Source organism: Dendrobates tinctorius, unplaced genomic scaffold (assembly GCF_039654945.1).
Source record: "Dendrobates tinctorius isolate UK_male_01 unplaced genomic scaffold, ASM3965494v1 ptg000430l, whole genome shotgun sequence".
Classification (NCBI taxonomy): Eukaryota; Metazoa; Chordata; class Amphibia; order Anura; family Dendrobatidae; genus Dendrobates; species Dendrobates tinctorius.
The window spans coordinates 258,463-330,551 of record NW_027362093.1 but is presented as its reverse complement, the minus strand read 5'-3'; the positions used below and the strand labels follow the sequence as shown (position 1 = coordinate 330,551).

General features: G+C 45.9%; 3 protein-coding genes across 3 annotated transcripts; all 3 read left to right on the top strand.

Annotated features, from left to right (window-relative positions):
• Window positions 1-16,823: 16,823 nt before the first annotated feature.
• LOC141076803 (gastrula zinc finger protein XlCGF66.1-like) lies at window positions 16,824-17,442 on the top strand. The gene is made up of 3 exons (XM_073564113.1): window positions 16,824-16,913; window positions 17,043-17,219; window positions 17,302-17,442. Exons 1-3 carry the CDS (start codon window positions 16,836-16,838, stop codon window positions 17,440-17,442), a joined length of 396 nt encoding a protein of 131 aa, XP_073420214.1. The 5' UTR covers window positions 16,824-16,835.
• A 3,895-nt stretch (window positions 17,443-21,337) lies between these two features.
• On the top strand, window positions 21,338-22,766 carry LOC141076820 (uncharacterized). Its single transcript, XM_073564128.1, has one exon. The coding sequence runs from the start codon at window positions 21,505-21,507 to the stop codon at window positions 22,699-22,701; it is 1,197 nt and encodes a 398-aa protein (XP_073420229.1). The 5' UTR covers window positions 21,338-21,504; the 3' UTR covers window positions 22,702-22,766.
• Window positions 22,767-24,706: 1,940 nt separating this feature from the next.
• LOC141076802 (uncharacterized) lies at window positions 24,707-40,485 on the top strand. The gene is made up of 3 exons (XM_073564112.1): window positions 24,707-24,778; window positions 33,544-33,634; window positions 39,480-40,485. The coding sequence occupies exons 1-3, from the start codon at window positions 24,707-24,709 to the stop codon at window positions 40,418-40,420; spliced, it is 1,104 nt and encodes a 367-aa protein (XP_073420213.1). The 3' UTR covers window positions 40,421-40,485.
• The last annotated feature ends 31,604 nt before the right edge of the window (window positions 40,486-72,089 follow it).

The window sequence follows — 72,089 nt, the reverse complement described above, 5'->3', positions numbered from 1 at the left end:
TATCTGATAACCCAGTGCCTGCCCTTGCATGTGGACCTGCACCACAAACCCCACCACCAGGACCACATCCACAAGCAGGACCGTCTGCTGCAGTACCATCTGCCATACAGGATGAGCAGGGCAACATCAGCAGCAGCCCAACTTCCCAGCTACAGGACTCCCCACAACCTGCTGGACCATCCCGGCGAGGAAGAAGAATGCGCCAGATCCCTGCCCAAGATACCCATACCAATGTTGACACGGGGGTGCTGAACTATCTTTCTCGAGTTAATAATGATGATGGGGAGGAGGCGTACTCACACAGCCTGGCCTGGTATCTTAGGTCCCTTCCCCGTGAGATGAGGCTACGTATTTGAGGATGTTTTCAGATCCTGCTTGATGCAAGCACACACCCAAATACCCCATATGAGTTATTTGAATATCTGGAGAGGTGGCAGCTTTCCCTAAGGAATCTGATGTGCCTTAGATGCCCCCACACATGTTTGCTCAATCAGGCTCTGAGGATTCTCCAACACGTGGGCCCACACCTCAACCCCTTCCTCCCCCTACCCAACCTTGACCACAGCAGCCACATATGTCTGCCTCTAGCCAACCTCACCAATAGTTCCCACCCAGTGTTGGAGGCTGGTCCCAACCTGGTTGGGGACAACATGGCTTTTTTGGTGGGTATGAGCCATGGGCCTATCATCCCCAACAAGAGGCCTCTCTCCAGTTTCAGTCAGCCCATTACCCACCACAATCACAGGAGGCAGTACACTACCCACATCATGGGCAACAGTATGCCCCCACACAAGGCGATGGGCAAGTTGGGCAAAATAGCCAGCAGCAAACACAGGCTGGTCTTCCGCCTTCTCCCCCGACCTACCACCATTTGTAATGGAATATTGTTTTTGCATAATGTTGTTTTTGTTTTATTGGGTTCAGCAAATGTGTTGGTTGTAACTTTGCAAATCAGCAAAAAGGCCACTTTGGGCCAATGCCACATTTACCATATGGCAATAATATGGGTTGAAAAAACCAAAACCAAAAAGACAAAAGTAAAAATTTGTCTACACAATTTTATGTCTCTGTCTCAATTTTGAAAAAATTTCATAACATACGCTTACCAAGGCAATTACACAGTGAGCGAACCATAAGGGTTTGAAATATATATTTACACAGACAAAAAGCACAAAATTATAACATAGACACAGCATGCTCTTGCCAAGAAGTTTCCCCCTCAGGTGACATAAAATAATTTGTGAAAATATCTCGCACTTTGAGAGCAGAGAGCGGTCTACGTTGAGGGTTGACATGTGGTCTCGCCCTATGCACATTGTCCGACCCACGCACAACACCAGCAGAGGAGGAACAATCATGTATCCTGAAGTTATGAAGAACGACACCTGCTTTTATAGCTTCATTAACATTTTGTTCACTCAGCTGAATGGCAGACTGGAGGACCGACCATTTGGTACAAAGAATGCCAAAGGACATAAGGGACTGATTCTTGAGTTGAGCCTGGTAGCTGGCATGGTGGGGGTAGATCCAAATGGTTAGTGCGTAGCCGCCGACCCATAATGGAAGTATTGAAGACTCTTGAGTCTCCCGTCCTCCCATAGGCCACATTGTCGACAATTATAAACTTGTATTGAGGGTCGGCCAGAGCCTGCAATACAACAGAAAAGTATTGCTTATAATTGAAGAATTGGGAGCCAGAGTTCGGCGGCTTATGCACCCGGATGTTTCCCATCAAGGGCCCCAATACAATTAGGAAACTGGCATTCCTCCTCAAAGTGTTAGGAGTCAGATTTCGGCCATTGCTAGGCAGGAATCTAGACCCTCACATGCTGCAGTCTCCTGCTCTGTGTTTAATGCAAAGGAGATTGCAGAGGAGATTGCTTTACAGCAACTCTCTCCGGAGGCTAAGTCCTTCGTCCCTTCTTCTGAGCATGCTCATGGGATGAGCTCCCATTGGAGTTCAGGAGTCAGGTGCTCAGGTCCTGCTCCTGATTCCATTGGTTCAGCCCAGGGCTCTGGAGATTTCCGGAAGGTCCCGTTCACTATAAAAAGTGCGCATGGTTGTTCCGCCATGCGCTAGTATTTTTCATACTTGCTGCTGTGTGTATGGTGATGGATGCTTGGACTGGTGACTGACTTATTAAGAAACCCCTTCCCTCTGATAATACGATTGTGTGAGTGTTTGGGTTCAGCCAGTAGCAGCGCTAGCGCCAGCGCGCCTATGCTCCATCTACCTCAACAGCTAGCGTCCGGCATCGCGCTTGCGAGATAGCGGTGCCATCTCTGCGGCACAGTTTACGCCGCGCTGCGCTTGCAGTCCTGCCCGGCGTTCACAGTTGCGACGCCACGCACACGTTCAGTTACGGTAGGTCCTTTCGGATGTAGTGACGTTATTTTTATAACTACTCCAGTGACCGGTTACCGCATGTGTGCCGCTGAGTACCTGTGCTGTTAACAGGCTCAGCGTTTTCAGTTCCATTGTCTGCCATTGCAGCTGTGTCCATAACAGAGACTGCTAATTTGCACCTGGGTGATATCCAACCCTGTGCACTTTACCGCCATAGTGCTCTGCATCTACTAGCTGCGGTTTTTCCATCCACCGCACGGTGGACCCCGAGTGGCGAAGGCACTTTATTTATATTTTTTATTTAGTGTCTTCCGCCACTCCTAACACAAAGTCCCTTGAGATCCTCAACCAGTCTTCCATCCTGGGCTCGGTCATGACGAGTTGATGTACTCTTGACCAGATTTCACTACATGTTGGCCTGACTATGCCAGAAATGGTAGATCTTCCAATGAGAAACTCATGGTGGAGGGCAGCATAAGACAGGCCAGTGGACAGGAAGCTGAAGAACAGAAATGTGACATTTAGAACCAAAAAATGAGGAAAAACAACAGCTACATACATAACCAAAATGTTGGGGTTTCATATCTACTAACACATATTTTTTCAAGCATAATGACTATGTGATATTCAGTACATATTACACATAACATTCTGGTGTGTAAGTTTAAATATATCTGGACTAAGATGAGGCCAAAACAAACCAAACAAATCCGAAAAGACATACTTTGGCCAACACCTCATGAACATAGAGAAGGTGGTTGTGTAGTACATACCGTAATGTGAGTAGAAGTCGCTCCTCTGCAGTCTAGCTTTGTGCATCCTTGTGTCCTGAAAGGTTATCCCAGGGCGCACTGTCTCCAAGAGTCGATCAAATGTTGCAAGGCTCATGCGGCAGTATTGAAAAAAATTTTCCGCATGACCCTGCAGAGAAGAATAGAGGCGGTGAAAATGACCTCTTGTGAGTCGTTGCCTCAAAAGTGGATGGACCCACATGCGTCTCCGCCTCCGCGGATCCACTAACACTGGGTATGGCTGACCAAAGCAACGTGACAAAAGCCAGTTGAAGAGAACCTGCTCAGTTGTGTTGAAACTCAGACTGTCATGTTGGCCATACAACACCAACACACCTAGACAAGGCAAGGTCAAAAATGGACAGAATGGAGGCAGCCACCTGTTACAGAGGCAATAAATAGGGTGTAGGCTAATGATTTCAATAGTTTGCAGGCCTCAAAACCGTTACATGTCCATTTTGCAAGCCTGCGAGAAAATCTCTGCATACGGATGCCATACGGATGCCATACGGATGCTTACATGCACAAAATACGCGACCACACCTTGATTACGGATGACATACGGAGCACTGTTTAGGGGCCATTCATCCGTATTACGCATGTAAAGTACGGACCGTATTTTGCGTAGGTTAGTGTGACCCCGGCCTGTGGGTCAAAATAGTGTATAAGCCAACCTAACTCCTGTTCAGGGAGATCTCTCATATCTTGAGAATCTCCAGCACGGACCGCATCATGCCTCAAGACCACATGTAAGAACCAATGAATGCTTGTTTTCTCTTCTTTTAATCTATTACTTATTTCTGTGTGCTATGAACTTACTTTTCTTCATTTTTGTAATCACTTTTTGAATGAACATTAAACAAGATTTGTTTTATCCACACAATTCAGTACTGTTTCCCTTTCTATCCTCACCGTGCTCTTACTTAAAAAAGTAGGAAAGTGTTCTTTTTTCTACACATAGTTGTGTCAATATAACTGTAATGACCCGCAGAACACAGCGATCAGATTATTTACAGGAATCGGTAAATTATGGGAAAAACAAAATGGGGTAATTGATATTTTTCTCTATAAAACCCATAAAATAATGTGATAAAGCTGTGATGTGGAGGACGTGTTCACACGTAGCGTAAATGCTGCGTTCTTATTTCTGTAAATGTCTGACCCAGATGACGTAGTGACAATCCTCCCTGATTATGGCGCGTTTGCTGCGTTTCTTCTTTTTTGCATTTTTCTCCATATTTGATGTTTTTGGCAGATATGAAGCCGCGTTTAACACTTTTTTATTAGTACAGAAAAGCTTTGATTCTGCGCTTATAAATGTGACGGCGGTTTTCTCTTCACACATTTTTTTCTTAATACATTTTTTTCAGAAGAAGCCTATAAAGGGAAAATGCATCAAACCCCAGAGGTCCGCAGGGTCTTCAGACCACAGAGAGCGCAGATTTCATGGAATCACGCCCACTTTGCTATGACGTTTAGACCGTGTTCACATGTAGAGTAAATGCTGCGGATTTTCTGCTGCGTTTAATTGTCCAAGCAAAGTGGATGAGATTCCATGAGAACTGCGGCGCTATCAGACTCCAACACTCAGTATCTTCCATGGTGTAACAGTCAGGATTCCTCTAGATTCTCGTCTCTCCGCCTGGTTACAGCTGTTCTTCCTTTCTCCCCTTTTCTTTCCTCGCCTTTCCCTTTCTCTTCCCCTCCCGCCTCTTAAATGTTTTATATATAAGGTATTACATGTGTCCTGTAACCCCTTTCCCGGCCTATCCGGTGCAGACCAATCTTTTTCATTTTCTTTCTATCCCTTTCCCTTTTCGTCATGTTCCTTAACCCCTTCATGACCGTACTAGTACGGCGCAGGTAGCTTCTCTCCCTTTGATGTCGGCTCTGGTGGTGAGCCCGCATCTTTCCCAGCACACGTCAGCTCAAGTGAGGTATTCTGCTACATACAGGTGATCTGATCATCGCGTGTACGTAGCAGAGCCGACCGAGTTATGGCAGCTTCTAGTCTCCCATGGAAACTAATGAAGCAGGCCAAAAGTAAAAAAAAGTTTTTAAAAATATAAAAAAATAAAAAATATAAAAGTTTAAATCCCCCCCCTTTCGCCCCATTCAAAATAAAATAGAAAAATCAAACATACACAAATTTGGTATCGCCGCATTCAGAATCGCCCGATCTATCAATAAAGAAAGGAACAAACTGATCACTAGACGGTGTAGTGAGAAAAAAAGTAAAAATGCCAGAATTAAGGTGTTTTGGTCGCCGCAACATTGAATTAAAATGCAATAACGGATGATGAAAAGATCGTATCCGCACCAAGATGGGATCAATAAAAGCATCAGCTCGGCGCGCAAACAATAAGCCCTCACCCAACCCGAGATCGTGAAAAATGGAGACGCTACGGGTCTCTGAAAATGGCACATTTTTTTTTCCAACAAATTATGTTTTTTTTTTCACCACTTAAATACAAAAGAACTGAGACCTGTTTGGTGTCTATGACCTGTAATGACCTGGAGAATCATAATGGCAGGGCAGTCTTAGCGTTTGGTGAATATGGTAAAAAGAAAATCCAAAAAAAGTTGTGGCGTTACACTTTTTTGCAATTTCACCGCACTTGGAAATTTTTTCCCATTTTTGAGTACACGATATGGTGAAACCAATGATGTCGTTCCAAAGCACAACTTGTCCAGCAACAAACAAGCCCTCACATGGCCATACTGACGGAAACATAAAAAAGTTATGGCTGTGGGAAGAAGGGGAGCGAAAAACAGAAATGCAAAAGCGAAAAAGGGCAAGGTCTGTAAGGGGTTAAAAAACCCCTAATTTTCCTTCCCCAGTCTCCTCCTTAACCCTTTCTCCCGCCTCTCTCTTTCATGACTTTACATTTCTCTTTTTTGCTGTTGTTTGGTTCTTGTCTGTATTACTGGGTATTTATAATCTGTCTCTCCCCTTTTTCTTTACCCCATTTATGTAAATAAATCCTTAATAAAAACAACTTTACCATAAACGGCGCCCGCTGTGCGCCCAAGGCACGCGGCTGATCTGTGCCGATTTGGGGCTTTTCTCTCTCTAATAAAATTGCAGGTAAAAAACTGCAGAAACTTTATTAAGTGCAGAATCAAAGCTTTTCTGTCCTCTAAAAAGCGCAATAAAACCGCGGCTTCACATCTGCACCAAGAACGCATCAAATAAGGGGAGAAGATCGTTATTGTAGATGGTGCGGATCCTGCAGAAAACAAAAAACACCGTATTTCTGCAATGTGTGAACATGGCCTTACAGGCACAAATAAGCCGGGTGTCGTATAGTGACGCTACATAAAGATGAGAACGTTCTGGAGGCTCCGACTGTGAATGACGGCACAAAAAATAATCCCCAGGTCCCACGCACGCTGGAGCAGAGACCCATGAATCCACCTGCTCATCTCCAGTCCCAACTGTCCCGGATACAGCGGACAGTCCCGGATTTGGGTCTACGCCCTGCAGTCTCAGGCGTCTGCTGAATTTCCCTCACTACCAGCGCCCCTCTGACAACTCCTCCTGCCGGTAGAGAAAGCAGTGGTAAATGGCCGTGGATTAGGGTGAGGCCAAAGTTTGCTGCTATGTGCGCCGCATGATCTGTGCCTCTATCTGTGCTTCAAAGGTTGTGAGGTGTGCACAGTTACTTGGTGTAACACTGGTGGATGTGGACCCACTGCACCATCGGCCAGGCTTACTCTAGAGAGGTGTAACTGGGTGTCCACCAGGTCTTCACTAGAGCTACTGGTGGAGAGGATAGGCTGGACAGCCGGTAGACACCAGGAACTACTCCAGGGTAGTCCCCAAGACTACCTCAGCGGATAGGTGGGTCAGAGACTCGAGTGTGAGGTACAACAGGCAAAGTGAACTGCCTAGGAACCAACATCCAGCAGAGAGCGGATGGTGGAGCTGCCTAATATAGGACCTGCCGGCATGGGATAGGCTGGGGAACCTAATCTGTGAAGGACACAGCAGGGTTACATTCCTGTAGAGACTGGCCAATCCCCCCCAAGGCTAAATGGAGGCAACATGCTGAGAAGCTGCAGTGACCATAGTGAGTAAGGAGGCGGTGAGAGGGCATGTGAGGGACCACTATAACACCTGATTAGGAGCCCACTCAGATGTCCCTGAGCTGAACCCCGCGCTGCACCTCGGAACACATGTAATATTATCTTCACAGCAAGTGGTAAAGGAATCAGTGACACCTGTAAGATAAAAATGCCCATTACACCCTTAGATGACTTCCCTGATGGGAACAGTGTATGAAATGGTGTCATTTTAGGGATTGTATGTTGTCCACAAAAATCGGGGGCTTTGCAACTGGCCCCCACAAGAGAGGACTGCCAAATTAGTGCTCCAAAAGCAAAACAGTGACTCTCCCAATTGGAGCCCGGCCGTGTGCAGACATTCCTGACCTCAGGTTTATGGAGAAATTTCTGTGGAAATTGTGGCTCCATTTTACTCTGTGAAATTTAAAAATTTGATTATAAAACATTTCACCTCATACACATGGCTCCGCTCCTTACACCTCGTACACACAGGGCTCTACTCCGTACACCTCGTACACACGGCTCTGCTCCGTACACCTCGTACACACGGCTCTGCTCCGTACACCTCGTACACACGGCTCCGCTCCTTACACCTCGTACACACACGGCTCGGCTCCGTACACCTTGTACACACAGGGCTCCGCTCCATACACCTCATACACACACGGCTCCGCTTCGTACACCTCGTACACACAGGGCTCCGCTCCGTACACCTCGTACACACAGGGCTATGCTCCGTACACCTCGTACACACGCGGCTCCGCTCCGTACACCTCGTAAACGCGGCTCTGTTCCGTACACCTCGTAAACACGGCTCCGCTCCGTACACCTCGTACACACGCGGCTTCGCTCCGTACACCTCGTACACACGCGGCTCTGTACACCTCGTACACACGCTGCTCCGCTCCGTACACCTCGTACACACGCGGCTCCGCTACGTACATCTCGTACACACGCGGCTCCGCTCGGTACACCTCGTACACACGCGGCTCCGCTCCGTACACCTCGTACACACGCGGCTCCCCTCCGTACACGTCGTACACACGCGGCACCGCTCCGTACACCTCGTACACACGCGGCTCCGCTCCGTACACCTCGTACACACGCGGCTCCACTCCGTACACCTCGTACACACGCGGCTCCGCTCCGTACACCTCGTACACACGCGGCTCAGCTCCGTACACCTCGTACACACGCGGCTCTGCTCCGTACACCTCGTACACACGCGGCACCGCTCCGTACATCTCGTACACACGCGGCTCTGCGCCGTACACCTCGTACACACGCGGCTCCGCTCCGTACACCTCGTACACACAGGGCTCCGCTCCACACACCTCGTACACACACGGCTCCGCTCCGTACACCTCGTACACATAGGGCTCCGCTCCGCACACCTCGTACACACACGGCTCCGCTCCGTACACCTCGTACACACAGGGCTCCGCTCCGTACACCTCGTACACACGCGGCTCCGCGCCGTACACCTCGTACACACGCGGCTCTGCTCCGTACACCTCGTACACACAGGGCTCCGCTCCGCACACCTCGTACACACACGGCTCCGCTCCGTACACCTCGTACACACACGGCTCTGCTCCGTACACCTCGTACACACACGGCTCCGCTCCGCACACCTCTTACACACAGGGCTCCGCTCCGCACACCTCGCACACACGCGGCTCCGCTCCGCACACCTCGCACACATGCGGCTCCGCTCCGCACACCTCGCACACACGCGGCTCCGCTCCGCACACCTCGCACACACGCGGCTCCGCTCCGCACACCTCGCACACACGCGGCTCCGCTCCGTACACCTCGCACACACGCGGCTCCGCTCCGCACACCTCGCACACACGCGGCTCCGCTCCGTACACCTCGCACACACGCGGCTCCGCTCCGTACACCTCGCACACACGCGGCTCCGCTCCGTACACCTTGTACACACACGGCTCCGCTCCGTACACCTCGTAGACACACGGCTCCGCTCCGTACACCTCGTACACACACGGCTCTGCTCCGTACACATCGTACACACATGGCTCCGCTCCGCACACCTCTTACACACAGGGCTCCGCTCCGCACACCTCGTACACACAGGGCTCCGCACACCTCGCACACACGCGGCTCCGCTCCGCACACCTCGCACACACGCGGCTCCGCTCCGTACACCTCGCACACACGCGGCTCCGCTCCGTACACCTCGCACACACGCGGCTCCGCTCTGTACACCTCGCACACACGCGGCTCCGCTTCGTACACCTCGTACACACGCGGATCCGCTCCGTACACCTTGTACACACACGGCTCCGCTCCGTACACCTCGCACACACGCGGCTCCGCTCCGTACACCTCGTAAACGCGGCTCTGTTCCGTACACCTCGTAAACACGGCTCCACTCCGTACACCTCGTACACACGCGGCTTTGCTCCGTACACCTCGTACACACGCGGCTCCGTACACCTCGTACACACGCTGCTCCGCTCCGTACACCTCGCACACATGCGGCTCCGCTCCGTACACCTCGCACACACACGGCTCCGCTCCGTACACCTCGTACACACGCGGCACCGCTCCGTACATCTCGTACACACGCGGCTCTGCGCCGTACACCTCGTACACACGCGGCTCCGCTCCATACACCTCGTACACACAGGGCTCCGCTCCACACACCTCGTACACACAGGGCTCCGCTCCGTACACCTCGTACACACAGGGCTCCGCTCCGCACACCTCGTACACACACGGCTCCGCTACGTACACCTCGTACACACAGGGCTCCGCTCCGCACACCTCTTACACACAGGGCTCCGCTCCGCACACCTCGTACACACACGGCTCCGCTCCGTACACCTTGTACACACACGGCTCTGCTCCGTACACCTTGTACACACACGGCTCCGCTCCGCACACCTCTTACACACAGGGCTCCGCTCCGCACACCTCGTACACACAGGGCTCCGCACACCTCGCACACACGCGGCTCCGCTCCGCACACCTCGCACACACGCGGCTCCGCTCCGCACACCTCGCACACACGCGGCTCCGCTCCGTACACCTCGCACACACGCGGCTCCGCTCCGTACACCTCGCACACACGCGGCTCCGCTCCTTACACCTCGCACACACGAGGCTCCGCTCCGTACACCTTGTACACACACGGCTCCGCTCCGTACACCTCGTAGACACACGGCTCCGCTCCGTACACCTCGTACACACACGGCTCTGCTCCGTACAACTCGTACACACACGGCTCCGCTCAGCACACCTCTTACACACAGGGCTCCGCTCCGCACACCTCGTACACACAGGGCTCCGCACACCTCGCACACACACGGCTCCGCTCCGTACACCTCGTACACACAGGGCTCCGCTCCGCACACCTCGTACACACACGGCTCCGCTCCGCACACCTCGTACACACAGGGCTCCGCACACCTCGCACACACGCGGCTCCGCTCCGCACACCTCGCACACACTCGGCTCTGCTCCGCACACCTCGCACACACGCGGCTCCGCTCCGTACACCTCGCACACACGGCTCCGCTCCGTACACCTCGCACACAGGCAGGCTCCGCTTCGTACACATTGTACACACGCGGCTCCGCTCCGTACACCTTGTACACACACGGCTCCGCTCCGTACACCTCGCACACACGCGGCTCCGCTCAGTACACCTCGTACACACAGGGCTCCGCTCCGTACACCTCGTACACACGCGGCTCCGCTCCGTACACCTTGTACACACGCGGCACCGCTCCGTACACCTCGTACACACGCGGCTCCGCTCAGTACACCTCGTACACACACGGCTCCGCTCCGTACACCTCGCACACACGCGGCTCCGCTCCGTTCACCTCGTACACACGCGGCTCCGCTCCGTACACCTCGTACACACACGGCTCTGCTACATCCACCCTGTAAACCCCTCCTGACCCCACACAAACTTCCCCTCATCCGGCACCATGACAACCAGCACACTGAGTCCTGCACACACTGAGGCCTCTGATCATGTGACCCCTGACTCCACCCCTCCTGTGACCTCATCACAGGTCCTGTGCGCACAGAGCAGCCATATATGTGGAGTGCGGCTCTGCAGGTTAGTGATTGGGAGTCCGGCTCTTCTGGCTCCTTTCCCCACTTTTCTCCCTCCTGTCCCTTCACTATAAAGCCTGGGCCTCATTATACAGCTGTACAGGGGTCTAGTGAAGTCTTTTTTGCCCTTTCCTCAGACTGTAGCTCCTGGGAACAGGCCCTCACTCCTGTCCCTTCACTATAAAGCCTGGGCCTCATTATACAGCTGTACAGGGGTCTAGTGAAGGCTTTTTAGCCCTTTCCTCAGACTGTAGCTCCTGGGAACAGGCCCTCACTCCTGTCCCTTCACTGTAAAGCCTGGGCCTCATTATACAGCTGTACAGGGGTCTAGTGAAGGCTTTTTAGCCCTTTCCTCAGACTGTAGCTCCTGGGAACAGGCCCTCACTCCTGACCCTTCACTATAAAGCCTGGGCCTCATTATACAGCTGTACAGGGGTCTAGTGAAGGCTTTTTAGCCCTTTCCTCAGATTGTAGCTCCTGGGAACAGGCCCTCACTCCTGTCCCTTCACTATAAAGCCTGGGCCTCATTATACAGCTGTACATGGGTCTAGTGAAGACTTTTTAGCCCTCTCCTCAGACTGTAGGTCCTGGGCACAGGCCCTCACTCCTGTCCCTTCACTATAAAGCCTGGGCCTCATTATACAGCTGTACAGGGGTCTAGTGAAGGCTTTTTAGCCCTTTCCTCAGACTGTACCTCCTGGGAACAGGCCCTCACTCCTGTCCCTTCACTATAAAGCCTGGGCCTCATTATACAGCTGTACAGGGGTCTAGTGAAGGCTCTTTAGCCCTTTCCTCAGACTGTAGCTCCTGGGAACAGGCCCTCACTCCTGTCCCTTCACTATAAAGCCTGGGCCTCATTATACAGCTGTACAGGGGTCTAGTGAAGGCTTTTTAGCTCTTTCCTCAGACTGTAGCTCCTGGGAACAGGCCCTCACTCCTGTCCCTTCACTATAAAGCCTGGGCCTCATTATACAGCTGTACAGGGGTCTAGTGAAGGCTTTTTAGCCCTTTCCTCAGACTGTAGCTCCTGGGATCAGGCCCTCACTCCTGTCCCCTCACTATAAAGCCTGGGCCTCATTATACAGCTGTACAGGGGTCTAGTGAAGGCTTTTTAGCCCTTTCCTCAGTCTGTAGCTCCTGGGAACAGGCCCTCACTCCTGTCCCTTCACTATAAAGCCTGGGCCTCATTATACAGCTGTACAGGGGTCTAGTGAAGGCTTTATAGCCCTTTCCTCAGACTGTAGCTCCTGGGCACCATAACCCTAAAGGCCCCGTCTCACTAAGCGACTTACCAGCGATCCGGACACCGATATCAAGGTGTCAGGATCGCTAGTAAGTTGCTATGTGATCGCTGGCCATCCCTGTAAAAAATAGAATCAAAATAAAAAATATAGTTATTCTCACTTTCCGACGTAGCGTTCAGCCATTCTGCCTCTCTCCACGCTCCGGTCCCAGTGATCCTTTGCATGAATGACCGCGAGATGTCACGTGGTGATTCATGCAAAGGATCACTGGGACCGGAGCGTGGAGAGAGGCAGAATGGCTGAACGCGACGTCGGAAGGTGAGAATAACTATATTTTTTATTTTTTTTATTATTTTTTTACTCCTGATCGCTGGTCTCCCGCCTGTCACACGCAGCGATGCGTGCTGGCCAGCGGGAGACCAGCGACCAAAGAAATGTCCAGAGATTTCTTGCAGCGATCAGCGATACCGGCAGGGGGGCCGCTCGCTGATCGCTGTCACACACAGCGATCTCGCTGGTGAGATCGCTGTTACGTCACAAAAGTTGTGACTCAGCAGCAATCTCGCTACCGAGATCGCTTAGTGAGTCGGGGCCTTAACAAGCTAATTAAGTTGTGAAATCTTGATCAAAATTATCTCAGTACACAAATCTCTAAGGGTGCCCAAAGTTTTGCATCACCCTTTTTCCTTTTTGCAATTATGAAATTGTAAAAAGTCTATATATCTATATATATTTTTTTTTTATTATTATTTTTGCCTAAAATACAAAGGCCATGTGTCATCTTAGAGGTTCGGCCTTTTAGAGATCATTTCATCTTCATCTTACTACTGCTCACAATAACGGTCATTTTGACCCGGGGCGCCCACACTTTTACATGCCGCTGTCAATGCTTCATCCCGCTGGTGCTCAATATTTAATAGGGTCTTACTATTAAACTTAATGAAAAGTTTGGTGAATTTCTTTGAGCTGTTATTACTAGAGATGAGCGAATATCGTCGGAGAAGTTGTTATTGGCTAATATCACTTACCGAATAGCTGCATCGGGACCCCGGATCCCTGGAGCGCTCCCGATAATCAGCTGCATGTGTCGCCCTCCATGCAGGTGCTGTGACTATCACACAGCGCGACACACGCAGCTGATTATCGGGAGCGCTCCAGCACACTGAGTCCTGCACACACTGAGGCCCCTGATCATGTGACCCCTGACTCCTCCCCTCCTGTGACCTCATCACAGGTCCTGTGCACAGAGCAGTCATATATGTGGCGGACACTCGCTGGATCTTCTGCTTTCTGGGCCGGTTCCTCCTGTGAGTCCTATTAACCCTTTCGCTCCCTGTATTCTCCTTTCTGACAGGACAATATCTGAATTCGGATAGTGTGACAGGAATTTAAGCAATGTGGAAGGAAAAAATGACAATTTTACTTTATTTCCTCACAAAAATGTGACTTTACCCCAAAATTGGCAGCGTAACAAATCCTTATTTTCCCCACTGTAGTTTGTAGACTCCATATACAGATCCCTTAAGTGTGAAAAGAGCTGAATTCCCCACTTAAGTTATTGCATTTTGGAAATTGCCCCCACTGGGAATTTATCTCCAGGTAAAGGCACAATTGTGTCTCCATGGGGGTTGTGCTCACAGCCCAACATCGTGTGGCCTCCAAAGAAATGCCACCCCACACCATTACTGACCACTGCCAAACCGGTCATGCTGAAGGATGTTGCAGGCAGCAGATCGCTCTCCACGGCGTCTCCAGACTCTGTCACGTCTGTCACATGTGCTCAGTGTGAACCTGCTTCCATCTGTGAAGAGCACAGGGCGCCAGTGGTGAATTTGCCAATCCTGGTGTTCTGTGGCAAATGCCCAACGTCCTGTACGGTGTTGGGCTGTGAGCACAACCCCCATCTGTGGGCATCGGGCACTCAGACCGTCCTCATGGAGTCAGTTTCTAACCATTTGTGCAGACACATGAACATTTGTGGCCTGCTGAAGATCATTTTGCAGGGCTCTGGCAGTGCTCCTCCTGTTCCTCCTTGCACAAAGGTGGAGATAGCGGTCCTGCTGCTGGGTTGTTGCCCTCATACGGCCCCCTCCACATCTCCTGTTGTACAGGCCTGTCGCCTGGTAACACCTCCAGCCTCTGGACACTACGCTGACAGACACAGTAAACCTTCTTGCCACAGCTCGCATTGATGTGCCATCCTGGATGAGCTGCACTACCTGAGCCACTTGTGTGGGTTGTAGAGTCCGTCTCATGTTACCACGAGTGTGAAAGCACAACCAACATTCAAAAGTGACCAAAACATCAGCCAGAAACCATTGGTGCTGAGATGTGGTCTGTGGTCCCCACCTGCAGAACCACTCCTTTATTGAGGGTGTCTTGATAATTACCAATAATTTCCATCTGTTGTCTATTCCATTTGCACAACAGCATGTGAAATTGATTGTCAGTCAGTGTTGCTTCCTAAGTGGACAGTTTGATTTCACAGAAGTTTGATTTACTTGGAGTTATATTCTGTTGTTTAAGTGTTTCCTTTATTTTTTTGAACAGTGTATATAGATAGAGAGATTTTTTTTCTTTACATTGGAGGGTCCAATTCCAGCTATTGCTGTGGGATCTGTGATTTCTATCTACTCCACTGTGTACAGGATAATAGAGTATAATAAAGTAGTTATGGACGTGACGTAACTAACATTGTGCAGTGACTCTGCTTTCCATATAGTGATGGATATTTCTTGTTGATGAAACTGTGATTTTTTTTTCACTTTAAACCTTTTTTAAACCCCTCTGATCAGTGCGATCACACAACATACAAGCCTCTGATGGCTCCGGTGATGCCCTGTACTACTGTAGTGCCGTGTATCATCACTGCCTGTCAGTGTAATACTAACGCCCCATACACATGAGATCAGAGTTGGCTGAACGGTCATTTGGCAGACGGCGATCTCTCCCGACTCCCCCATACACACAAATATTCCAGCTTTCCTGTGGTCTGTATGAAAGAGTCGCCTCCAGACTCCTCTAGCGGAGGATTATCTACAGGAAGAACAAACGGATTATCCTCTGAAATTCAGGATGCCGGATCCTTCTCTGCCCTGACATCATCTGTCGGGAGGCCCCCAAATACATTATATGGTCGGCCAAACCCCCCGAAATCAGTACTTTCATGGAACTTTAGTCTAATGTGTATGGGGGCGTTATAAGTTAACTTATTGGACGCTGCCTCTGGCCCGGCCTAATAGACCTTCATACATTGCAGCCCAGACCCCATTATTAGGCATGTAAGTATCGGAGTAACTAGGCCGCCCCATACTATCGAGGACTTGGGGGCGGGGGGCATTCAGCTGAACTCTGTCACACCTTCTTAGATGCCATGTTTGCTTTTGGCAGCAGCAAGTGGTTAAACTGTCAGGGTTTTTGTTGAAGCCGCTCCTGTGCCGTCCCTGCGGTGTACATCTATGTTCTGGGGCTCAAAAGGGTTAAACATTTGTTGATAAAAAATAATAAAATGTGCCTTCAGCTTTTTCCATGTTTTTTCTTCTTCCAAGAATTGTTGGAGCCAATTTTCTTTAGAAACATTTTAATATCGGCTTTTTCTGGAATTTTTCTTGTAATATAGGAAAGCCTAAGGCCAGAAATAAACCCCATAAATCACTGTACATGGAGACTTTGGGATCAGATCATTTCTGTCCGCGTTGATTGTGGAAACTAAAAATCTTTTCTAAAAGCCTCAAACTTCTGTGTGTGACTCAGAGCTGAGATCTAACGTGAGAGAAGATTCCAGTGCGGGGAAGACGGGAAACCTTCATATAGACGACCGGTGGGGATGGAGGCAGTGACCGACTCTGGCCAAATCTGTCTCTAGAGCCGCAGTAGAAGATGAAGATGTCGTCCTCATCATGAAGGAGTTATTTCTCATGTCGCGTGTAATGAATCTCTCCTGCAGTATTGCTAATGCCGATTCCAGTGTCGGTAATGAGACGAGAATTAGCGTTATGGAAGATGAGTCTATGAGGAACGTGTTCAGCTGCCGACTCCGAGGAGGAAACTGCTTGTTGTCTGTGGCCTAAATATATAGGTTTTATTAGTAGATGTCAGGGGAGAAAACTAAACCCTGTAAGATAATAAATCTCCTCATATGTTTCCCTTATTATCTCCAGTAATTGTATTATTACACAGGATTCTTATGATGTTACATCGGATCATCTTCTTCTCATTCAGGTCTCTACAATATCGGATCCTCTCAGTGAAGATCTTTTATAGAAGAGAATTTTCCTGATTTACCCATCAAGGATGGATATGGACAGAGACAAGATGGCGGAGATGATATTACACCTCACCCTAGAGATCCTCTTCCGTCTCACTGGAGAGGTGAGAGATTCTAATGACCTCACATTACATCATTCTTATCTATGGGAATAACAGATGGAAAGAACTGGAGAGGTGAGGACTCTGGGAATGTCTGTAGTGAGATTTATTACTGTGTCTCTCCATAACCAGGATTACACAGTGGTGAAGACCTCTAGTGATCGCTGTCAGGACCCTGTGTCTGAGGGATGGGGAAGACCCCTGAGCCCAATCACGGGGCCTCCACCTCACCCCCTGATCCATGAGGACATCAATAACCAGAAGATCCTAGAACTCCTCTACAAGATGATTGAGCTGCTGACTGGAGAGGTGACACTGCTGGGAATGCTGGGACATTATACAGTAACACTATGAAGGGATCGGGGGATGACGGTATCATTGTATGTGTCAGGTTCCTATAAGGTGTCAGGATGTCGCTGTCTATTTCTCCATGGAGGAGTGGGAGTATTTAGAAGGACACAGAGATCTGTACAAGGACGTCATAATGGAGGTTCCCCAGCCCCTCATATCACCAGGTAATAGACAGGACTAAATACACACGGCCTATAGTTATCTGTATGTAGAGAATGAATTCAGTCCCTGTATGTGTTTCCTCCAGATCTATCCAGTAAGAGGACAACACCAGAGAGATGTCCCCGTCCTCTTCTTCCACAGGACTGTAACCAAGAAGATCCCAGTGCTCCTCAGGATCATCAGGTAGATGGAGAGAAGGTGTCAGGAGATCTCCCCTATGATGTGTAGACGGCTGTGAAGGTCTTGTGCTCAGTCTTGTTTTATCTCATCATACTCTTCTTTGAACTTGCTCCCACTTTCAATGTTTTTTTTAAATGTGGTGCCCAGAACTGGACACAGTGTTCCAGAAGAGATCTGACCAAGAAGGAGAAGACGAGAATAATTATTTGACGTGATGTAGACTCTATACTTCTCTTAATACATCACAGAACTTGTGTTGGCAGTGGATTACTCACGATTCTCTTCAAGCGTGTGACAACAGAACTTGCTTATTCAGGAACAATCAGGAATAGGGATGAGCGAGTATACTCGTTAGGATTCAGTACTCGGCGAGTAATGCGGTACTCAAATCCTGGCGAGTAAATTTCACTACTCGCCTCGCAATATTCAGCACAGCCTGCACAGTCCCTGCACAGTCCCAGCCCATCACACACACACCGCCCATTACTCGCATTTCCCATAGAGTTATATTTGACTCGCTATTCGTTACAAGTACTCGAGTATTAGGAGCTACTCGTAACGAGTACAGCGAGTCCGAGTATTTCACTACTCGCTCATCCCTAATCAGGAGCAATATATGATAAGCTTAATAGATCAGGAATAAATCATTTGAGTGTCTCTATCTGCAGCATCTACAGCAGGCTGCTTCTCTCATACACAGACACAGCAGGAAAACAGGAAATACAGTCACATGCTCTCCCTGTGTGAGCCTCTGGGAGGTTTTTTTTTTAAAACTTTATAAACAGCATACAAAACTAGCAACTAAACACTCATAGACAGGAATGGAGTTGTTGCACTAAACATATTCCAACAACTTGTATAATGAGAACGGTGGAGATGGCAGGATTAGAGCTGATCATAGATGGGACTTCTCCATCTGTCGGTGACTTTTACAATATTTGTTTCAGGGTGAAGATCTGACCCATATTAATACTACAGAGACATATGTGAGGGATGATGAGCGGTGTAAAGAGGAGATTCCCACATATGACTACCCAGGTGAGTAGTAACCACTGAATGCAGAGAAGTCACAGATTCCTCTCAGTCACCGGCTGTGGCTGCTTTATCGGTGGTGTAGTCCGGCCGTATTACCATGATCACCATTTTGCCTCTAGATCACAACATTCTCCTCCACCCAAAACTGTTCAAATGACTTTGGGCATTGAAAGCCCTTTTCTATAGAACTTACAGCGTGGAGGATCCACTTGGTATTAGAAGACGCTGACCGTTACCTGCCCAGATCTGTAAACTATAAAGCCAAATGACAGCGTACGTAGAATGTGCTGACAAGATAGAAACTCACTTGTAGAAAAACATTATGATAGGTCTGTAAGAGAAAGCGGAGGGTAATGATGCTGTTGGCTTCCTAGAATCCTGAGATCTAATTTCAGGGCTGAAATCTCATCTCCAGAGATCTTGATACCGAGATCTCCATCTGCGCATGCGCTGCCCCCCAGCGGCCATGTTCACGGAGTCTACGCACAGGACATCCGGGGGGCTCTGGCCTTTTATGAAATGTTGACAGAGCCCCCCACAGTGGCAAACACCCCGGGCAGCAGCGCCAGGCACTTCAGCAGCACCAAACACTCGCAGCGGCGCACTGCACATTGGACACCCCCTCATCCCACCCTGTGGCCTGCAGCATCACCCCACTCCTGCCTCCTCCAGCAGCGACACTGGGACCCCACTTCACCACAGCAATAAGATGCATGGATTATGAGAAGCACCACCATGTTATTAAAAAATAATTTTCATATTTTTCTCCTCACAATTTGGGGTGCGTCTAATAATCCGGAGCGTCTTATAATCCAAAAAATACGGTAACATTTTTTTATTCTAGTTCTTTTTGTACAGGTTCATTTTGTATGGTAGTCTGATGATTGTGGGATCGGCCTGCCTCACTTATGTGAGTCTGCAACTACCTGGTAGCCTTTAAAATAAGGTCTCCATTACCTCTGCCTGAGATCTAAATTTAAGACACCTCAGCTCTGCACTATTATAAAAATGCTCTGTGAATGTCTAATATTTCTTCTTGAAACTCATCTGATGGAAAATATTGGCCCTTACGATAGTTTAGATTGCCAAGAGCCACCGAGCCCCAAACTATAATTACCCAGAGAGTGTTCACCAGAATAATAGGAAACAAATGGACCTTACAAATTATTCTCCAATGTCTCTTGAATCCAACAATCCCCTATATATGGTTGTACACTACTTTCTGGGCACATGGTAGGGGTAAGAAAGGAAGGAGCGCCATTTAGCTATTCGTACACAGATCTTGATGGAATAGTTTGCAGACACTATGTATTGGGAGCACTGTTAGTGATCACCTGGCAGATGAAAAGATGGCCACCACGAGAAGGCTTGGCTCTATCTACTCTATTTTCCAGATCCCAATGATTGCCTTGCTTATCATCCTTTAACCCCTCCACATGAATCTGGACTTACACAGAGACCCCTAGGCTTGGGCCATGGTGTTACCTGCTACTCTGTGGAGTGAGATGGCAAGAAGAATAGTCAGGTAGTTGGTCATAACCAGGAGGGCAGAGAAAGTACAAAATCAGAAGACACAAGTGTAGTCAGTAAGCGGGCTGGGATTACACCAGGAAACAAATACACCAGCTGAGCACAGAGGACTGAACCAGAGGAGAACAAGGCGGTATCTGGCAGATTCCGGGAATAGGCTTCAAGCTTTAGTAGGGTTTGGTGCTTTCTAATTGGCTTAAGCAGGTAGCAGATTGCTACCAGATTGCTGGACAGCACATAAACCCATACTGCCAGGCTGGATGAAACTACTGGTCTCAGGCACCCTAATCTTAGCGGCTGGACAGAGCCAGCACCCCCCAGAGCTTCTGGTTTTGAAGTCTCTTCTATTACCAGCAACGCCTGCACCATAAATAAGGCGCTGCTTGGTGATGGAATCAAACATCGCAGGAGCAGATTCCAGTGGAGAGGGGACACACCATCTGCAGATGCCCTAATATAACACAATTACAGGAAACTAAAGCAGTAGAAATCCCCATAAAGTGGCTCCATTATGGAAATTATAACCCTCAGTGAATTATTCTATGGGAGTAGTGACACTTTACGGAAATTAGCTCGCACTGGATGTTGCAACATGAAAATTGCACATTTGCCATTTTATTATCCAACACATAATGCCCGGATTGTGCTCCAGGAAACACACACCGTAAATTAAGTGGGTTCGTCTCACTATAGTAATGCCACATATATGGATGCTAAATATGGTTTGGGCGCACTGCAAGGCTCAGAAGAGAGTGGATATTTGACTTTGGGAGAGGGATATTGCTGGATCGGTTTATGGAAGCCATGTTGCTTTTCAAGAGCTTTTGAGCCACAAATATTGTGGAAACCTTTTGGTTTTCCTCTGACAGATGATGGACCTTAGTGGTGTCTTGTGTTTCCGTGAGATGAGTAGATATGTTATTGGTATAATTTTTACCTATATAACATTGTTTGTTGGTTTTTTATTCCATGTTTGGGAAGCAGAATGAACAAACCATTGAACACCATGATGCACTGGTTCATGCTATGAGGCTTTCGATTAGACTGTGAACTGTCATTGTCTTGGTGAATAATTTAATATTTTTAAAAAGCTTGTATTTTTATGGACAGCTTAAGTAGAAATGTTCAAAAGTATAAAATTTGAGGATATTTTATTCAAAATTATTAATTGGTTTTATTTTTAGCAGATGACTGTACCAGGAGATCAGAGGGAACGCTGACATCTTCAATTTTTAAATCTGATGATCTTGAGATCTCACAGGATACAATTGAAGTTAATGCTATTACTCCAGATATATCATCATCCCTTCACAGCAAAGATCTGTCATCTGATCCTATGAAACAGGTCCCATCTTTTGGCTCATTACCAACTACTAAGGAAAATCAAGGTCACAATATAAGCATTAAAAAATTAATTGATTCTAAAGGAAAGGAGCCATTTTCAGATTCAGAATATGGAAATAGTTTTCTTGAAAAGACTTTTCTTAAACATGAAAAAATTCACATAACAGAGAATAGAATTTCCTGTTCAGAATGTGGGAAGTGTTTTAGCGAGAAATCAAATTTGGTTAGGCACCAAAGAACTCACACAGGGGAGAAGCCTTTTTCATGTTCAGAATGTGGGAAATGTTTTGGACGTAAATCACTGCTTGTTAATCACCATAGAACTCACACGGGGGAGAAGCCTTTTTCCTGTTCAGAATGTTGGAAATGTTTTATCCAGAAATCAGATTTGGTTAGGCACAAAAGAACTCACACAGGTGAGAAGCGTTTTTCCTGTTCAGAATGTTGGAAATGTTTTATCCAAAAATCAGATTTGGTTAAGCACCAAAGAACTCACACAGGGGAGAAGCCTTTTTCTTGTTCAGAATGTGTGAAATGTTTTACCGAGAAATCAACTCTTGTTACACATCAGCGAACTCACACAGGGGAGAAGCCTTTTTGCTGTTCAGAATGTGGGAAATGTTTTAACTGGAAATCAGATTTGTTTAAGCACCAAAGAACTCACACTGTGGAGACGCCTTTTTCCTGTTCAGAATGTGAGAAATGTTTTGCAAAGAAATCAGATTTGGTTAAGCACCAGAGAACTCACACAGGGGAGAAGCCTTTTTGCTGTTCAGAATGTGGGAAATGTTTTAACTGGAAATCAGATTTGGTTAATCATCACCATAGAACTCACACAAGGGAGAAGCCTTTTTCCTGTTCAGAATGTGGGAAATGTTTTAAGTGGAAATCAGATTTGGTTAAGCACCAAAGAACTCACACAGGGGAGAAGCCTTTTTCCTGTTCAGAATGTGGGAAATGTTTTAACCTGAAATCAAATTTGTTTAAGCACCAAAGAACTCACACAGGGGAGAAGCCTTTTTCCTGTTCAGAATGTGGGAAATGTTTTAACCTGAAATCAAATTTGTTTAAGCACCAAAGAACTCACACAGGGGAGAAGCCTTTTTCCTGTTCAGAATGTGGGAAATGTTTTGTGAAGAAATCATCTCTTCTTAGTCACCAAAAAACTCACACAGGGGAGAAACCTTAATCATGTTCTTAATGTGGGAAATGTTTTCTACCGAAATCAACTCTTAATAAACATCAGGGAAGTCATACAGGGAGAAGCTTTTTTCATGTTCAAAATGTTGGAAATATTTTAACTCAAAATTGTATCTTCTTAAAGATGTTGACCATTACTAGGACAACCCCTTGTCATTCCTCATGTTTGGCTATGTTAAAATTAAAACTCTCATTGTACGAGAATGGTCAGTACTAAATGTCATGATCCAGGACGGGGTTTCGCTTTGGCCCGTCCTGATCAGACTTGGGGTTAATTGTTCCGCCTCTCTGGCAGAGGGCGGCTATTTAATGCTCACTGGACCTAGGTCCGGTGTCAGTTATACTCCTGCCCTCGGCTGAGTGCTTCCCCTGGCACACACTCATCACCATGTCCTCAGCCATACGCATCTGATCAGGTTCATCATAAATATGCCCCAGGGCCTCAAAAAATGCATCCACATTCATATGCTCAGGGGCTGTGGTCGAAAGGGAGAAAGCCCAAGCTTGGGGGGCTCCCCTTAACAGAGACATAATGACCCCCACTCTCTGACCTTCATCCCCAGAAGAGTGTGGTCTCAATGAAAAAAAAAGCTTACAGCCCTCCTTGAAAAATCTGAATTTCTTTTTAGCTCTAGAAAAGGTATCTGGTAACTTAACCGGAGACTCAGGGGAAACTAATGTCACATCCCGAGCCCCCGATGAGAATACCCCCTGCACAGTGTCAGCGATCAGCTGCTGAGACTGAGCCAGGACTCGTTCTCCAAGGAGTTTCTTAGACATCTGAGTCAGGTGCCTCACCTGCTCAGAAAGAGCGTGCATAGGATCCATCACATACACAGGAGAAGGGGAGCAGAGAAAAAAAATGGTAACGGTCAGTTATAATGTCAGAAACACCGCACTACACTTGCTCACTGAGCCAGTGCGCGTGTCCTGAGTACAGAAACAGTGCTAAAAGATACCTGTGGAGCAGGGCAGCAGATGTGACAATGCGTGCTTCAAACAATTGGTGTCAGGGTCCAGTCAGCGCCGGAAAGTAAAAATGCACAGGACCTGAGGACGCAGAAGTTAGCAATCTGGCACAGGACCTAAGGTCTTGTGACTGCAAGGGGGCGGGGCTTAGCGTCCTGCTTTCAGATATGAGAAGACACCATACAACAACTCAGAGTCGGGCAAAACGAAGGTCACACACAGTACGGGCAAATGAGGCACAGGAGGGACAAACAGACGGGTGGTCAGACAAAGCCAAAGGTCATACACAAGAGGGCGACGTTGTACCAAGGGAACGAGCAGAGAGAAGTCGGGTCACAAGCAGAGAGTCATACATGAGAGGTATCGCAGTACAAGAGGGGCAGGCAGAACTCGTAACATGGACAGAACCGAATCAAAACCACACAAGCAAGATATCAGGCACAAGGCACACGTACGCACAAGGTCAACTAACTCAGCCGAGGGCAAGAGTATAACTGACACCGGACCTAGGTCCAGTGAGCATTAAATAGCCGCCCTCTGCCAGAGAGAGGCAGAAACAATTAACCCCCTGTCTGATCAGGACGGGCCAAAGCGAAACCCCGTCCTGGATCATGACACTAAATATATTGAACAGCCATGTCAGACTGAGCTGCCATCTTAGAAAAACTTTCGCTAACTAACTTTGCAGCTAATGAGATGACCTTATGGGAGCTCTAGCCAGAATGGAGACATAAACTGACACCAAAGCCATTAGCAGGTATGGTTGGCATACACAAGGGTTAATAGGAGTAGCTGCAGGGCATTGTGAGAGTAAGTAATGGTGTCATATGGTAGTAAGTAGTGTCTGTGATGAGGACAATGCAGTAGTCAATATGTGAAATACTCCTAAATATTGTCATTTTGTGTTATCACTTTCTTTAGTATTCTAGAATACATGTCTTTCCCTGCAGTATGAGGTTATCATGTATACACCTTTTATCACTATATGTAGTTTGTTTGTCTAACCATATATATAAAAAGCCCAAATGAGGTCCTCCATATATTCAGAAGTAGAAGTCAACAACATGGCCTACAAACGTTACTCCCATAAACAACATGTCAGTATGAAATATATCTGTATTTCAACAAAACACATAAAAAATGTAAAAAGAAGAGATTATGCAGAGAAAAATCATCAGGTATGTATATAAAACGTATCTAAATCTGCCCCAAAATATAGTTTAGAAAAATCCTTTACACATATAATTGTAAGTGGAAAGTCCATATGGAAGAAGTATAACAATTATATCGCTTATCACCCTATATCATTACATATCTCAGGTGTAAGGTCTCCGCCGAATGGTCAATTCACAATAAACCCAGATACAAAGAATATATAGAACGGGTTTACAATCCACACAGGAATAAATATTACATTGTAGACTCATAAAGTGACAGTGCTCATGGAAACATTCAAAAAATAGTACAAACAATGAATGTTATAAAGCCGATTCCATAGGGCATGTGTGGCATTATGGGCATGACCCGGTCACGGCTTCACATGGAGTCTTCATTGCTGGTGCATAAATCCAGAAGCAGCAGAACTGGGCAAACTGCACATTACCCGCGTTTCTCTTGTAGAAACGCGTTTCTGAGGAAGCATTACAAGAGAAACGTGCTTAAAAGAGCGCCTCTGGGTAATGGAATCCTCCCTATAGATCGGTCCTGTCTGTGTGTGCCTCTTTGGTATGTGGACACTGTGGGGTTCGCCACGTTCTCCTGCTTCTTGATTTGTGCACTAGCAATGAAGACTCTATGTGAAGCAGTGACCGGGTCACAATACTATTTTGTCCTCACACTCACTCCCTGTGATTGTGTGATGTGTCTGGCCTAAGAGAGACAATCAGCAAGTGGGTTATAAATTAGGGTATAAATATAATATAAATGATCAAATATATTGTAGTTCCCCCTTCTTTCTCTCCCATAAGAAGATTCTTGCCGGTAGAATCAGCGCGGATGAGCACCTACTGTGCGCTCTCCCTGGCCACAATTCCCCATCTTACTTCCATCCTCACCCTTTCCCCCTAGTCATGTTTTCCCATCTAGATATATATCTACCATCCGACTATAGTGATAAGCTATCTGCAGATTAATGATATACTATATTGGTCTGTTGTTCCTGGAGGATAGCTTCTGCTCCACTAGATACCATTGATAAGATACATGGTGCTTCACGTCCAGTATTTATGGTGAATAACATATATTATTATGGGCAGTTGTTCTTTGAGATCGGTAGATTTAACATATGTCAAACTAAAAAGCGGGTCTGTAATATCCCGAAATTTCAAAGGTTCTGGTTACAATCGATAACTTCCTTGTCAATTCCTGAACCAGGTGGGAAAATTATATTTCCACATTATTAAAACCAAGCCAGGTATATATTGAGCCTAATATGAAAAACTTACCCATCAACATTTTCTCTTTTCTTCTTTTTTCCATAAATTCCTTGATATTCCTACTTTTTAGTTTTTTAACAGGACATCGGGGCCCATATGTCCTAGAACCCATGTTTCTCTCTGTGGCCCTAGTACACTGTGCTACTGGTCTCCGGTCCATACTGCTATTTGTGAGCAGAACGGATTCCCAAAATATTGAACTCCGTTCACCTCACTTTCTGAAGTGATGCAGCATTCAGTTTGTGAAAATTGAGCTTATAATTATTTTAATTTTAACAATTAGAATAAAATCTACATAAAATTAACATTGTTATAAATATTTATACATTTAAATAGCCACAAAAATACACATCAGTAGATAAGAAATTATTCAAACATTTATTCTGGACCTCATAATTTTGACCCTGGCATCTTACCTCTCTGGTTTCCTGTCCATGACCCTGATATCTTACCTTTCTGGTTTCCTGTCCATGATCCTATTATCTTACCTTTCTGGTTTCCTGTCCATGACCCTGGTATCTTACCTTTCTGGTTTCCTGTCCATGACCCTGGTATATTACCTCTCTGATTTCCTGTCCATGACCCTGGTATATTACCTCTCTGGTTTCCTGTCCATGACCCTGGTATATTACCTCTCTGGTTTCCTGTCCATGACCCTGGTATCTTACCTCTCAGGTTTCCTGTCCATGACCCTGGTATATTACCTTTCTGGTTTCCTGTCCATAACCCTGGTATGTTACCTCTCTGGTTTTCTGTCCATGATCCTGTTACCTTACCTTTCTGGTTTCCTGTCCATGATCCTGGTATATTACCTCTCTGGTTTCCTGTCCATGATCCTGGTATCTTACCTCTCTGGTTTTCTGTCCATGACCCTGGTATATTTCCTCTCTGGTTTTCTGTCCATGACCCTGGTATATTACCTCTCTGTTTTTTTGTTCATGACCCTGGTATATTATCTCTCTGGTATCCTGTCCATAACCCTGGCATATTACCTTTCTGGTTTCCTGTCCATGACCCTGGTATATTACCTCCCTGGTTTCCTGTCCATGATCCTGGTATCTTACCTCTCTGATTTCTTGTCCATGACCCTGGTATCTTACCTCTCTGGTTTCCTGTCTATGATCCTGGTATCTTACCTCTCTTGTTTCTTGTCCATGACCCTGGTATATTATCTCTCTGGTTTCCTGTCCATGATCCTGGTATATTACCTCTCTGGTTTCCTGTCCATGATCCTGGTATCTTACCTCTCTGGTTTTCTGTCCATGACCCTGGTATATTTCCTCTCTGGTTTTCTGTCCATGACCCTGGTATATTACCTCTCTGTTTTTTTGTTCATGACCCTGGTATATTATCTCTCTGGTATCCTGTCCATAACCCTGGCATATTACCTTTCTGGTTTCCTGTCCATGACCCTGGTATATTACCTCCCTGGTTTCCTGTCCATGATCCTGGTATCTTACCTCTCTGATTTCTTGTCCATGACCCTGGTATCTTACCTCTCTGGTTTCCTGTCTATGATCCTGGTATCTTACCTCTCTTGTTTCTTGTCCATGACCCTGGTATATTATCTCTCTGGTTTCCTGTCCATAACCCTGGCATATTACCTTTCTGGTTTCCTGTCCATGATCCTGGAATCTTACCTCTCTGGTTTCCTGTCCATGGCCCTGGTATATTTCCCTTCTGGTTTCCTGTCCATGACCCTGGTATCTTACCTCTCTGGTTTCATGTCCATGACCCTGGTATCTTACCTCTCTGGCTTCCTGTCCATGACCCTGGTATCTTACCTCTCTGGCTTCCTGTCCATGACCCTGCTATATTACCTTTTTAGTTTCCTGTCCATGACCCTGTTACCTTTCTGGTTTCCTGTCCATTACCCTGGTACATTACCTTTCTGGTTTCCTGTCCATGACCCTGGTACATTACCTTTCTAGTTTCCTGTCCATGACCCTGGTACCTCTCTGGTTTCCTGTCCATGACCCTGGTACATTACCTTTCTAGTTTCCTGTCCATGATCCTGGTACCTTTCTGGTTTCCTGTCCATGACCATAGTAGTTTGGGGGACATGAAGGACTTGTTTTTATTATCTTTGTATTCTGCTGTTTGTGAGGTAGGATGTAGAAAAAGACAGCAATTCTGCTGTTTTCTATTATGTGACTGTACGGCCCCTTAACACGACCTGTCATGTTTTTCAACAATGCCATGTGTCCCCTATTTGACTTATGGTGCTGCTCTCATGTCCATATTTTCCCAGCAGCAGAGAGTTACAAAGAGCCAGTACAAGTCTATGGGTCCATGTAAACATGCCGTCCGTGTGCCGTACATATGCCGCCCGTGTGCTGTACATGTGCCATCCATATGTTGTACGTGTGCTGTCCGTTTGCCGTCAATGTGCTGTACATGAGCCGGCGTGTGCGGTCCGTGTGCTGTACATGTGCCGTCTGTGTGCTGTACATGTGCCGTCCGTGTGCCATACATGAGCCGTCTGTGTTTAGCATGGAAAGTATATGAGAAGCTTTGTAATTCCATTTCCATTATCCATACGGATGACCAAGATCAGAGTCTCATTATCCCGAGTAGAGAAGCTCCAGGGACAAAGACCCCGTCTGGTCCTAACACGCTGGGGGCCCGGAGTATCCAGCCACGAGGCCTGGATTCTCTCACTTGTGGCCCCTATGTTTCTTGTAGAATAAATCCCTTTCTCACACAGTCCTTTAGTAATTACTCTGTGACCGAAGCTGGGGGTATATGGGTGTATACAGCATACAGGGGTCTGTGACCGAACCTGGGGGTATACGGGTGTATACAGTGTACACAGGGGTCTGCTACCGAAGCTGGAGATATACGGGTGCATACATCTTACACAGAGGGGTCTATGACCGAAGCTGGGGGTATACGGGTGTATACAGCGTACACAGGGGGGTCTGTGACCAAAGCTGGGGGTATACAGGTGTATACAGCGTACACAGGGGTCTGCGACCGAACTTGGGTGTATACAGTGTACACAGGGTTCTGCGACCAAAGCTGGGGGTATACGGGTGTATACAGCATACACAGAGTGGTCTGCGACCAAAGTTGGGGGTACACGGGTGTATACAGAGTACACAGAGGGGTCTGCGACCGAAGCTGGTGGAATATGGGTGTATACAGCATACACAGAGGGGTCTGTGACCTAAGCGTGGGGTATATTGGTGTATAAAGCATACAAACAGGGGTCTGAGACCAAAGCTGGGGGTATATGGGTGTATACAGAGTGAGAGATGCACGGTCTGTGACCGAAGCTGGGGGTATACGGGTGTACACAGTGTACACAGGGGTCTGCCACCGAAGCTGGGGGTATATGGATGTATACAGAGTACATAGAGGGCTCTGTGATCGAAGCTGTGGGTATACGGGTGTATACAGCATACAGAGAGGGATCTGTGATCAAAGCTGGTGGTATACGGGTGCATACAGCATACACACAGGGGTCTGAGACTGAAGCTGGGGGTATATAAGTGTATACAGTGTGAGAGACGCGGGGTCTGTGATAGAAGCTGGGGGTATACGGGTGTACACGGGTCTGCGACCGAAGCTGGGTGTATACAGCGTACACAGAGGAATTTGTGACCGAAGCTGGGGGTATACGGGTGTATACAGCATACACAGGGGTCTGTGCCCGAAGATGGGGGTATACGGGTGCATACAGCGTACACTGAGGGGTCTGCAACCCAAGCTGGGGGAATACAGGTGTATACAGCATACACAGGGGTCTGTGCCCGAAGATGGGGGTATACGGGTGTATACAGCGTACACTGAGGGGTCTGCGACCGAAGCTGGGGGTATACGGGTGCATACAGAGGGGTCTGCGACCGAAGCTGGGGGTATACGGGTGTATACAGTGTACACACAGGGGTCTGTGACAGAAGCTGGGGGTATATGGGTATATACAGCATACACACCGGGGTCTGAGACTGAAGCTGTGGGCATACGGGTCCATACAGCGAACACAGAGGGGTCTGCGACCGAAGCTGGGGGTATACGGGTGTATACAGAGTACACAGAGGGGTTTGCAACTGAAGCTGGGGGTATACGGGTGTATACAGTGTACACAGAGGGGTCTGTGACAGAAGCTGGGGGTATATGGGTATATACAGCATACACACCGGGGTCTGAGACTGAAGCTGTGGGCATACGGGTCCATACAGCGAACACAGAGGGGTCTGCGACCGAAGCTGGGGGTATACGGGTGTATACAGAGTACACAGAGGGGTTTGCAACCGAAGCTGGGGGTATACGGGTGTATACAGTGTACACAGAGGGGTCTGTGACTGAAGCTGTGTGTATACGGGTGTATACAGCATACACACAGGGGTCTGAGACTGAAGCTGGGGGTATAGGGGTGTATACAGTATACACCACAGGGGTCTGCGACTGAAGCTGGGGGTGTATGGGTGTATACAGTGTACATAGGGGTCTGCGACCAAAGCTGGGGGTATACGGAGCACACTGAGGGTCTGCGACCGAAGCTGGGGGAATACAGGTGTATACAGCGTACACAGGGGTCTGCACCCGAAGATTGGGGTATACGGGTGTATACAGCGTACACTTGTAGGAGGAAGAGTCCCCGCTGTGTGTCCGGGCCAGAACCAAGAGGGCCGTCACCAAGGTTCCTAGGAAGTCTGTTTCAGGGGGACACAATTAGGAGACGGACCGCAGAGACTTCTAGAAAGGTTGGGGGAGGAGTTACTATAAAAGGGGCTGAGGACGCCAGCAGGAGTCAGTTGACGCAGCAGGGGAAGAGACGCGAGGAAGCTAGAGGGTGCCAGAGAGCCAGAGCAATAGTCTATACCAGAGACCAGAGGGAAGAGCAGCGACAGGCGAGACAGAAGTAGGACTCACTGTGCACAGAAAGGAGGTGGCACCGAGCCGTCCAGCCGAGGAACACCGACCGCCAGCCCGCAGCTGCGGCCTGTCTGCTGCAGCCTGCGGCCGTCGCCACTTCACTCCAGCCAGCAGCTGCGGCCTACCCGCTGCTGTCCGCGGACTGTCCGCTGCCGCCCGCGGCCGACGCCGCTTCACTCCAGCCCGTGGCTGCGGCCTGTCCGCTGTCGCCCGTGGCAGCCGCTGCCTCACTCCGGCCCGCAGCTGCGACCGGCCTGCAGTCACTTGAGGCAGCCACTGCACGTTCCCATCTCGAGGCTTTTGCCTCCGCTTTCCGGCCCCCAGACAACGCCATACTGCCTCCGCCGGGGGGCATAATGCCGGAGAACCCTTCCAGGGCCTGGGCGTAGGAATGCCCGAAGTCTATGCCAGATCTTCGTCGGCTGGGCCCAGCGGCTGAAACGCCGAAGCATCATCGACCATCGCTCTGCCGGATGACAGAGAGGATAAGTGACACCTTGTAGTCAAGGACCCGTAGTCGGCAATACGGCCGCCCTATAGTCACCGGTCTTTGCCAGATTAGTCATGTTCGCATTATCAGTGTATTCTTGTGTTGATCCCTGCGAGGATAATTACTGTTAGCTAGTTTGGTTGCTCTAGATAGCCCCTATAGGCATCTTCACATATAAAAGTTACATCTTAAAGTCCAAGCCGTCTCACGCCTCGTCACTGCATCCCGCGTGCCTGCGAGTGCTACACACTGAGGGGTCTGCGACCGAAGCTGGGGGTATACAGAGTACACAGAGGGGTCTGTGACTGAAGATGTGGGTATACAGAATACACAGAGGGGTCTGTGACTGAAGATGGGGGTATACAGAGTACACAGAGGGGTCCAAACAAATGCGCCTCCGCTCCGTACACACACGGCTCCGCTCCGTACACCTCGTACTCACACGCGGCTCCGCTCCGTACACCTCGTACACACATGGCTCTGCTACATCCACCCTGTAAACCCCTCCTGACCCCACACATAAACTTCCCCTCATCCAGCACCATGACAACCAGCACAGCAGAGTCCTGCCCACACTGAGGCCCCTGATCATGTGACCCCTGACTCCTCCCCTCCTGTGACCTCATCACAGGTCCTGTGCGCACAGAGCAGCTGTAGAAATCTCCGGCCTCGGGGGTCTCACCAGACTTCGCTCTTTTCTTGCAGGGGCCGCAGTGGATTTCATCCTGGATCCATAGAGCTGAATAGAGGAGCGATGTTCCTTCACTCTGATGGGAATTGATGGTGACGTTGATGAGTCTATGAGGAACGTGTTCAGCTGCCGACTCCGAGGAGGAAACTGCTTGTTGTCTGTGGCCTAAATATATAGGTTTTATTAGTAGATGTCAGGGGAGAAAACTAAACCCTGTAAGATAATAAATCTCCTCATATGTTTCCCTTATTATCTCCAGTAATTGTATTATTACACAGGATTCTTATGATGTTACATCGGATCATCTTCTTCTCATTCAGGTCTCTACAATATCGGATCCTCTCAGTGAAGATCTTCTACAGAAGAGAATTTTCCTGATTTACCCATCAAGGATGGATATGGACAGAGACAAGATGGCGGAGAGGATGTTACACCTCACCCTAGAGATCCTCTTCCGTCTCACTGGAGAGGTGAGAGATTCTGATGACGTCACATTACATCATTCTTATCTATGGGAATAACAGATGGACAGAACTGGAGAGGTGAGGACTCTGGAAATGTCTGTAGTGAGATTTATTAATGTGTCTCTCCATAACCAGGATTACACAGTGGTGAAGAAGACCTCTAGTGATCGCTGTCAGGACCCTGTGTCTGAGGGATGGGGAAGACCCCTGAGCCCAATCACAGGGCCTCCACCTCACCCCCTGATCCATGAGGACATCAATGACCAGAAGATCCTAGAACTCATCTACAAGATGATTGAGCTGCTGACTGGAGAGGTGACACTGCTGGGAATGCTGGGACATTATACAGTAACACTATGAAGGGATTGGGGGGATGACGGTATCATTGTATGTGTCAGGTTCCTATAAGGTGTCAGGATGTCGCTGTCTATTTCTCCATGGAGGAGTGGGAGTATTTAGAAGGACACAGAGATCTGTACAAGAACGTCATAATGGAGGTTCCCCTGCCCCTCACATCACCAGGTAATAGACAGGACTAAATACACACGGCCTATAATTATCTGTATGTAGAGAATGAATTCAGTCCCTGTATGTGTTTCCTCCAGATCTATCCAGTAAGAGGACAACACCAGAGAGATGTCCCCGTCCTCTTCTTCCACAGGACTGTAACCAAGAAGATCCCAGTGCTCCTCAGGATCATCAGGTAGATGGAGAGAAGGTGTCAGGAGATCTCCCCTATGATGTGTAGACAGCTGTGAAGGTCTTGTGCTCAGTCTTGTTTTATCCACCAGTATTATATGTTTTATACTTGTGTAATGAGAACGGTGGAGATGGCAGGATTAGAGCTGATCATAGATGGGACTTCTCCATCTGTCGGTGACTTTTACAATATTTGTTTCAGGGTGAAGATCTGACCCATATTAATACTACAGAGACATATGTGAGGGGTGATGAGTGGTGTAAAGAGGAGATTCCCACATATGACTACCCAGGTGAGTAGTAACCACTGAATGCAGAGAAGTCACAGATTCCTCTCAGTCACCGGCTGTGGCTGCTTTATCGGTGATGTAGTCCGGCCGTATTACCATGATCACCATTTTGCCTCTAGACCACAACATTCTCCTCCACCCAAAACTGTTCAAATGACTTTGGGCATTGAAAGCCCTTTTCTATAGAACTTACAACCAATTACATTGCTTTTGATCCTAAGGAATTCAGATTACTGCACAATCTCTCCTGAAATGGGGAGCAATATTATTTTCTCTAATCTTCTGGTCAGGATCCATAGTAGCTCCAATGGTCCACCATAAGTGAGGGCAACTCTGGTTTACTGTTGTGTAATTTGTATTTGTAGTTTCCAGTTAATGAGATTCTCGTGCTCTGGGGCGGGGCTGTGGGTGGGGCTGTGGGCGGGGCTTTATGTGGTGCTCTGATTACATATTCATCTGTGTTGGCTTATGACAGGTCGCTGATCCCTCACTGACCTGCCCCCATTATTACATAATGCATATAATAGCATTGATATTATTGTTGATAATGCCTATAATATTGTGGCTATTGTGAGGCTTAGAAAAAAAAATTACATCCAGCACAATGTCACCGGTGATGGCGGCGCCTGCGCAGCAGCCTCTATATCAACTATATCAAATTTTTTTTGTTAGGAAGTTATAAGGGTTAAAAGTTAAACAGCGATTTCTCATTTTTCCAACAAAATTTACAAAACCATTTTTTAGGGAGCACCTCACATTTGAAGTGAGTTTGGGGGGTCAATATGACAGAAAATACCCAAAAGTGACACCATTATAAAAACTGCACCCCTCAAGGTGCTTAAAACCACATTCAAGAAGATTATTAACCCTTCAGGTGCTTCACAGGAATGAATGGAATGTGGAAGGAGAAAATAAACATTTACTTTTCTTTCACACAAATTTTCCTTTAGACCTAATTTTTTTACTTTCGCAAAGGTAACAGGAGAAAATGGACGATACATTTTGTTGTGCAATTTCTCCTGAGCATGCCGATACCACATATATGGGGAAATCTACTGTTTGGGCGCACGGCAGGGCTCAGAAGGGAAGGTTCGCCATTTGACTTTATGAATGTAAAATATGTGGGAATAATTAGTGGTTGCCATGTCGTGTTTGTCGAGCCCCTGATGTGCCTAAACAGTGGAAACCACCAACAAGGGACCCCATTTTGGAAACTAGACCCCTTAGGGAACTTATCCAGATGTGTATTGAGCACCTTGAACCCACAGGTGCTTCATAGAAGTTTATAACGTAGAGCCGTGGAAGTAAAAAAAAAATAACATTTTTCACAAATCTTTTTAGCTCCATATTTTACATTTTCATAAGGGTAACGGGAGAAATTGCTCCATAACAGTTTGTTGTGCAATTTCTCCTGAGCTCGCCGATACCCCGTATGTGGGAGAATACTACTGTTTGGGCGCATGGCAGAGCTCGGAAGGGAAGGAGCGCCATATTGGAGAGCAGATTTTGCTGGAATTGTTTGTGGGTGACATGTCACTTTGTCAGAGCCCATGAGGTGTCAGAACAGCATAAGCCCCCAAAAGTGACTGCATTTTACCCAATACTTCCCTGAATGAATTCTTCTAGTGGTGCAGTGAGCATACTGACACCACTGCTGTTCCATAGAAAATTATACCATTGACAGTGAAGAAAAAATAATTACTGTATTTTTCGGACTATAAGATGCACCCCAAATTTTCAAAAGGAAAATAGGGGAGAAAAATGTGCAAAATGGGGGTCCATCTTACATCCGAATTCAGCTTACCGGGGGGGTGGAATCAGCACAGGTGCAAGAGTGGTCACAGACGTTGTTCGGTGGTCCAGGCTGGTGCGGTGGCCTCCGGAAACTCCCATTCCAGGCTTGTGTGGCAGTGGTTCTCTGTGCTTGGGTGGAAGTGCTCTGCGCTGGGTCGGCAGCGCTGCACCTGTGGAGGCGGCAGCACTCTGTGCTGGGGCAGCGGCACTCTGCTGCGTTGGGGGCTTTGCAGCCATTTTGTCAAAGCCTTAGGCCCCTGCAGCTCCATTGATGTGATGGCCTCCGGGAGAATGGCAGCTGGGGGCGGCACATGCTCAGATTTATATCTCGGCAACGAGATCTCGGGGGCGAAATCTGAATCTGAGCATGCGCCGTTCACAGCGGCCATTTTTCTGGAGACCACCGCATCACAGCAATGGAACTGCGTGGGTCTCTGGACTTTGACAAAATTCCAGTGGAGCCCTCCACGCAGCACAGAGCGCCGCCGCCACAGCATTTGTAAGTATATTCCTACTATAAGACTCATCCCCATTTCCCCACAAAATTTTTTGGGAAAAAGTACGTCTTATAGTCCTAAAAATATGGTACATTTTTATCACTAAAATGTTGTTTTAACCCCAGATATTACATTGGAAATTAGGTAGATAGGTAAATGGTCACTACACCCATAGATGAATTCTCAGAGGGGTGTCATTTCTAAAATGGGGTCACTTCAGGAGGATTCTGCTGTTGTGGCACTTTGGAGAGCCACTAAGTGCCAGAACAACAGAATCCCCCCTGAAGTGACGCCATTTTGGAAATGACACCCCTCTGCGAATTCATCTATGGATATAGTGACCATTTTCACTACAAGGATGAATTCCAGAAACACGTAGTGGAAGTTTCAGAGCAAAAATTGCAAAAATGTCATTGTAGTGCCCAATATATTGTGCCCAGCTTGTGTCTCTGGAGACCTCCCCCCACCTACCCCCGGAAATTGTTAAGTCAGCTCCACTCAAATGTGTCTGTCACTAAATAATCCAAATGCTTGAATGTCAAAACAGTTCAAAAATGTGGTTCTGTGTGGAAGATTGTAAAGCAGTCATGGAGGCATAAGGCCGGCAATGATGGGCATTGTGGGTAATAATAGCGGGGATCATGCCTCATTCCTCTCTAGGAACATACACGACATCTTCTCTGGGGGTTCTTTCTTGTTTCAGTTACTGGGATGAGTGCAATAAAATGTCGCTCAGTGAGTCTTCTCACATCTTCAGATTCTAAAGGATTGGCGGGGACAAAATTTTCAAAAACAAGATTTTCAGTGACCTTTTCCTGATAATCAAGGAAAGTAACACAAAAGAATTATATGTGGCCACCTGAAACAAATACATGACTAACTTTTTATACCAGATCTATGATTTTCTTGATACCTGGTATGGCTGTAGAACCTGATCTGCAAGGTCCACACCCCATATATTTGTTGTAGTCAATGACAGACACAGGTTTTGGAGTAGTGGATCCCTGTTGGTCTGCAGTGGCCCTTGTGGTATCTGTGTGGATCGAGCTCAGGATAAAAATATCTTTTTTATCCTTATACTTAAGGGCAAGCAGCTCTCCATTGCGTAAAGCCCCTGACTGCCCCTTTTCGGAAATTTTCTTTGACCAATGATTCTGGAAACTCCTGATGGTTTTTGCGAATGGTCCCACAAGCCCCTATGTTATGTTCAACCAGACTTTTAAATAGAGGTATGCTGGTGTAGTAGTTGTCAACATATAGAATGTAGCCTTTTTGTAAAAAAAAGGCTCAAAACCATTTTTCCAGATGTCCCCAGATAAGTAGGGCATCCTGGTGGGTTTAGTTGGCTGTCTTTCCCCTCATAAATGTGAAAAGCTGATGTGTATCCGGTTGAACTCTCGCACATTTTATAGAGCTTTATTCCGAACCTTGCCCTCTTAGAAGGAATAAATTGCTTGAGGTGCAGTCTTCCCTTGAATTTTACAAGGGACTCATCAATGGAAATGTTTTCTGTTGGGGTGTAGAGCTTTAAGAACTTTTCTGTCAAGTTTCCGATGATGGGTCTGACTTTGAATAGTCTTTCGTGTTCTGGGGCATTTCTGGGCAGGCACTGACTATTGTGATTAAAATGCCAAAACCTCATGAGCATCTCATAACGGGTCCTAGGAAGAATGGCAGAAAACATAGGGGTGGCTTGAACAAGCCGGTTGGACAAATAGGACCGAATGCTTGTTTTTTAACAAGCCCCATAGTGAATGTAAGTCCTAAAAATGTTTTCATTTCTAGGATATTAGTTGGTGTCCATAAATTTGACCTAGCATAATAGGATTGTGGATTCTGGCTGATGAATTGGGACACATCTGGGAAATGCTACATCAAGAGGCAAAGCCCCTTGGACATTGGTGTGCGCCAATTCACGAGCACTAGGGACAGCGCTAGTACTGGGCATTGTTCCCTGAGTTGGAGACATTTCTCCAGAAGCGCTATTTGTCCTTCTTGTTGTACTGGTCCTTGTGTGTGAGGATGGACCAGAATCACTGCTCATTTCTGAGCTATCACTGTCGCTGCTACTAAAGCCCTCGAAATCCACATCACCATCTGACACTGCACTTTCTTCACTGTCAGAACATAAAAGTGTATAAGCCTCCTCTGCGCTATAATACTGACGGGCCATTTCATTCATTTTTTTTTTTCCTGGAAATAGAAAACATTGACGTGACCAAATTATTGGGGAGACAATTGAGAAATGCCTAATTCTTTAGCATAACCCTAACTTTAGAATAAACACTAACTTTAGCCCCAACACTAACCCTAACTATAGCACTAACCCTAACCTGCCTTATCTGTGTTTGTACTTTGTAGCACAATCGCTGACTGACACAGCTGTTGGCAGCAGCACTTGTAACACTGTTTCTCCTTTAATCTCTCACTGACAGGAGATCTGAAGAGAAACAGCGTTTTTATGGGGCAGATCGCCCGGGAAAGTTCGCTGCTACAACAAACTTTCCTAGTGATTTGTCTCATTGGCTGATGTGACACTGATGTCATAAGGACCTGTACCGATCAGGTCTCAATGAAGTAGGAGGTCACAGGAAGCATTTTGGGGTGGAATCCCCTAGTTATAAGGTACGTGGGGTCCCGATGAGCACAAAACTGCCGACCGTAGACAAACGACTGCGCTGCACAAAGTCCTGCTTGCGCCGGCGTTTATCTACCATTGGCGGTCATGAACCGATTAAGTTAAGGCCTATTTCATGAGTTTTAATTGTTTAAAAATTCTGTGGAAGCCTGGCTGAAAAGCAATGTCAGACTTTCATTTGTTCATTGTCATAGATTTTTGATTTATTTCTACTTTTGTCAGATTAAAGTTCTGTGACCATTGTGGGTTTATCTGTCATTAAACGAGGGGTACCAACAATTTAGACCACATGTGTAGGAGGAGTGAATATTTTGACTCCACAGCCACTTTCTGGAAATTAACACGCAGTGGATGTTGGAAAGTGAAAATTACACATTTGCCATTTTATTACCCAGCACATAGTGCCCAGATTGTGCTCCAGGAGACACCGCAAATTAAGTGGATTCTTCTCACTATAATATTGCTAAATACAGGGATCCTAGATGTTGTTTGCGCACACTGCAAGACTCCGAAGTGAGAGCAGATTTTGCTGGATTGGTTTATAGAAACTCTGTTGCTTTTCAGCAGCCTTTGAGCCACTAATAGTGCGGGAACCTCTGTTTTTCCATTGACAGATGATGGACCTGAGTGGGGACTTGTTTTTTTTGAGATGAGAATTGGTATTATTTTCACCTACATAACATTGATTGGTTTCTTTATATTTGATATTTGGGAGGCAGAATGAACCAACAGTTGAACACCGCACACTACTGGTTCATCCAACAAGGTTTTCTATTACACTGTGAACTGTCATTGTCTTGGTAATTAATTAAAGTTTTTTACATAGCTTGCCATTTTTATGGACAGTTTAAGTAGAAACGTTCAAAGATATAAAACTCCAGGATATTTTATTAAAAATAATTGTTTTATTTTATTTTAGCAAATGACTGCATCAGGAGATCAGAGGGACAGCTGACATCTTCAACTTTTAAATCTGATGATCTTGAGATCCTACAAGATACAACTGAAGTGATTGCTATTACTCCAGATATACCATCATCTATTCACAGCAAAGATCTGTCATCTGATCCTATGAAACAGGTCCCATCTTGTGATTCATTACTGACTACTAAGAAAAATCAAAGTCACAAAAGAGGCAATAAAAAACAAACTGCTCCTAAAGCAAAGAAGTCTTTTTCCTGTTCAGAATGTGGGAAATGTTTTAAACAGAAATGGAATCTTGATATACACCAAAGATCTCAAACAGGAGTGAAGCCTTTTTCCTGTTCTAAATGTGGGAAATGTTTTGCACATAAATCAGTGCTTGTTACTCACCATAGAGCTCACACAGGGGAGAAGCCTTTTTCCTGTTCAGAATGTGGGAAATGTTTTGCACGTAAATCACTGCTTGTTACTCACCATAGAACTCACACAGGGGAGAAGCCTTTTTCCTGTTCAGAATGTGGGAAATGTTTTAAACAGAAATGGAATCTTGATATACACCAAAGAACTCACACAGGAGAAAAGCCTTTTTCCTGTTCAGAATGTGGGAAATCTTTTAACCAGAAAGGGAATCTTAATGAACACCAAAGAACTCACACAGGAGAGAAGCCTTTTTCCTGTTCTAAATGTGGGAAATGTTTTGCACATAAATCAGTGCTTGTTACTCACCATAGAGCTCACACAGGGGTGAAGCCTTTTTCCTGTTCAGAATGTGGGAAATGTTTTGCACGTAAATCACTGCTTGTTACTCACCATAGAACTCACACAGGGGAGAAGCCTTTTTCCTGTTCAGATTGTGGGAAATATTTTAACCAGAAAGCGCTTCTTGTTAGACATCAGAGCAGTCACACAGAGGAGAAGCCTTTTTCATTTTCTTAATGTGGGAAATATTTTACTTGGAAATCAACTGTTATTAAACATCAGAGACGTCACATAAAGAAGAAGCCTTTTTTATGTTCATAATGTTGATATAGTTTTAACGGCGAGTACTCTGGCAACTGTGCTCTGCTTGTGAGCAACGCATTATGTCCCTGCCATGTGCTGCTTACAAGCATAAAGCAGTTGCTGGTATCAGAGCAGGATTCAGCAAGGGAGTGCCGGGTAGGTAAGTGTAATGCTTTTTTTTAATGTTTTGTGATGGGGCCATGGATACCAGGATGGGGGCCGATTATAAGGATTGAGCTATGCATTCCAGGACTGGAATGGGGGGCCAGTCATACCCGAATAGTGATGGTGCCCTGCATACCAGGATAAGGATGGGGGCCATGCATACTACGATGAGATGGGGCACTGCATACCAGGAGCGGGATGGGGCCAATCATGCCAGAATAGGGATGGGACCCTGCATACTAGGACAAGATGGGGGCCCTGCATACCAGGATAAGGATGAGGACCATGCATACTATGACAAAATGGGGGCTCTGCATACCAGGATAAGGATGGGGCCATGCATACTAGGATAGGGATGAGGGATCTATGTATACCAAGGTAGGGATGAGGGGGCCATGTGTTATGAATGAGTCACCGGAGGAGGAAAAAACAAAACTGCAAGCTAAGTCCAGAAAACCTTAGAGGTTGGTAGCTAGCGGATTGCAGACCCCTGAGCCTATTCACAACAACTAACAGTAGCCGTGGAGCGTTCCTACGGTGGTCCTAGATGCCTCTTCATAGCTGGAGATCTAAATAAGCCTAAAGAAAGAAAGGGGAAATCTAAACTGCCCCAGAGCAGACCCCAAAGCAATAGACAGCCCCCAACATGTATTGTCAGTGAAAACAGATGAAAACACAGACAGAAAGACAGGCAGAGCAAACAATGGGGCCCAACTAACTAGATAGGAAAGGACAGAAAAGATGCTGGCTGCAATCCGCAAAAACCCTACCAAAAATGTCTCAACACGTCTGATAGGAAAAACGGCTCTGAAGTCACTAGACTTCAAAATCCCTATATCAGCACTCCGATATATTCTGAAGACAGAGCAAAAGAGATTTGACCGATCAGGGACAAAAATGGAAATTCAGTAGAGCCCCAGCCGGGGCTGGCAGAACACAAAACTAAGCAAATCAGACAAAATCTCATGGAACAATAACAGAGCAAAACTTAGCTTTTGGAGACAGGAACTGAACTGGAGGCCAGAGCTCAGAGCAGAGAAATCACCAGCAACCCTACAAGGCTGCCTTATATCCACTCAGAGATTCCGGATGTCCAATCGCAATCCACCTGTTCAGGTGACAGGTTTCTCCCATCCAAATCAGTTTCACCACCTCCTTTCACCAGTAGAGGGAGTTCATCGGACATCAAAGGTGAACGAGAAAATGAGCTCACAACAGTACCTCCCCCTTGAGTAGGGGTCACCGAACCCTCATCCACGCCACCAGGCCGATCAGGATGGGCCTGATGAAAAGCACGAACCAATCTTTCGGCATGAATATCAGATGCAGAGACCCAAGAATTATCCTCCTGGCCATAACCCTTCCACTTAACCAAATACTGGAGTCTCCGTCTAGTCAGACGAGAATCCAGTATCTTCTCAACCTCATATTCCACATTACCTTCAACCAATACAGGGTCAGGAGGTGCCACCACAGGAACTACTGGCTCAACAAACCTCTTCAACTGAGACTTATGAAACACGTTATGGATCTTAAATGTAACAGGAAGAGCCAATCGAAAAGAGACCGGATTAAGAATCTCCAAAATCTTGTAAGGTCCAATAAATCTAGGTTTCAACTTTGGAGAAGCCACCTTCATAGAGATATTCTTTGATGACAACCAAACCATATCACCCACCTTAAACCGGGGTCCAATGGTCCTATGCCGGTTGGAAAACCGCTGGGCCTTTTCCTGGGAGAGAGACAACTTATCCACCACTTGGTCCCAAATCTGGTGCATTCTCTCAACCACAGTGTCAACACCTGGACAGGCAGAAGACTCCAACTGCCCTGAAGAGAATAGAGGATGAAACCCAAAGTTACAAAAAAAAAGGTGACATCAAAGTGGCAGAACTAGCTCTATTATTTAAAGCAAATTCGGCCAAGGTCAAAAATGAGACCCAATCATCCTGATCAGCAGAGATAAAACATCTCAAATAAGACTCCAAAGTCTGGTTTGTTCTCTCCGTCTGCCCATTGGTCTGAGGGTGAAATGCAGAGGAGAAGGAAACTGAATTCCCAGCTTGGAACAAAAAGTCCTCCAAAATCTAGAGACAAACAACTCCTCTGTCAGATACAATGTTTTCAGGAATCCCATGCACGCGATCCACCTGTTGCAAAAACAAGGGCACCAACTCTGTGGAAGATGGCAACTTAGGGAGTGGTACAAGATGGACCATCTTAGAGAATCTATCACAAATCACCCAGATAACAGTCATTCTCTGAGAGACAGGCAAATCAGAAATAAAATCCATTGAAATATGGGTCCATGGCCTCCTGGGCACCGGCAAAGGCATCAACAACCCACTAGAGCGAGAACAAGGTTTAGACCGGGACTAAGTCCCACAGGTCTGCACAAAATTCCTGACATCACGAGATAATGCGGGCCACCAAAAAGAGCAACTATCAGATTGCAGACCCCTGAACCTATCAACACAACTAGCAGTAGCCGTTGGGGGTTCCTACGATGCCCTAGACCCCTCGATCACAGCCGGAGCGCTAAATAGCCTAAAGACAGAAAAGGAAATCTAAACTGCCCCAGAGCAGACCCCAAAGTAAAAGGCATCCCCCAACATATAATGACGGTGAAGCAAGATGAAAAACACTCACACAGATAGAAAGATAGGCTGAACAAACGATGGGGCCCAAGCTAGCTAAACAGAACAGGAAAGGAAGGTTGCTGTCTGCAATCTGCCACAACCCTATCAAAGACATAAGCCAACAAGCTGATATGAAAAAGACCCTGAAGCAGCTAGGCTTCAAAAACTAAATCAGCACTCAGGTATTTTCTGAAGACAGAGCTAAAGGAATTCAGCACACCCCAGCAGGGAAAGGCAGAAATCCAGAAAAACAAAGCAAAACAAAGTCTAAGCACAAATGCAAAAAGCCAAGCAGAAAACTTAGCTTTAGAGGAGCAGGAATTCAGACTGGTCTCCAAGGATCCCACAGAGAAATCACCCGCAGGGCAGAAGGGCGTCGGCAGCCTTATATCCAGTCAGTAACTCCACTCAGCCAGTCATCATCATCAGACTCAGGTGTTTGATAATCAGGCTCACTACCTTTCTTTACCAGAAGAGGGAGTTCCTCGGGCCTCAGTAGTGAAGGGGAAAATGAACTCACAACAGTACCTCCCCCTTGAGGAGGGGTCACCGAACCCTCAACCATGCCACCAGGGCGATCAGGGTGAGCCCGATGAAAGGCACGCACCAATCTTTTGGCATGAATATCAGAGGCAGAGACCCAGGAATTATCCCCCTGACCATAACCCTTCCACTTAACCAAATACTGGAGTCTTCGTCTAGCCAGACGGGAATCGAGTACTTTCTCTACCTCATATTCCATGTTACCTTCAACCAATACAGGGTCTGGAGGTGCCACCCCCGGAACAACAGGTTCAACAAACCTCTTCAACAAAGATTTATGGAACACATTATGGATTTTAAATGTGACAGGAAGAGCCAAACGAAAAGAGACCGGATTAATAATCTCCAAAATCTTGTAAGGTCCAATAAATCTAGGCTTAAACTTAGGAGAAGCCACCTTCATAGCAATATTTTTTGATGATAGCCACACCATATCACCAACCTTAAACGGGGGACCAATGGTCCTATGTCGGTTGGAAAACCGCTGGGCCTTTTCCTGGGAGAGAGATAACTTATCCACCACTTGGTCCCAGATCTGGTGCATTCTCTCCACCACAGTGTCAACACTTGGGCAGGCAGAGGGCTCCACCTGCCCTGAAGAAAATCGTGGATGAAACCCAAAGTTACAAAAAAAGGTGACCTCAAAGTGGCAGAACTAGCTCTATTATTTAAAGCAAATTCGGCCAAGGGCAAAAATGAAACCCAATCATCCTGATCAGCAGAAATAAAACATCTCAAATATGACTCCAAGGTCTGGTTTGTTCTCTCTGTCTGCCCATTGGTCTGAGGGTGAAAAGCAGAGGAGAAGGACAACTGAATTCCCAGCTTGCAACAGAAAGTTCTCCAAAATCTAGACACAAACTGGACTCCTCTGTCAGATACAATGTTCTCAGGAATCCCGTGCAAGCGAACCACCTGTTGCAAAAACAGGGGCACCAACTCAGAGGAAGACGGAAACTTAGGGAGTGGTACAAGATGAACCATCTTAGAGAACCTATCACAAATCACCCAAATAACAGTCATCCTTTGAGAGACAGGCATATCAGAGATGAAATCCATTGAAATATGGGTCCATGGCCTCTTGGGGACAGGCAAAGGCATCAACAACCCACTAGAGCGAGAACACGATTTAGACCGGGCGCACGTCCCACAGGACTGCACAAAATTCCTGACATCACGAGACAAGGAGGGCCACCAAAAAGACCGACTCACCAGATCTCTAGTACCAAAAATACCTGGATGACCAGCCAAAGCAGAGCAATGAACTTCAGACATCACTCTCTTCTTCCACTGGTCAGGAACATACAACTTTCCACTGGGACAACGCTCAGGTTTGTCCTCCTTGAACTCTTCCAGAGCACGTCTCAAATCGGGCGAGATGGCAGAAAGAACTACCCCTTCGCCTAAGATGGTAGCAGGCTTGGTCACCACAGGAGAATCAGCAAAGAAGCTCCTAGAGAGGGCGTCTGCCTTGACATTCTTAGTTCCAGGAAGAAAAGAAACCACAAAATCAAAACGTGTAAAAAACAAGGCCCACCTAGCCTGTCTAGGTTTCAAGTGCTTAGCCGACTCTAGGTAAATCAAATTCTTGTGGTCAGTGAGGACCACGACTTGATGCTTAGCTCCCTTCAGCCAATGTCTCCACTCCTCAAATGCCCATTTCATGGCCAACAGTTCCCGATTCCCCACATCATAGCTACGTTCAGATGGAGAGAACTTTCGGGAAAAGAAAGCACAGGGATTCATTTTAGATGTTACAGGATCCTTTTGGGACAAAACAGCTCCTGCACCAATCTCAGAAGCATCCACCTCTACCTGGAACGGAAGTGAGACATCAGGTTGCCGCAAAACCGGGGCGGAGGTGAATCTTCGCTTCAGCTCCTGAAAGGAAGAAACAGCCTCCGGAGACCAATTTAACACATCAGCACCCTTCTTAGTCAAATCAGTCAATGGCTTGGCAATACTAGAAAATTTTGCTATAAATTTCCGATAAAAATTAGCAAAACCCAAAAACTTCTGGAGGGCCTTCAAAGAAGTGGGTTGAACCCAATCGTAAATGGCCTGTACCTTGGCCGGGTCCATTTCAATAGTTGACCGGGACAAAATAAATCCCAAAAAAGAAATCCTCTGTACTCCAAAAAGGCATTTAGATCCTTTGACATACAGGGAATTCTCCCTCAAGATCCGGAACACAGTCCAAATATGTTCCACATGAGAATCCCAATCCTTGGAGAAGATCAAAATATCATCCAGATAGATAATCAAAAATTTATCGACAAAATCTCGGAAAATATCGTTCATGAAGCACTGGAAGACAGAAGGGGCATTAGTGAGCCCAAAAGGCATCACCAGGTACTCAAAATGTCCCTCCGGAGTATTAAACGCCGTCTTCCATTCATCCCCATGCTTAATGCGAATAAGATTATACGCCCCCCTGAGGTCAAGCTTGGTAAACCAGCAAGCACCTTTAACTCTGGAGAATAGATCAGAAATCAGGGGTAACGGATACTGATATTTAACAGTAATTTTGTTGAGGGCACGATAATCAATACAAGGTCGTAATGATCCATCCTTTTTGGCTACAAAAAAAAAACCGGCACCTAAGGGTGACGAGGATGGTCTAATATGACCCTTCTCCAACGCCTCCTTAATATAGGATTGCATAGCCTCGTGCTCGGGTACAGATAAATTGAAGAGCCGACCCTTGGGAAATTTACACCCCGGGCTCAGTTCAATTGCACAGTCATAACTCCTATGAGGAGGCAGAGACGCAGACTCATTCTCACTAAATACATCATAAAAGTCCGCCAAATAATCAGGAACATCATGCGACTGAGGAGAGGTGGAAAACACCGGAGCCTCACTAAGGGCACACCGACAACCCCAACTCACCACAGACACAGATTTCCAATCCAAAACTGGATTATGAATTTGTAACCAGGGAAACCCCAGAACAATAGTATCATGCAGATTATGCAACACCAAAAATCTGCAATTTTCTTGATGGTCTGGGGCAACCCGCATTACCACCTGGGTCCAAAACTGAGGTTTATTTTTAGCCAAAGGAGTAGCATCAATCCCCCTCAAAGGGATCGGCATCTGCAGAGGTGTCATCGGAAATCCACAACGTTTAGCAAAATCCAAGTCCATTAGGTTTAGGGCTGCTCCCGAATCCACAAAAGCCTTGGTGGAAAATGTGGACAGGAAGCAGATCAGAGTAATAGCCAGAAGAAACTTAGGTTGAACACCACCAACAGAAAACGTGTGTGCAAAGCGTTTCTCTCGTTTAGGACAGACAGAAATAATATGCGAGGCATCTCCACAGAAAAAACACAACTTATTACGCCTTCTGAACTCCTAATGCTGCTCTCTGGAAAAAACTCTATCACATTGCATAGGTTCAGACATTTGTTCAACAGGTGGCAACACCTCTCGTGCAGCTTTGCGTTTGCGCAAACGCCGATCAATCTGAATGGCTAATGACATAGAATCGTCAAGACCAGAGGGAACAGGAAATCCCACCATAGTATCTTTTACGGCTTCTGACAACCCCTTCCGAAAGAGAGCAGCCAAGGCATTATCATTCCAGGTAGTAAGTACTGCCCACTTTCGGAATTTTTGACAGTACAATTCTGCAGAATCACGACCCTGGTTCAATGCCAGCAGGGTCTTTTCAGCCTGATCAATGGCATTAGGTTCATCATACAACAACCCCAAGGCCTGAAAAAATGCGTTCACATTAGTCAGAATAGGATCATCTGGTTTCAAAGAAAACGCCCAATCCTGGGGATCACCACGCAACAAAGAGATGACAATTTTAACCTGCTGCACGGAGCTCCCTGACGAGTTAGGCTTCAAGGCAAAAAAATAATTTACAATTATTTTTGAAATTCAAAAATTTAGACCGATCCCCAAAAAATACATCAGGTGTAGGAATCTTTGGTTCAGCAGCATGTGAATGAGCAAGGTAGGCGGAAATTCCCCGCACTTCCGCAGCGAACTGCTCCACACGATCAGACAATTGCTTTATCTCCATTGAGAGAAAAAAAATTCCCCCTACGGCCTCAGAGATATAGAGGAAAAAATATACAGACTTTTTTTTTTTTTGTACAATTCTTTCCTGCTATTGAGTACCCTGGATCTGCGGTATGTCGGGTGATTCTGTTATGATTGAGTCACCGTAGGAGGCAGACACAAAAATAGAAGCTACGTCCAGAAAACCAGAGAAGTTGGCAACTATCAGATTGCAGACCCCTGAACCTATCAACACAACTAGCAGTAGCCGTGGGGGGTTCCTACGATGCCCTAGACCCCTCGATCACAGCCGGAGCGCTAAATAGCCTAAAGACAGAAAAGGAAATCTAAACTGCCCCAGAGCAGACCCCAAAGTAAAAGGCAGCCCCCAACATATAATGACGGTGAAGCAAGATGAAAAAACACTCACACAGATAGAAAGATAGGCTGAGCAAACGATGGGGCCCAAGCTAGCTAAACAGAACAGGAAAGGAAGGTTGCTGTCTGCAATCTGCCAAAACCCTATCAAAGACATAAGCCAACAAGCTGATATGAAAAAGACCCTGAAGCAGCTAGGCTTCAAAAACTAAATCAGCACTCAGGTATTTTCTGAAGACAGAGCTAAAGGAATTCAGCACACCCCAGCAGGGAAAGGCAGAAATCCAGAAAAACAAAGCAAAACAAAGTCTAAGCACAAATGCAAAAAGCCGAGCAGAAAACTTAGCTTTAGAGGAGCAGGAATTCAGACTGGTCTCCAAGGATCCCACAGAGAAATCACCCGCAGGGCAGAAGGGCGTCGGCAGCTTTATATCCAGTCAGTAACTCCACTCAGCCAGTCATCATCATCAGACTCAGGTGTTTGATAATCAGGCTCACTACCTTTCTTTACCAGAAGAGGGAGTTCCTCGGGCCTCAGTAGTGAAGGGGAAAATGAACTCACAACAGTCCACCTCTACCTGAAACGGGAGTGAGACATCAGGTTGCCGCAAAACCGGAGCAGAAGTGAACCTCCGCTTCAGCTCCTGAATGGAAGAAACAACCTCTGGAGACCAATTCAGCACATCAGCACCCTTCTTAGTCAAATCAGTCAATGGTTTGGCAATACCTGAAAAATTAGCTATAAATTTACGATAAAAATTAGCAAAAACTTCTGGAGGGCCTTCAAAGAAGTGGGCTGAACCCAATCATAAATGGCCTGTACCTTGGCCGGGTCCATTTCAGTAGTTGATGGAGACAAAATAAATCCCAAAAATGAAATCCTCTGTACACCAAAAAGGCATTTCCACACCTTAACATCCAGGGAATTCTCCCTCAAAATCCGGAACACAGTCCAAACATGTTCCACATGAGAATCCCAATCCCTGGAAAAGATCAAAATATCATCCAGATAGATGATCAAAAATGTATCCACAAAGTCCCGTAAAATTTCATTCATGAAGCACTGGAAGACAGAAGGGGCATTAGTGAGCCCAAAAGTGATCACCAGGTACTCAAAATGTCCCTCCGGAGTATTAAACGCCGTCTTCCATTCATCCCCATGCTTAATGCGAATAAGATTATATGCCCCCCTGAGGTCAAACTTGGTAAACCAGCAAGCACCTTTAACTCTGGAGAATAGATCAGAAATCAGGGGTAACGGATACTGATATTTAACAGTAATTTTGTTGAGGGAACGATAGTCAATACAAGGCCTTAATGAACCATCTTTCTTGGCCACGAAAAAAAACCCAGCACCCAAGGGTGAAGAGGATGGTCTAATATGACCCTTCTCCAATGACTCCTTAATATAAGGTCGCATAGCCTCATGCTCGGGTACAGATAAATTGAAAAGTCGACCCTTGGGAAATTTAAACCCAGGGCTCAGCTCAATTGCACAGTCATAACTCCTATGAGGAGGCAAAGACGCAGACTTATTCTCACTAAATACGTCATAAAAATCAGCCAAATAGTCAGGAACATCATGCGACTGGGGAGAGGTGGAGAAAACAGGAGTGTCACTAACAGCACACTGACAACCCCAACTCACCACAGACACAGATTTCCAATCCAAAACTGGATTATGGATTTGCAACCAGGGAAACCCCAGAACAATGGTATCATGCAAATTATGCAACACCAAAAATCTGCAATTTTCTTGATGGTCCGGGGCGACCCGCATTACCACCTGGGTCCAAGAGTGAAGTTTATTCTTCGCCAAAGGAGTAGCATCAATACCCCTCAAAGGGATAGGTGTATGCAGAGGTGTCATAGGAAACCCACAACGTTTAGCAAAATCCAAGTCCATCAGGTTCAGAGCCTCTCCTGAATCCACAAAAGCCTTAGCGGAAAATGTGGACAGGGAGCAGATCAGAGTAATTGCCAGAAGAAACTTAGGTTGTACACCACCCACAGCAAATGTGTGTGCAAAACGTTTCTCTCCCTTAGGGCAGACAGAAATATTATGAGAGGCATCTCCACAGAAAAAACACAGCTTATTACGCCTTCTGAACTACTGACGTTGCGCCCTAGACAAAACTCTATCACTTTGCATAGGTTCAGACATTTGTTCAACAGGTGGCAACATTTCTCGTGTAATTTTACATTCACGTAAACGCCGATCAACCTGAATGGCTAATGACATAGAATCGCCAAGACCAGAGGGAACAGGAAATCCCACCATAGTATCTTTTACGGTTTCTGACAAACCCTTCCGAAAGAGAGCTGCCAAGGCACCATCATTCCAGGTAGTAAGGACCGCCCACGTTCGGAATTTTTGACAGTACAACTCTGCAGAATCCCGACCCTGGCTCAGTGCCAACAGGGCTTTTTCAGCTTGATCAATAGCATTAGGTTCATCATACAACAACCCCAAGGATTGAAAAAATGCGTCCACATTAGTTAGAATAGGATCATCAGGTGTCAAAGAAAACGCCCAATCCTGGGGATCGCCGCGCAGCAAAGAGATGATAATTTTAACCTGCTGCACAGAGCTCCCCAATGAACTAGGCTTCAAGGCAAGAAATAATTTACAATTATTCTTAAAATTCAAAAATTTAGACCGATCCCCAAAAAACACATCAGGAGTAGGAATCTTTGGTTCAGCAGCATGTGAATGAGCAAGATAGGCAGAAATTCCCCGCACTTCAGCAGTGAGCTGCTCCACACGATCAGACAATTGCTTAATCTCCATTAAGAAAAAATTCCTCCTACGGCCCCAGAGAAAAAGAGGAAAAAATATACATTGAAAAAAAAAAATTCTGACACTTTTTTTTTTTTTTTTTTTACAATTCCTTCCTGCTATTGAGTACCCTAGAATCTGCGGTATGGCTGGTGATTCTGTTATGAATGAGTCACCGGAGGAGGAAAAAACAAAAATGCAAGCTAAGTCCAGAAAACCGGAGAGGTTGGTAGCTAGCGGATTGCAGACCCCTGATCCTATTCACAACTAACAGTAGCCGTGGAGCATTCCTACGGTGGTCCTAGACGCCTCTTCACATCCTGAGAACTAAATAAGCCTAAAGAAAGAAAGGGGCAATCTAAACTGTCCCAGAGCAGACCCCAAAGCAATAGACAGCCCCCAACATGTATTGTCGGTGAAAACAGATGAAAACACAAACACAGACAGAAAGACAGGCAGAGCAAATGATGGGGCCCGACTAACTAGATAGGAAAGGACAGAAAAGATGCTGGCTGCAATCCGCAAAAACCCTACCAAAAATGTCCCAACACGTCTGACAGGAAAAACGGCCCTGAAGTCACTAGACTTCAAAATCCCTATCTCAGCACTCCGATATATTCTGAAGACAGAGCAAAAGAGATTTAACGGATCAGGGACAAAAATGGAAATTCAGCAGAGCCCCAGCCGGGGCTGGCAGAACACAAAACTAAGCAAATCAGACGAAATCTCATGGAACAATAAGAGCAAAACTTAGCTTTAGAAGACAGGAACTGAACTGGAGGCCAGAGCTCAGAGCAGAGATATCACCAGCAACCCTACAGGGCGTCGGCTGCCTTATATCCACTCAGAGATTCCGGATGTCCAATCGCAATCCACCTGTTCAGGTGACAGGTTTCTCCCATTCAAATCAGTTTCACCACCTCCTTTCACCAGCAGAGGGAGTTCATCGGACATCAAAGGTGAACGAGAAAATGAGCTCACAACAGCCATGTGTATCAGAATAGGGATGAGGGGACCATATATACCAGGATAGGGGATATTAAGTACAGAATTAACCACATTTTTTGCTTCAATTTTCTTTTCCTAATTTCCTGTAAAACCTAGGTGTGTCTTATAGTGCAAAAAATACGGTATATATATTTTTTTTTTTCTCAGTGAGCTCATTCCTCACGTTTAGAAAGAACACCGTGAGCACAACTCAAGATGGTGCTAAGGTTAGGTTCCCAAACCGTTAAAGCAACAAATATGAACCTAGCACTCAACTTAAAGGTATTTGTAAGGCAGTTTATTGTAGTACACGAAAAAAGACGTTTCGGTCAATTTGACCTTCTTCAGTAACGTGTGGTATATACAGTGGGGAAAAAAAGTATTTAGTCAGTCAGCAATAGTGCAAGTTCCACCACTTAAAAAGATGAGAGGCGTCTGTAATTTACATCATAGGTAGACCTCAACTATGGGAGACAAACTGAGAAAAAAAAATCCAGAAAATCACATTGTCTGTTTTTTTTTTCATTTTATTTGCATATTATGGTGGAAAATAAGTATTTGGTCAGAAACAAGCAATCAAGATTTCTGGCTCTCACAGACCTGTAACTTCTTCTTTAAGAGTCTCCTCTTTCCTCCACTCATTACCTGTAGTAATGGCACCTGTTTAAACTTGTTATCAGTATAAAAAGACACCTGTGCACACCCTCAAACAGTCTGACTCCAAACTCCACTATGGTGAAGACCAAAGAGCTGTCAAAGGACACCAGAAACAAAATTGTAGCCCTGCACCAGGATGGGAAGACTGAATCTGCAATAGCCAACCAGCTTGGAGTGAAGAAATCAACTGTGGGAGCAATAATTAGAAAATGGAAGACATACAAGACCACTGATAATCTCCCTCGATCTGGTGCTCCACGCAAAATCCCACCCCGTGGGGTCAGAATGATCACAAGAACGGTGAGCAAAAATCCCAGAACCACGCAGGGGGACCTAGTGAATGAACTGCAGAGAGCTGGGACCAATGTAACAAGGCCTACCATAAGTAACACACTACGCCACCATGGACTCAGATCCTGCAGTGCCAGACGTGTCCCACTGCTTAAGCCTGTACATGTCCGGGCCCGTCTGAAGTTTGCTAGAGAGCATTTGGATGATCCAGTGGAGTTTTGGGAGAATGTCCTATGGTCTGATGAAACCAAACTGGAACTGTTTGGTAGAAACACAACTTGTCGTGTTTGGAGGAAAAAGAATAGTGAGTTGCATCCATCAAACACCATACCTACTGTAAAGCATGGTGGTGGAAACATCATGCTTTGGGGCTGTTTCTCTGCAAAGGGGCCAGGACGACTGATCCGGGTACATGAAAGAATGAATGGGGCCATGTATCGTGAGATTTTGAGTGCAAACCTCCTTCCATCAGCAAGGGCATTGAAGATGAAACGTGGCTGGGTCTTTCAACATGACAATGATCCAAAGCACACCGCCAGGGCAACGAAGGAGTGGCTTCGTAAGAAGCATTTCAAGGTCCTGGAGTGGCCTAGCCAGTCTCCAGATCTCAACCCTATAGAAAACCTTTGGAGGGAGTTGAAAGTCCGTGTTGCCAAGCGAAAAGCCAAAAACATCACTGCTCTAGAGGAGATCTGCATGGAGGAATGGGCCAACATACCAACAACAGTGTGTGGCAACCTTGTGAAGACTTACAGAAAACGTTTGACCTCTGTCATTGCCAACAAAGGATATATCACAAAGTATTGAGATGAAATTTTGTTTCTGACCAAATACTTATTTTCCACCATAATATGCAAATAAAATGAAAAAAAAACAGACAATGTGATTTTCTGGATTTTTTTTTCTCAGTTTGTCTCCCATAGTTGAGGTCTACCTATGATGTAAATTACAGACGCCTCTCATCTTTTTAAGTGGTGGAACTTGCACTATTGCTGACTGACTAAATACTTTTTTTCCCCACTGTAGATTGTGTAGAGCTTATAGGCATCTATCAGAAAGGACGATGGTGCTTTAGGCATTGAGGAGAATGATCTCTCTAAGGTAATGAGCTTGTCAGTATATAGGAGAGGGGCAAATGTGCCTCCAGATGCGGTGTCCACCGCATTCCTCACGTTTGGCCTCATTAAAGTAAAAACACTCATACTCCGCTGGCGTGCCGGCTCCACTTCAGTGGTGTTGAGACTCACTGTCCCGGGGCTTATGTGATGTTGTCACATCACACGAGCCCTGCACCCAATCAGCGGCAGCTTCACTGTTCCTTCGGACATATTGAACATGAACAGGAAGCCAGGGCTGCGGCTGCTCTCTGACGGCCTCATGATGCTTGATTTGTCCGAAGGTGGGGACAGTGACGCAAGCGCCGATTGGGCACAGGGCTCACATGACGTAAAAACCTCAAGAGACCCCAGAAAGCAAGTACCGACAACCTTTTTTAACATCAAAAATCCCACACAGGGAAAAGTCATTATTATACCTAGAGTGTGAGAAATGAATTACAGGAAAATAGTATTTTGTTGACCTTCAAAAATAACTCAGACGGGGAGAACCTATATATATTATTCACAAATTGTACAAAAACATGATGCACGCGGCGTGCGTCCAAGATGGAATATTATATGGGAGTTTTATAGAATAAATTCTAGGTGAGAATATTATATGGGAGTTTTATAGGATAAATTCAAGGTGAGAATATTATATGGGAGTTTTATAGGATAAATTCAAGGTGAGAATATTATATGGGAGTTTTATAGAATAAATTCAAGGTGAGAATATTATATGGGAGTTTTATAGGATAAATTCAAGGTGAGAATATTATATGGGAGTTTTATAGGATAAATTCAAGGTGAGAATATTATATGGGAGTTTTATAGAATAAATTCAAGGTGAGAATATTATATGGGAGTTTTATAGGATAAATTCAAGGTGAGAATATTATATAGGAGTTTTATAGGATAAATTCAAGGTGAGAATATTATATGGGAGTTTTATAGGATAAATTCAAGGTGAGAATATTATATGGGAGTTTTATAGAATAAATTCAAGGTGAGAATATTATATGGGAGTTTTATAGGATAAATTCAAGGTGAGAATATTATATGGGAGTTTTATAGGATAAATTCAAGGTGAGAATATTATATGGGAGTTTTATAGGATAAATTCAAGGTGAGAGTAATATATGGGAGTTTTATAGGATAAATTCAAGGTGAGAATATTATATGGGAGATTTATAGAATAAATTCAAGGTGAGAATATTATATGGGAGTTTTATAGGATAAATTCAAGGTGAGAATATTATATGGGAGATTTATAGAATAAATTCAAGGTGAGAATATTATATGGGAGTTTTATAGGATAAATTCAAGGTGAGAATATTATATGGGAGATTTATAGAATAAATTCAAGGTGAGAGTAATATATGGGAGTTTTATAGGATAAATTCAAGGTGAGAATATTATATGGGAGATTTATAGAATAAATTCAAGGTGAGAATATTATATGGGAGTTTTATAGGATAAATTCAAGGTGAGAATATTATATGGGAGTTTTATAGGATAAACCAAATACCAACAGAAAATAAACGACCCAAAACAAACATTTATCAGTAAAAATAACTCCTCTTAATTAGGTAAAGTATGAAAGAATTGCGCCATTTTCCGATACCCGTCGCATCTTCATTTTTCATGATCTCGGATTGGGTGAAGGCTTATATTTTGTGGGCCGAGCTGACGCTTTTAATGATACCGTATTGGTGCAGATATGATCTTCTGATCGCCTGTTATTGTATTTTAATGCAATCGTGTGGCGACCAAAAAAACTTAATTCTGGCATTTTTTTTTACGTTTTTTCTCATTACGCCGTTTAGTGATTGGGTTAATTCATTTTTTATGTTGATAGATCGGGTGATTCTGAATGCAGCAATACCAAATATGTATATTTTTTTATTGTTTTATTTTAAATGGGGCAAAAGGGGGAATTTGAACTTTCATATTTTTTTTAACTTTTTTAATATTTTTAAAAACATTTTTTTTTTTACTTTTGGCATTGTGAAGACATACAGCTTTGTTCCTTAATTAACCAGACGACTATTTTTAGCAAACGAAGAATAATAGAATGTTATCTGTATGTTGGCTTTAAATTTAAGTGTTTAATTTCTAGTTGGTCAAGAAAACAGACTTTTGTTTGTGTATGCCGGTAATATTGACTTTTATTGTGCGCTTATCCTTGATCACTAGTGATGTTTGCTGATATGCTAATTATGCATTGTGTTATGGAGCCAGTTTGTTGACTTCTAAAGCAGAGAGGGAAAAACTATGTAAATAGTTTAAATAATCGAGGGACACGGGTCTATCATTCTATAGGAAATAACCTAAGGATTTTCAGCCTTGGTTGGAAAGAATACAGATCTGCTCCATTGACCATTGCTGAACCATGGATATGTGTAGAGAAGCCAGGTTGTGATCCTCGGATCAACTGTCCTTGCACCTTGTATGGACTCAATGGACTGTCATCTTCCTACACTTGTTGTTACCCCATCTCTGTGTGCGTGCCACAGGTGGAGTAGTTGACAGCTGACATGTGCCTGAAAAGATGTGGGCTCAGCGACGGAGCCCACATCAAAGGAAGGGAGTCCGACATTGGCGTACATTTATGCCCAATATCGGAAAGGGATTAAAGGGGATTGTTTTTACAGAGACAGAAGTGGTAATCAATCATGTATACATACAGATAATTACAAAACTACACAGCTTCTAATGGTAAATAGTATAGAGTTACCACAAGAAAATATAATTTGTGTAAACCATGTGTAGATATAAAAATGCAGGCAAATGTCAAATGTTGTAACTCCACAAATAATTAAGAGTGGTGTAAGGTATGAAAGTGTGGTGTACTTAATTATTTGTACCAACTGGGGGTCTGTATGTGGGAGAGACAGGGCAAAAACTTAGAACAAGGATGAATTCTGACAACTACACAATAAGAGAAAAAAGAATAGATCTACCTGTGGCAAAACATTTTTGCAGCCCTGATCACAGCACCATGGACATGAAATTACTTGTATTAAAAAGGTAACTTCAAATCTCAGAGAAACAGAAGGATCTGGGAGTATAAACTCATGACAGCCTTTGACACTCTCAATGCAGGAATGAATGTGTCACATGGATTTATGTCTTTTTATATAAATTAAGGAATTTTCTTCTCAGACCTTGTTGGGTATCACAACACAGAACCAGACCCCTACCAGGGGACAATAAAACTTTCACACTCCTAATCTATGAACTGTTCCAATATTTGTGGCCACCACTGTTTATCCCTCTCCCATAATGATAGTTCTACTTCACGTCATTTGTCTTACCTATTGCATTATGTCTGTGCTATGTGATTCTTCAGATTTTGTATTATTCTATGCCTGAAGAGACCTGAGTTGTCTGGAAAGCTTGCAATGTGTTACCATCTTTTCAGTTAGCCATTAACCCCTTTACCCCCAAGGGTGGTTTGCACGTTAATGCCCGGGCCAATTTTTACAATTCTGACCACTGTCCCTTTATGAGATAATAACTCTGGAACGCTTCCATGGATCCCGGTGATTCTGACATTGTTTTCTCATGACATATTTTACTTCATGTTAGTGGTAAAATTTCTTTGACATGACTTGCGTTTATTTGTGAAAAAAATGGAAATTTGGTGGAAAATTTAGCAATTTTCCAATTTTGAATTTTCATGCCCATTAATCACACAGATATGTCACACAAAAGACTTAATAACATTTCCCACATGTCTACTTTACATCATCACAATTTTGGAACCATAAGGTTTAGGAAGTTATAAGGGTTAGAAGTTGACCAGCGATTTCTCATTTCTACAACACCATTTTTTTTTAGGGACCACATCACATTTGAAGTCACTTTGAGGGGTCTATATGATAGAAAATACCCAAAAGTGATACCATTTTGAAAACTGCACCCCTCAGGGTGCTCAAAACCACATGTCAGAAGTTTACTAACCCTTCTGGTGCTTCACAGGAATTTTTGGAATGTTTTTTCCCCAAGGGTAACAGGAAAATTTGGACTGCAAAAGTTATTGTGCAATTTGTCCTGAGTACACTGATACCTGATATGTGGGGGTAAACAACTGTTTGGGCGCATGGTAGAGCTCAGAAGGGAAGGAGTGCCATTTGACTTTTTCAACACAAAATTGGCTGGAATTGAGATTGGACGCTATGTTGTGTTTGGATAGCCCCTGATGTGCCTAGACAGTGGAAATCCCTACAAGTGACCCCTTTTTGGAAAATACACCCCCAAGAAACTTATCTAAATGTGTGATATGAACTTTGAACGCCCAGGTGTTTCACTATAGCGTCTGGGCGTGAAAATATAAAAATAATTTTTTCTAAAAACATGATTTTTAGTCCCCAATATTTTATTTTCCCAAGGGCAACAGTAGAAATTGGACCCCAAAAGTTGTCCAATTTCTCCTGAGTACACTGATACACCATATGTGGCAGAAAAGTACTGTATGGGTGCACATTGGGGCTCAGAAGGGAAGTAGTGATGTTTTAGAATGCAGACTTTGATGGAATGGTCTGCCCGTGTCATGTCGCGTTTGGAGAGCCCCTGATGTGCCTAAACAGTGGAAACCCCCCACAAGTGACCCCATTTGGGAAACTAGACCCCCCAGGGAACTTATCTAGATGTGTGGTGAGCACTTTGAACCTCAAATGCTTCACAGAAGTTTATAACGTAGAGCCATAAAAGTAAAAAATATTTTTTTCCACAAAAATGATCTTTTCTAAGCCAATTTTTTATTTTCTCAAGGGTAATAGAAGAAATTGGACCCCAAGAGTTATTGTGCAAATTGTCCTGAGTATGCTGATATCCCATATGTGGGGGTAAACCACTGTTTAGGTGCATGGCAGAGCTCAGAAGGGAAGGAGCGCTAGATTTTACTGTTATGGTTTGCAGGTGCCATGACACACTGGGATAGCCCATGAGGTGCCAGAACAGCAGAACCCCCTATAAGTGACCCCATTTTATGAATTACACCTCTCAATGAATTCATCTAGGGTTTGCAGTGATCATATAGACATCATGGGTGTGTCACAGAATTTTATACCATTGGGCAGCCATGCGGAGAGACGCGTGAGGAACGGAGCGCTATTTGCCTATTCAAGTGAATGGGTCTGTGCACATGTCAGTGTGTTTCCACGGACCGTGTGTCCATGAGCAAAACACGCTGACGTCGATTTTGAATGTCAGCGTGGGCCAGCATACGTGCACACATAAAACACATGGATGTCATTCATGTGACACGCATTGGCACCGGGGAAGAAGCGTTACAGTAAGCGCTGTTCCCCAGCGCCAGGTGCTGAACACGACTCTCATCATTCTCCCCTGCTTGTGCCGATCGCCAGCACAGTACCAGTACCCGAAATATCAGGACATGTGAATGAGGTGTTATAGCGGGTTTTTACGTTTGGCAGCTGTCACACACTAAAAGATGCTTTTCATTGTAAAAATAGTTTTTGCATCACCACATTTTGAGAGCTATAATTTTTTGACATTTTTTGATCACTTTTTATTCTGATTTTTGGATGCAGAATGAACAAAAACCATCAATTCATGAATTTCTTTTTTTTTTTTGGGGGGGGGGGCGTTTATACCGTTCCAGGTGTGGTAAAATTGATAAAGCAGTTTTATTCTTCGGGTCAGTACGATTACAGCAATACCTCATTTATATCATTTTTCATGTTTATACAATAAAAACTATTATATATAAAAAATAATTATTTTTTCATCGCTTTTTTCTGAGAGCTATAACTTTTTTATTTTTCCGCTGATGACACTGTATGGGGGCTTTTTTTTTGCGGGACAAGATGATGTTTTCAGTGGTACCATGTTTATTTATTGATCAAGTGTTTTTCCACTTTTTGTTTGGCGGTATGATGACAAAGCATTGTTTTTTGCCTTTGCTTTTATGTTGTTCACTAAAGGGGTTACCTAGTGGAACAGTTTTATAGGTTGGGTCGTTATGGACGTGGCAATACCAAATATGTGTACTTTTACTGTTTAGATTTTTTAAATTCAAATATTTATTTAATGTTAGAATAAATATTGACTTTTTTATTATTATTATTTTTTTATATTTTTACAATTAGTTACATTTTTTTTATTTCATTTTATCTTTTACACTTTGTCCCACTATGGGACAGTCATTTTTTGCAGGCTGATCGCTTCTATGGCAGGCAGATGAAGCAGCATCCCCATGCTATAGACCAGGGGTGGGGAACCTTCTTTCTTCCAAGGGCCATTTGGATATTTATACCATCCTTCGGGGGCCATACAAACTCCGCCCACAAAGTACATCCTGACTCTGGCACTGGTTTCATGACTTAATCTTTCATTGCATGCCCTTCAATGTTCAGTAGTGAACACTGCGTGTGTGTGCTAACAGAGCAAGAAGAAATTAATGAGCTTCTGGCAATCAAAATACAGCTCCCTGCCCAAGAATGCAGTCCCTGAGAATCTGCTCGGAGGCCTGACAAAAGGTCATCGAGGGCCGTAAATGGCCCTGGGGCCTGAGGTTCCCCACCCCTGCTATAGAAGCTGTCAGCGCTGCACTCAGTGCCCTGACACTGAGAGACTGCCTGACTTGCACTGCGCATGACCAGGAAGTTTCTTAGCTCTGGTCATGACAACATCAGGTTACCATGGCAGTGATCGCGACCTCGCGTCACGTTGTGGGGTCTCCGATCCAAAGGCAGAGGGACTATCAGCCCTCTGCCTGCTCCTGGAATGATGTGATCGTGTTTGATTGCAGTATTTCGGGGGCTAAAATGCCGGGAGCGGTCTGTGACTGCTCCTGGCACTTAGTGCTGGGTGTCAGCTGTGAGAATCAGCTGACACCTGGCCGCGATCGGCCGTACACCACCCGTGTGCGCGGCCGAGCGCCGAGACGTACTATTCCGTCAATGGTCAAATTGTCCCAGGGCACATGGACGGAATAGTACGTCTGATGTCAGAAAGGGGTTAAACACAACACCACTCCTCTTATTTATTGTATTACGCTGCATTAGAAACTAAATAATTACGGCATGATGAAAATCAGCTTAAAGTTTCATGGAGCAATGTCTACCTTTCCCTCTTACCCCCCTTAGTTCGTATGATCCCTATTTTTTGTGCTTCAGTTTTCCTTGGTTTTTCCTTTTCTCTAGGAGACAAGTCATATGTGACGCCCCTATCACCGACTCTATGGTCTCTGCGCTGACTGTAGGACTTGTAGCTGTTTAACATTTAATAAAAATTCATTGGTTACAATAAAAGCTGTCCGGTTGAGTTATGAAATGAGCCGTGTCCTCCTGATTCTCCCCTTCTGAGTTCAGAGCTGACAATGACAATTTTACTTGTCCCTTGTTTCTACGATATCTGCAAGTTTTCCTTTTACCGCTACATGTTATTGATACATAAAAGTTTCAGGACTCGGAAACATTATTTCTGCAAATATAAAGATGCGTGATATTTTGTTAGGCCAATTGTCTGATACTTAGAGGAAGCTTAGCAGCAATTCCAATATCTAAGACATATCTAAACACTATTACGGATTACACACAGTCACAGAAATTGCATTATGAACTGTGGCCCTCATTCAGTGACAGCTCTTTTTCTTGTCTCTTGTACTCCTGCACCGGGTCATCTCTTACAATGGTCCAACGTTATCTACAAGCATTGATGGATTCCATTGTCCTTGATCTTTTTTCTATAGGTGCAATATCTTGGTGAAATCTCTCACCGTGCTCATCGCTCGCGACTTCACAGTTTGGTTGAAAAATGTCTTGATGCGAATGTAAGAAATGAATCTTTAAGGACATGTACAGCCAAGGTCCTGACACAGTGCGGAAAATAAGTATTTGATACGCTGCCGATTTTGCACGTTTTCCCTCCTACAAAGAATGGAGAAGTCTGTAATATTTATCACAGGTACAATTCAACGGTGACAGAAAATCCAAAAATAAAAAAAAGCAGAAAATCACATTGTATGATTTTAAAATAATGAAATTGCATGTTATTGCATGAAATAAGTATATGATCTCCGACCAACCACCAAGAATTCAGACTCTCACAGACCTGTTAGTTTTTCTTTAAAAAGCCCTTCTACTCTGCTGTGGCCTGTATTAATTGCAACCGGTTTGAACTTGTTGCCTGTATAAAAGACACCTTTCCAGATAATCAGTCACACGCCAACCTCTCCACCATGGCCAAGACCAAAGAGCTGTCTAAGGACACCAGGGACAATATTGTAGACCTACACAAGGCTGGGGTGGGCTGCAGCACAATAGGCAAGCAGCTTGGTGAGAAGGTAACAATTGTTGACAAAATTATTAGAAAATGGAAGAAACACAAGTTGACTGTCAGTCTTCTTCGCTCTGGGGCTACATGCAAGATCTCGTCTCGTGGGGTAAGGAAGATTCTGAGAAAGGTCAGAAAGCCCAGAACTACATGGTAAGACTTGGTCAATGACCTGAAGAGAGCTGGGATCACAGGACTGGCCCTGCTCAGGAAGTGTGCACAGCTAATCAGCTACCTAGTGTTCACTGGTGGATACAGACTGACCTGCAGGTAGCCGCCAGGTACCACTCCTGGGCAGAACCCAATATTGCAGCTGCAGACCCCAGGGTTCAGGTTCGCTGACACTGAATAGGGATACGTCTCTGTTCAGACTAGTAAGTTCTGGTACCTCTACAGAATGGTTACTGACACTGATTAGGGCAAGGTTAAGACACTCTGGTCGATGATACTGGAACAGGGTTTGGCCGAACACAGACCAGATGACAATGTTCAGGCACTGGCCACTCATGGACAAGCTTCAAGCACTGGCCGCTCCGGGAATGAGATTCAGGCCATGGCCTTTCTGGATCCAGGGGACTATGGATACAGGACTTGCTACACTGGAATGAGTTTCAGACACTGGCTCCTCTGGGACGAGGGGATGACGGATTCAGGACTGGCCACACTGAGGCAAGGAATACAGGTTTAGGACACTAGCCAAACCAGGACCAGGGGACCTCATAACTCACTAGTAGTACACCTTACTGACTAATGATTCTACACGTCGCATGGCGAATCCCTAAGGGAGAGGGAGTCTTTTATATAGGATGACTCCCAGCAATTAGCTGGAAGCCATCTTCCAGGTGTAGTAATTATACTAAATATCTCTGAGCAACAAGCTAAGAGTATTTAGTATATACTTGCTCTGCCCCTTTAAGAATGGGGGAGTGCGCGCATGTGTGTATTAGGTGCATCGCTTGGAGCTGCGGCGCTCACACAACCAGGAAGCAGGAGAACGCTGGGGATTGTGCCAAGGGTCTGAGGCAGTGAGTAAGCTGGCGTCCCACCATGCAGCGGTGCCGGTAATAGAGCTACAAGCACACAATGCCATCATGGATTAAAATCTTTCCGGGCACACAAGGTTCTGCTACTCACACCAGCCCATTAGAAGTTTGCCAATAGCCATCTGGATGATCCAGAGGAGGCAAGGGAGAAAGTCACTTGGTCAGATAAGACCAAAATAGAACTTTTTGCTATCATCACCACCCACCATGTTTGGAGGAAGAATGAGTGCAAATCCAAGAACACCGTCCCAACCATGAAGCACGGTGGGGGGAAACATCATACTTTAGGGGAGTCTTTCTGCAAAACAGACAAGATGACTTCACCGTATTTAAGGGAGGATGGATGGGTCAAGGATCGTGAGATTTTAGCCAAAAACCTCCTTCCCTCAGTTGGAACATAGAAAATGGGTCGTGACTGGGTCTTCCAGCATGGCAATGACCCAAAACACACAGCAAGAGGAACTAAGAAGCATTTCAAGGTCCTGGAGTGGCCTAGCCAAACTCTAATCCTGAACCCAATAGAAAATCTTTGGAGGGAGCTTAAAATCAATGTTGCCCAGCGACAGCCCTGAAACCTGAAGGATTAGGAGAAGATCTGTATGGAAGTATGGGCCAAAATCCCTGCTGCAGTGTGTGCAAACTTGGTCAAGAATTACAGGAAACGTCTGACCTCTGTAATTACAAACAAAGGTTTCTGTACCAAATATTAACAGTTATCCACTACCCTAATTCGTTTCATTTTGTATTCATTAATCTTACTATTATGTGCCAGTAATGCCTCCATACTCTTATTATAGTAATATATACCTTTATAAGGCAGATAGCATCACTTGGTGTCTGCCAGATGCAGCTCTGATGTTTATCAATCACTTCTTGTCCCCGTACTGCGCTCTAATACTACAAGCTCCGCTATGCGTTGCAGTGGCCTGTGAGCCAGCACTTAGCACGCCTTCTCCATTTTTCACACAAACTCCTCCCTGCCTCCTCACCATCACCATATATATACACACACACTGTATATATGTATACATAGACATATGCATACACATTTCCTATTCTTTGGCATGTTTGTCACACATGTATCAGATCACCAAACAAATGTAAATATTAGCCAAAGATAACACAAAATGCAGTTTTTTAATGAAGATCTTTATTATATAGGGAAAAAGAAATCCAAACCTCCAGGGCCCTGTGTGAAAAAGTGATTGCCCCTAAACCTTATAACTGGTTGGGCCACTCTTAGCAGCAACAACTGCAATCAAGCGCTTGCAATAACTGGCAGTGAGTTTCTGGAGGAATTTTGGCCACTCATCTTAGTAGAATTTCCGAGCATGGACCGCCTTTTTAAGGTAATGACACAACAGCATCTCAATTGCATAGCTCCCAACCATCCCAGATTCAGCTGGACTGTCATGTCCCGTCTCAGCTGTTCTCCCAACCTCTATATTCCTCTCTCTGACATTTTCATTGCTCCTGTAGCTCCTCTTGCTTGGAGGGATTGGCCGCTTCTCTCTGCTAAGTGCATAAATTAGATTATATATTCACTTCATCTCCCTTCAGTGATTGGTCTCCCCAGGACTATGAGCTTCCATCTCAGTCTCCACAGGCTGCTGCTTTACCAGTGAGCCACAGCTCACAATGCTGGAGATGGGAGAATTTGGTCATATTGACCGCTATATTGCCGGCAATGAACTCAGAAGCAGAGTATACATATCCATAGCAATACATTGTGTATAAGAATGCTTTTTTTATGGTGCCTGTATACTGAGGGGAAGAAAAATATATTTTTTTGTTCCTATAAAAGTATTAAAAATAATAAGCAATTACAAAAATGTATTTTTTAGCATTACACTCCCAGATCCCAAACCCACAGCCTCAACATTACTGACAGGCACTGTAAGCTGCTGAGCCACAAGCTCCAGTGAAGTGACTGCAGGATTGTGTGCACTTGATCCATATTCCAGGCTCTGACTACAGGCAGATTATTCAGATAGAAATACACTGCTGTGTACAATGGATGTTTCTGTATTCTAGGAGAATAAGAGATTTTTTCATCCTATAAAATTACTAATAATAATGAAAAACACTTGATAATGAAAAAAAATGTCATTGTTAGTTTTATTTAAAATAATAAGCATCACAAATCAGTGAATAACCCGGACATAGTTGTGCCAATATAACTGTAATGACCCGCAGAACACAGCGATCAGATTATTTACAGGAATCGGTAAATTACAGGAAAAACAAAATGTGTAATGCGGAGGACGTGTTCACACGTAGCATAAATGCTGCGTTCTTTCTTCTGTAAATGTCTGACCCAGATGACGTAGTGACAATCCTCCCTGATTATTGTGCGTTTGCTGCGTTTCTTCTTTTTTGCATTTTCCCCCATATTTGATGTTTTTTGGCAGATATGAAGCCGCGTTTAACACTTTTTTATTAGTACAGAAAAGCTTTGATTCTGCACTTATAAATGTGACGGCGGTTTTCTCTTCATACATTTTTTTTCTTAATACTTTTTTTTCAGAAGAAGCCTATAAAGGGAAAACGCATCAAAGCCCCAGAGGTCCGCAGGGTCTTCAGATCACAGAGAGCGCAGATTTCATGAGAACTGCGGCGCTATCAGACTCCAGCACTCAGTATCTTCCATGGTGTAACAGTCAGGATTCCTCTAGATTCTCGTCTCTCCGCCTGGTTACAGCTGTTCTTCCTTTCTCCCCTTTTCTTTCCTCGCCTTTCCCATTCCTTCTCTTCCCATCCCGCCTCTTAAATGTTCTATATATAAGGTATTACATGTGTCCCGTAACCCCTTTCCCGACCTATCCTGTGCAGACCAATCTTTTTCATTTTCTTTCTATCCCTTTCATTTTTCCCTTTTCCCCATTTTCCTTAACCCCTTCATGACTGTACTAGTACGGCGCAGGTAGCTTCTCTCCCTTTGATGTCGGCTCTGGTGGTGAGCCAGCATCTTTCCCAGCACACGTCAGCTCAAGTGAGGTATTCTGCTACATACAGGAGATCTGGTCATCGCCTGTACGTAGCAGAGCCGACCGAGTTATGGCAACTTCTAGTCTGCCATGGAAACTATTGAAGCAGGCCAAAAGTAAAAAAGTTTTTAAAAATATATAAAAAATATAAAAGTTCAAATCCCCCCCTTTCACCCCACTCAAAATAAAACAATAGAAAAATCAAGCATACACAAATTAGGTATCGCCGCGTTCAGAATCGCCCGATCTATCAATAAAAAAAAGGAACAAACCGATCACTAGACGGCGTATTGAGAGAAAAAGTAAAAATGCCGCGACATTGAATTAAAATGCAATAACGGATGATGAAAAGATCGTATCTGCACCAAAATGGGATCAATAAAAACATCAGCTCGGCGCGCAAACAATAAGCCCTCACCCAACCCAAAATCATGAAAAATGGAGACGCTACAGGCCTCAGAAAATGGCGCAATATTTTTTTCCCTACAAATTTTGGATTTTTTTTCACCACTTAAATGCAAAACAACTGAGACCTGTTTGGTGTCTATGAACCTGTAATGACCTGGAGAATCATAATGGCAAGGCAGTCTTAGCATTTGGGGAACATGGCAAAAAGAAAATCCAAAAAAAGTTGTGGAGCTGCACTGTTTTTGCAATTTCATCACACTTGGAATTTTTTTTCCCATTTTTGAGTACACGATATGGTAAAACCAATGATGTCGTTCATTGTAAATACCCCCCTGTCCTCTGTATCTCCCCTCCTCATTGTAGAGTGTGAGCTCTCACCAGCAGGGGCGGCTGATTCTGCTTTAATTATTGTATCAACGTTGCTACTTATGACTTGTGTTTTGAAACTGTTAGGCTGTGTGCACACGCTGCGGATATCTAGCAGATCCGCAGCGGATTTTTCCACGCAGAAACGCTGCATATCTGCATTGTGATGTACAGTAGCATTAAAATCAATGGAAAAAAAAACCGCTGTGCAGACGGTGCGGATTTTTCCACGCGGTTTTCCTGCGGTACAAAATCCACAGCATGTTACTTCTTTTGTGCGGTTTTCCACCTCCCCAGTCTCCAAATCCGCAGGGGGTAAACCACAGTGGAAAACCGCACAAAAACCGCATTAAAAATGGAAGAAATCTGCAGGAAAAATGCAGGTCATTTGTCCTGCGGATTTCTTCCATTCTGTGCGGAAAAATCTGCAGGGCCAAAATGTACGTGTGCACTCAGCCTTAGGCTGTGTGCACACGCTGTGGATTCTACTGCGGTGTACAGTACCATTATTCCCTATGGAAAATGGAAACCGCAGTGCAGACGCTGCGGAATTTTCCGCGTGGATTATCTGCGGTTTCTAAACCGCAGAAGTCAATTCTTTCTGCGGATTCCTATCTCCTCCATTGTGGAGATGGTAAAACCGCAGGGCAAAACTGCAGGATAATCCGCAGCAGATTCCGCAGCGTGTGCATGTACCCTTAAACTGTAAAACGCTGCTGAATATGTTGGCGCTATATAAATAAAGATTATTATTATTCCAAAGCACAACTTGTCCCGCAACAAACAAGCCCTCACATGGCCATACTGACGGAAACATAAAAAGTTATGGCTGTGGGAAGAAGGGGGGCAAAAAACAGAAATGCAAAAACGAAAGAGGGCAAGGTCTCCAAGGGGTTAACAAACCCTATTTTTCCTTCCCCATTCTCCTCCTTAACCCTTTCTCCCGCCTCTGTCTTTCATGACTTTACATTTCTCTTTTTTGCTGTTGTTTGGTTCTTGTCTGTATTACTGGGTATTTATAATCTGTCTCTCCCCTTTTTCTTTACCCCATTTATGTAAATAAATCCTTAATAAAAACTACTTTACCATAAAAGGCGCCTGCTGTGCGCCCAAGGCACGCGGCTGATCTGTGCTGATTTGGGGCTTTTCTCTCTCTAATAAAATCGCAGGTAAAAAACTGCAGAAAATTTATTAAGTGCAGAATCAAAGCTTTTCTGTCCTCTAAAAAGCGCAATAAAAACGCGGCTTCACATCTGCACCAAGAACGCATCAAATAAGGGGGAGAAGATCGTTATTGTAGATGGTGCGGATCCTGCAGAAAACAAAAAACACCGTATTTCTACAATGTGTGAACACGGCCTTACAGGCACAAATAAGCCGGGTGTCGTATAGTGTCGCTACATAAAGAGGAGAACGTTCTGGAGGCTCCGACTGTGAATGACGGCACAAAAAATAATCCCCAGGTCCCACGCACGCTGGACCAGAGAGCCATGAAGCCACCTGCTCATCTCTAGTCCCAACTGTCCCGGATACAGCGGTCAGTCCCGGATTTGGGTCTACGCCCTGCAGTCTCAGGCGTCTGCTGAATTTCCCTCACTACCAGTGTCCCTCTGACAACTCCTCCTGCCGGGGGAGAAAGCAGTGGTAAATGGCCGTGGATTAGGGTGAGGCCAAAGTTTGCTGCTATGTGCGCCGCATGCTCTGTGCCTCTATCTGTGCTTCAAAAGTTGTGAGGTGTGCACAGTTACTTGGTGTAACATTGGTGGATGTGGACCCACTGCACCATCGGCCAGGCTTACCCTAGAGAGGTGTAACTGGGTGTCCACCAGGTCTTCACTAGAGCTACTGGTGGAGAGGATAGGCTAGACAGCCGGTAGACACCAGGAACTACTCCAGGGTAGTCCCCAAGACTACCTCAGCTGATAGGTGGGTCAGAGACACAAGTGTGAGGTACAACAGGCAAAGTGAACTGCCTAGGAACCAACATCCAGCAGAGAGCGGACGGTGGAGCTGCCTAATATAGGACCTGCCTGCACGGGATAGGCTGGGGAACCTAATCTGTGAAGGACACAGCAGGGTTACATTCCTGCAGAGACTGGCCAATCCCCCCAAGGCTAAATGGAAGCAACATGCTGAGAAGCTGCAGTGACCATAGTGAGTAGGGAGGCGCTGAGAGGGCATGTGAGGGACCACCATAACACCTGGTTAGGAGACCACTCAGATGTCCCTGAGCTGAACCCCACACTGCACCTCGGAACACATGTAATATTATCTTCACACCAAGTGGTAAAGAAATCAGTGACACCTGTAAGATAAAAATGCCCATTACACCCTTAGATGACTTCCCTGATGGGTACAGTGTCTGAAATGGGGTCACGTTAGGGGGTCGTATGTTGTCCACAAACATCAGGGGCTTTACAACTGGCCCCACAAGGGAGGACTGCCAAATTACTGCTCCAAAAGCAAAACAGTGACTCTCCCCATTGGAGCCCGGCCGTGTGCAGTCATTCCTGGCCTCAGGTTTGGGAGACATTTCTGTGTAAATTGTGGCTCCATTTTACTCTGTGAAATAGAAAAATTTGATTCTAAAACATTTCACCTCGTACACACAGTGCTCCGCTCCGTACACCTCATACACACACGGCTCCGCTCCGTACACCTCTTACACACGCGGCTCCGCTCCGTACACCTCGTACACACGCGGCTCCGCTCCGTACACCTCGTACACACAGGGCTCCGCTACGTACACCTCGTACACACGCGGCTCTGCTCCGTACACCTCGTACACACAGGGCTCCGCTCCGTACATCTCGTACACACGCGGCTCTGCTCCGTACACCTCGTACACACGCGGCTCTGCTCCGTACACCTCGTACACACAGGGCTCCGCTCCGTACATCTCGTACACACGCGGCTCTGCTCCGTACACCTCGTACACACACGGCTCCGCTCCGTACACCTCATACACACGCGGCTCTGCTCCGTACACCTCATACACACGCGGCTCTGCTCCGTACACCTCGTACACACAGGGCTCCACTCCGTACATCTCGTACACACGTGGCTCCGCTCCGTACACCGCGTACACACAGGGCTCCGCTCTGTACAGCTCATACACACGGCTCCACTTCGTACACACACGGCTCCACTCCGTACACCTCGTACACACGCGGCTCCGCTCCGTACACCTCGTACACACGCGGCTCCGCTCCGTACACCTCGTACACACAGGGCTCCGCTCCGTACACCTCGTACACACAGGGTTCCGCTCTGTACAGCTCATACACACGGCTCCGCTCCGTACACCTCGTACACACGCGGCTCCGCTCCGTACACCTCGTACACACGCGGCTCCGCTCCGTACACCTCGTACACACGCGGCTCCGCTCCGTACACCTCGTACACACGCGGCTCCGCTCCGTACACCTCGTACACACAGGGCTCCGCTCTGTACAGCTCATACACACGGCTCCACTTCGTACACACACGGCTCCACTCCGTACACCTCGTACACACGCGGCTCCGCTCCGTACACCTCGTACACACGCGGCTCCGCTTCGTACACCTCGTACACACGCGGCTCCGCTCCGTACACCTCGTACACACGCGGCTCCGCTCCGTACACCTCGTACACACAGGGCTCCGCTCTGTACAGCTCATACACACGGCTCCACTTCGTACACACACGGCTCCACTCCGTACACCTCGTACACACGCGGCTCCGCTCCGTACACCTCGTACACACAGGGCTCCGCTCTGTACAGCTCATACACACGGCTCCACTTCGTACACACACGGCTCCACTCCGTACACCTCGTACACACGCGGCTCCGCTCCGTACACCTCGTACACACGCGGCTCCGCTCCGTACACCTCGTACACACGCGGCTCCGCTCCGTACACCTCGTACACACGCGGCTCCGCTCCGTACACCTCGTACACACGCGGCTCCGCTCCGTACACCTCGTACACACGCGGCTCCGCTCCGTACACCTCGTACACACACGGCTCCGCTCCGTACACCTCGTACACACAGGGCTCCGCTCCGTACACCTCGTACACACACGGCTCCGCTCCGTACAGCTCGTACACACGGCTCCGCTCCGTACAACTCGTACACACGCGGCTCCGCTCCGTACACCTCGTACACACGCGGCTCTGCTACATCCACCCTGTAAACCCCTCCTGACCCCACACATAAACTTCCCCTCATCCAGCACCATGACAACCAGCACAGCAGAAGCCTGCACACACTGAGGCCCCTGATCATGTGACCCCTGACTCCTCCCCTCCTGTGACCTCATCACAGGTCCTGTGCGCACAGAGCAGCCATATATGTGGAGTGCGGCTCTGCAGGTTAGTGATGGGCAGTCCGGCTCTTCTGGCTCCTTTCCCCACTTTTCTCCCTCCTGTCCCTTCACTATAAAGCCTGGGCCTCATTATACAGCTGTACAGGGGTCTAGTGAAGGCTTTTTAGCCCTTTCCTCAGTCTGTAGCTCCTGGGCACAGGCCCTCACTCCTGTCCCTTCACTATAAAACCTGGGCCTCATTATACAGCTGTACAAGGGTCTAGTGAAGGCTTTTTAGCCCTTTCCTCAGACTGTAGATCCTTGGCACAGGCCCTCACTCCTTCCCTTCACTATAAAGCCTGAGCCTCATTATACAGCTGTACAGGGGTCTAGTGAAGGCTTTTTAGCCCTTTCCTCAGTCTGTAGCTCCTGGGAACAGGCCCTCACTCCTGTCCCTTCACTATAAAACCTGGGCCTCATTATACAGCTGTACAAGGGTCTAGTGAAGGCTTTTTAGCCCTTTCCTCAGACTGTAGATCCTTGGCACAGGCCCTCACTCCTTCCCTTCACTATAAAGCCTGAGCCTCATTATACAGCTGTACAGGGGTCTAGTGAAGGCTTTTTAGCCCTTTCCTCAGACTGTAGCTCCTGGGCAC

Coding starts and splice junctions, on each gene's coding strand:
- LOC141076803 (XM_073564113.1), top strand. CDS start 16,836: ATGGATATGGACAGAGACAAGATGGCGGAGATGATATTACACCTCACC. Junction 16,914..17,042: donor TCTTCCGTCTCACTGGAGAG/GTGAGAGATTCT, acceptor CTCCATAACCAG/GATTACACAGTGGTGAAGAC. Junction 17,220..17,301: donor TTGAGCTGCTGACTGGAGAG/GTGACACTGCTG, acceptor TGTATGTGTCAG/GTTCCTATAAGGTGTCAGGA.
- LOC141076820 (XM_073564128.1), top strand. CDS start 21,505: ATGAAACAGGTCCCATCTTTTGGCTCATTACCAACTACTAAGGAAAAT.
- LOC141076802 (XM_073564112.1), top strand. CDS start 24,707: ATGAGGTCCTCCATATATTCAGAAGTAGAAGTCAACAACATGGCCTAC. Junction 24,779..33,543: donor GTTACTCCCATAAACAACAT/GTCAGTATGAAA, acceptor TATTTGTTTCAG/GGTGAAGATCTGACCCATAT. Junction 33,635..39,479: donor TCCCACATATGACTACCCAG/GTGAGTAGTAAC, acceptor ATTTTATTTTAG/CAAATGACTGCATCAGGAGA.